Source organism: Protopterus annectens, chromosome 5.part1 (genome assembly GCF_019279795.1).
Source record: "Protopterus annectens isolate FY-2018-M chromosome 5.part1, PAN1.0, whole genome shotgun sequence".
Taxonomy (NCBI): domain Eukaryota; kingdom Metazoa; phylum Chordata; order Ceratodontiformes; family Protopteridae; genus Protopterus; species Protopterus annectens.
In genome coordinates this window covers 198,981,981-199,046,223 of record NC_056736.1, presented here as the reverse complement: position 1 = coordinate 199,046,223, position 64,243 = coordinate 198,981,981, and the positions used below count along the sequence as shown (strand labels likewise).

The 64,243-nt window shown below is 38.0% G+C and overlaps 1 protein-coding gene across 2 annotated transcripts; it reads right to left on the bottom strand.

Moving 5' to 3' along the window:
• Positions 1 to 14,138: 14,138 nt before the first annotated feature.
• On the bottom strand, positions 14,139 to 21,752 carry SLITRK5 (SLIT and NTRK like family member 5). 2 transcript variants are annotated; one of them, XM_044072921.1, is made up of 3 exons: positions 20,238 to 21,751; positions 19,037 to 19,688; positions 14,139 to 18,100 (listed from the first exon to the last, which is right to left on the bottom strand). In XM_044072921.1, exon 3 carries the CDS (start codon positions 18,090 to 18,092, stop codon positions 15,432 to 15,434), a length of 2,661 nt encoding a protein of 886 aa, XP_043928856.1. In that variant the 5' UTR covers positions 18,093 to 18,100; positions 19,037 to 19,688; positions 20,238 to 21,751; the 3' UTR covers positions 14,139 to 15,431. The 2 variants fall into 2 exon arrangements, with proteins under 2 accessions (XP_043928856.1, XP_043928857.1); XM_044072922.1 differs by lacking the exon at positions 19,037 to 19,688 and having other exon boundaries at positions 20,238 to 21,752.
• Positions 21,753 to 64,243: the final 42,491 nt, after the last annotated feature.

The following is a 64,243-nucleotide window of genomic DNA, read 5'->3' as shown; positions in this document are numbered from 1 at the left end:
TCTTTGCTGCCTCCTGCTAATGTTCCCTTACCTCAACTTCTGTAAGCCAGGACAGGACTAATATAGCCAGAGAGCTACGGACTGACTAAAGTCTTAAATACAGACTTATAAAATGTGTAAAAGTCTCTGAACCACTAGTGTTTGTGCAGAAGGTAATCTCTAAGTTAATTCAAACAGATGAGATGGGATTTATTCCAGGTGGACATACACAGGACAATGACTGGCATGGTCATTTGGTAGTTTGTGTGGATAAATCAAATTCAGAGCAAAGGTTAACTATAATTAACTTCATCTGATGTCTAAGATATTACACCTATCTTGCAACAATAATGATTCAGTATTCTGGGTAGGTGCTAGGTCATAACAGGTACAGATTTCTATTGCACTTTCTAAAACAAGGGAGACACAATAAGCTATGGTAAAGAGGAAGACAGTAGGTAGTATACAGTTTCCTCAATTAGAATTATAAGTTCCCTATTGGAAGTGCAAAACCATAATGAGGATTCCAACTTCTCTCCCAAAAAATGTGACTTGGAAAACCATGCAGTCAATGTCATATCTCATTTTAATAGCTTTGAAGAATTTCTGGTGGAGGTTTTGCCCTATACAGTATGCGACTTATTTATACTAGTACTATTACACTAAAACACATTTTAAATAAAATAAATACTATTGTTATGATCACCATACAATAGAGTGAGGAAAATTCTGTGTGGAACTGCAACCGCAGGGTTAATGTATGTTTCATATAATTTCTCAAGACTTGCTGTTGTAGCCTCCTTTTTCCAAGGATCACATTTATGTTCCCCAGAATGCCGATAAGCATGTATAATTATACTTACAAACAGTGCACTTACATAAATTTGCACATTGACACTTTCTAGTTCTAAGTGTGTCTAAGGCTTTTTAAATGGAGAGCAATGCCAGTGTCCATGGCTGAAATTCAGTAAGAATTAAATGGTTATTTTCTGAAACACCAAGCTACTGCTGAAGACACAGGAAAGATGACACGAGATCTTGGAAATTATGATCACTACCTTTTTAAAACTGGTAGATTTAGGATGAAGATTTCAATAGCATACTAGGTTATCTACAGGAAGGAATTAATATTTCTATAAAAACAAACTTTTGATATATTATTCCCCCTAATGAAGTACTGTGATAACAGTGCTCAGTGCTTTGGAGTATATTAGCTGTTTTAAGTAAACTTGTTAACAAAAGGTGAAAAAAATAATCTCTCCTGATTTATGTCATTAGAAAGCCTTGTTTACTGGAGGTGATGTTCAGGATGGAGACAAATATCCAAAACCTTACAGGAGATAGGAATACAAGTATTTCTGAAATGATTAAGATAGGGTTATAACTGTATAGTTAGATACCTTATAACCGCACCTAGGTGTGTTGCTACACTATAATGATGGACTCTAACAAGCATTTATGTGGTCATTAGGAGATTCTAGACAGACAGCCTATACGAACGGTAAGACCTGATTCTTCACGTACCAATACTTGAAAAATAAACAAAAATTCAGGAAAAACAACATGGATTTTGCAATATGATTAAATGAATTGGCAGAAGTGCTTCACTCACTGTACCCAGCTAATACAATAACCTTCACTCCCATATCCCCGCTACTATGATCTATTACTTCTGTATAATGGGAGATACTGTGGGGACCACACTCTCCTACTTTGTAAAAGCAGCCAGCATTCACAGATGTAGTTCAACTATTCATAGTTATGAGTCCTGGGATTTTAACAGACATCAGTTTGATGTAATTAGAATGGATTTAAGCTTGTGGCTGAATGAGTCTGAATAAGGAAATGGACAGTGAACAGTACACTTTTGTATTAGATAACTATATGCATTTATTAATGGGTTAAATGTATTATAGTGCTAGCTGATGATTTAATACTATTACCTTATCATCCTGAAATTACCTGAAGCAATACTGCATTTTATAATACATTCTCCCTCTTCAGGATTTTATTCCCTACTTCACTCTTCTTGGAATTACTTTAACATGTACATGCCAAATACAATGTAATGGAGTGTGTTAAGATCACTATGAAATGCTAAGAAAATGTTTGCAGTAGACAGGGAAATAGAATGCCTTGAACAGAGGTTGATCCTTAATTCACCTAAGTTACCCTACCCAAAGTAACTGTCCATTATATACACTGCTCAGTGCAGCATTACTTTTTCTTGCTGCTGTATCACAGCAACATGTGAAAAACTTCTGTGTGACCACAGCCAAGATAGGATTAGTTAATCTACATAATAAAAATGTGCATGGTAGCAAACCACATTTATAAGAATGGCCAGACATAGCTGAGCTACTGACCATCTTTGATTACTGCCCATGTCTCCCACTCTGAAGCCTGGATCAGATTTGCCTGATATGATCCTCATATCCCAGAGTTATGCTTTCTATTGTCCCAAGTGCAACTGACTTCTAGGCATTCCACATACAACGTCTTTATTAATTATTTCACTATTTCTTTGCAGTGATATGATGGCTGTTTCACTCCTATAATTTACCTAAGATGCTACTGGTAGACTCACACTGGTCAGTAACAATCAGGTATATTGTCATATTCTGAACATACTTGGATTATTAGGTTACTCTTTTATTAACACCATTATTCAATTCCCTTCAGATTCAGACATGTATAGTAACTGAACTGATTGATTGCATTCTCATTGTCAGTTTGATAGCTCATTGTGAAGCAAGACTTTAAAACATCCATGTTATCCAAGCTGTATCCAACCACTAGTGTATATGCTTCTGCACACATTTGTAGCATATGAAGAATGCATATTCTGACTGAATATTCCTTTAGTCCAGCTAAATCCAACTCTGCTTAGTTCAGTTTAATTAATACTCTATTTGCCCTCCATTTTCCCCAATATATCTGTTATTTTTTTTACTGTCATGGGTCATATGATTAGCACATACTTTCTTATATCTTTGCAAATGCTGATTTAACTTACTTAACTACCTCCTTCTGTTGTATATTAATGACAATCCCTTGCCCTGTTTTTCCTTTTATCTCAGCTATTATATTTATATTTTAGACTACTTATTGGAAAGTCGTGGTTCTTATCAGTTCTTTGATTTACATATTTTCCTTACAGACTGACTTTTATTTCATAGCAACACTACTGATATAACCCCTTGTCCTTTCACGTCATTGCCCAGTTGGCACTACCCAGTTAACAAATGAAATAAATAAAAAATAAATAAATATATTTTCCGTTTAATGGTAATTGTTTTCTATGTGTGGCATTCTTTCACCTACAAATTTCTTCTCCCACAATACAGTAATAACACTTATTGACTTGGTGATGTTTGTAACGTTTCTACTCCATACACTTCAGTAGCAAGTGTTTCCCAAAATGTTACTATGTTTAGACCACAAGACTCTTGTATACCTCCTCATCAGCAAAAAACAGATCTAGGAATCTCTCTTCCCTTATCAGTGAGATTGAGATCCATAAATTCATACATGCTAGATTAATATGGATCACTGATATTAAACTATGCACTTTCTAGTAAATTTAATGAAGGTTAATTGGAAAAAATTATATTGGTTCAGTCTCAGAATGGTGGTGTCAGGCAATATGACAACAGTATTACATAATGGATCATTTTGTAAGGATAATGCAGGCAAGTGTAAGCATAGGTCACCTACAATATTTTTGGTTATGACCTTTACTTCTAATGCATTCCCAAAGTACCTCAAGTCAAGACAACTAGTGGAAGCTGTAAGTTAAATAGATTTAAAATTGTATTATTATGCATTAGTAGTGAAAGTGTATCAGTGCATCTGGTGGTATGACTTCTTTGTATACATGAGCTTGTTCTGATCGCATTATGCTATGGATACGCAATGCATAATGACTTAGTTTATGTGCTCAACAATCATTTGATGATAATTTATTTTACAAAAACAACTACATTTTTCTAGCAAGAACTGTGGTGTGGTGTTTTACTAACTGCAATATGCCATTTAATGGTTTAGTAATCCCTAAAATATTGGGCATACTCGTCCACTGAAAAAATAGCAATTACACTTTTTATTTGGTGGGAAGACTAATGCAAGGGGAAAGTTCCACTTTTCTCAGCTATCTTTTGAGTAAATATTACCTGATAACCATAAGCAGGAGGCCAACTTTTGGACAATGCCCTCATACAGACTGTAGCATTCAGAAAATAAAAAGCTCATTGTTTCAGTAGTGTGTGCTGGGATCCTACCATTCGGTGATAACCTACAGCACGTTTTTACTGAATAGTAAGCATTCCACAAACTACTGAAAATATATTTCACAAGTGCTTTTACAGGAGCAATCAATAATATTAAACAAAGGTGCATAGTTTTCTGCTTAAGCATACTAGTAAACAAATATACTCTATTATCAATCTTAAATCCATAAAATCTCTTTACTCAGGAACATGTGCCATAAACCTCAACCATAAGTAAGAACTGCATTTCTGCAATCATACTAATTCTGCCTGTTTCATATTGCTTCACTTTATAAGGTCAACCAAGGTTTTATAGCACTCAGAAAAATTCATACACTGAGATAGTAAGCAATATTATCCATTTGTGCTAAAATATTTCTGCACATCCTAAATATTTTACTGTACATGTAAACTGTTTCCAGTAGTTATATATATGTATATATATATATATATATATTTAGGAAGTTATTTGGTATAATATAAAATATATAAAGCATGGGGAAACTACCAAGCCTTGAACTATTTTTGCAAATTAAATTTATAATTAAAGTATTGCCACCGACAAATGATGACACAGACACCAATGAATATAAAAAGTCAGTCCTATCAGGAAGCACAATGTAGAAGATGGCAATAAACAGCTACTGTGTGTAACTTGACCAATGGTCATAGCGCATCATTGTCAAACAAATAAACTCAATATACTACTCATAAACGTAACTCTTATGTAAAGCATTACTTTCCACAAGATTTGTGTTTACTTAGTTTCACAAGCTGTTGTTAGCTATGTGTCTTAAGTATGTCTTTGCACTTACAAAAACATGTCTGCACACTGCTTAGCTAACCACATTAGACACATTTAGACACAGTCTGACAAACTAAGTAGGGACGTAAAAAATCCAGATTGCATTAGTAGTCACCAGCATAAGAGCTATACATTTATGAAACCATCAACTCTCTGTTACAAAAAAAATATGCCTGTATGACATTTAGCACAGAGACAAATAACTTACTCTGTATTCAAAATAGTTAGTTTTACATTTCCTTGGAAATAATAGAAGCAGGTTTGCAACTAGGCAGGATATGTGGGACAAAACAAATTCCGCAGTTCTTGGTTCCATCAGTTTAGGGGAGCGGGGTTCAAAATCAGTAACTTGCATTAAAAGAGCCCTCAAAAATATTGAAACTTGCATTGGAATGTGTAAAATTGGAATCAATGAAATCAGGACATTTGTCCAAAAGTTTAATTTCCAAAAAAGGATTAACTCTAACATTTAATATTATTACATCCAATGTTATCAGTGTGAAAAAAGGCAAAAAGGCAAATGCTTTTTTTTTTTTGGCATAAAGGCCAAGTACCTTTGGCAAATTTGAAAAGAAAAACATATATTTGATTTGAAATGCAGTGCTTGAATAAATATAATGTAACTATTCTGACAGAAGTAACAACCCTCAATGCTATATACATTGCTTCTGGAAATGTATAGTACATCCAAGAGCTTAACCTCTTAACATAAATGCAGAAATCTACATAATAATTGAAGAAGCACAACTTTTCACTTTCTGTTCAGAAAATATTAAGTTTAAACAACCACTGAGAATGTTCATTGAAACAACATGTCATGCACTCTTTAAATAATGAATCTCCTTTGCTGTAGGCAGAGAAGTACTGTGAAATCTGCCATTATTCCCAATCTACCCTTACATGACTTACATTGTCATTGATAGCTTCTTGTCCATGTGATTAGCAGAACTTTAAAATACCATTATTTGTCGTTACTATCTTTTAGGCCTACTGGACCCTTCCACCAAGAAAGATAAATGCTATTAGCAGATCACAATTTACCAGAGATCTGCATCCATCTGATTTCTGTCTGTCATCAAATTAGACAGTATTATAGCTATCATCATTCAGGATTTTGCAGTGACTATTCCCAACAAGTGTCCCTACTATAAAATTTTAGTTTATACAATCCATTGGAAGTAAAACAGCACAAAGCAATGCAAAAACACAGAAGGATGAAAAAAGTAACTTTAAGTGAGTTTTGCAGGGGGGCAGCCCCCCCACCCCAAATATATATATATATATATATATATATATATATATATATATATATATATATATATACACATATGGGTCTAATTCAGAATGTCGACCGTTCTGAATGCCGACTTTCATATGGCCAACATCATATGATCGACATTCCGGAAGACCAACATCCTGAAATAGCATCATTTGCCTACCTGTAAACACAGTAAAACTGTACCCCCTACACCCCCTGCTACTTACATATTCTTACTCTGAGATCGCACTACAGTGCAAGAAAGGGGAATCTCCCAGTCCTGCACTGTAGTGGGATCTCCGCTACCATTTGTCTGCCTTTCAATTTTCGCTCATATGGTGTCGGCCATATGAGTTTCGAACATTTAAAAGTTCAAACAAACGAAGAGCTCCCATATATACATACATATATATATATATATATATATATATATATATATATACACACACCAACTCCAGTCTCATCAATTTGAAGAAAGGAGACTTCCCTCAAATGAAGTGAGTCACTGCTGGTTCACACTCAGAAATCACACAGCCATGATTTCCTATGGCAAACAGTGATTACGGCTATGTTACTCAGTGGTCAGAAATGACACAGCCATGATTTCCTATGGCAAACAGTGATTACGGCTATGTTACTCAGTGGTCAGAAATGACACAGCCATGATTTCCTATGGCAAACAGTGATTACGGCTATGTTACTCAGTAGTCAGAAATCACACAGCCGCGATTTCCTATGGCAAACAGTGATTATGGCTATGTTACTCGGTGGTGTGACACAGCAACAATTTCCTATGGCAAACAGTGATTACGGCTATGTTACTCAGTAGTCAGACATCACACAGCCACGATTTCCTATGGCAAACAGTGATTACGGCTATGTTACTCATTGAACAGAAATCACACAGCCACGATTTCCTATGGCAAACAGTGATTAAGGCTGTGTTACTCAGTGTTTTTTTTTAAGGCTGCTGTTGCTTGAGGACCTTCACCTCAGCCACCTGTGGAGAAGCTTCCTTAACTCCAATTTTTCTTCATTTCAATAGATGACTCAATAATGCATTTTAGTTAAATTCCATTTCTTATATAAAATGAAGCAATTTAATTGGTCTTTTGTGGAACCTTTCTAATCACAATCCTCATTGTCTACTAATATTATTCCCTATCACAGCATACTCAGTTTCAGTCATTACTGGAATAGATTGGTCTCTATCTGGCTGTAGTTTATGAGCATGCACTGTAAGAATGTCATTGCTAAAATTGATAACATCAGCAAATGTCTTTGCTTCAACATATGTCATTTTTTTGCAGGAGGGGGTTACAGAAAAAAACACTATGCCTTGGTGTGTATTTTGAGTGTTTTCCTTTGTGTATATGCTGCTTATATGTGCAAAAGCGTATGCACATATACATTTGTGCACATGTTTGGGGGCATCTGATAAACAATGTTAAGCCAAACACTCAGAAAGCAAATTTTTGTGTTTTGTTTTAATACAAGTAATGAGTTTCTGTACGTATGATTATTGGAACTGAAACAGTTAAGGCAGATAATTAGGAACTTGTAAACAATTTGTGAACCTTCAGCCTTAGGTTGGCACTTTGTTTAAAATTATGACTTGTATTTATGTTATTTGTTAGAAAACACTTGTGTCTCTTCAAAAAGTATCTTGTGGCACCCAAATTATTCAGTGTGGCTTTCCTTGATGACTTTCTTTTTGTAATGATTGTTTTTGTAACATGAGTCTTGGGATTCAGAAAGGCATACCATGATGTGTAATTCTAAACTCAGAAGACTGCTGTGCTGCTACATTTTCCACAGACAGTGGTCTCACTGGAGAAGCTATATGCTAATGCAAAAGTCTGGAGGGTGGAACTAATTGTAATTAGTCATTTTCTCTCCCATAGAAATGATGGAAGTTCTGGATTAAGTTGAAAGAGCAATTCATAGAATTGCTCTGCTGAGTTAATTTTACTTTTATCTTTTTTCTGCAGAAGGAAAATGTAGATGTTGTCTTTTGATGGCACTCCACCATTCAATCCTACAAAGAGTAGTCAAGGTATAAGTGTAGCAGACCTATGGATTTGTTGGTGTATGTGTGCCTCCAATGTGTATATGTGTGTAGATGTGTGTGTGTGTGCATGTGTTTCAGGGAATTAATGCCGCTGAATGGATTTGTGTGTGTGTGTGTGTGTGTGTGTGTGTGTGTGTGTGTGTGTGTGTGTGTGTGTGTGGGCGTGTGTTTTGGAGCATGTGTGCCAGTCTGTGGGTTAGTGTTCAATGAGTGTCAGTGAGGGTCTGGGGGATTGTTTGTGAAATCGTGTGTGTGTGTGTGTGTGTGTGTGTGTGTGTGTGTGTGTGTGTGTGTGTGTGTGTGTGTGTGTGTGAGCATATTTGCCTGTGTGTATGTGTGTGTTTTGGAGCATGTGTGCCAGTCTGTGGGTTAGTGTTCAGTGAGTGTCAGTGAGGGTCTGGGGGATTGTTTGTGGATGCTTGTATGTGTGTGTGTGTGTGTGTGTGTGTGTGTGTGTGTACGCGTGTGCGTGCATGTCTAGGAGGCTGTACTAGTAGGAGGAGCCTTATGATGCCAGGTTTAAGAAAGCAGGGAATTCAGACACATGGTAACAAGCCAATACTGAGTTTCTCTGCATAGCTTTATCATGCCTCCAAATCAGAACTTTGCTCTGTTAAACTAATTAACCAACCAACTCTGGCAAATTAACACAGGTGGAGTGAATCTGTTTAAATCCTGACCTTGATTTTCATTTACCATACTATATTAAATCTGTATTCAAACACTTAATTTTACAGAAAAAATATATGATGTGGAGATGTCAAATAAAATATCTGTGATCCCAGATGTTTATTTTATATATATTTCTAGACAGATTAAATGAGAAGCAGTCAGTCTGACATATTACATTATTGTGGAAATTCTTGTCTGTTTATCTTTTCAGCTTTTCCCGGTTAGGGGTCACCACAGTGGAACTCCGGTCCACTAATGATTGGCAGTCGATTTTTATGGTGCCGAGTTGCCAGCCCGACGTCCAACCTTCAGCAAAGGCACACCCAGTCACGCATGTCTTTCAGAGGCCACTCGAATGCAGGGAGAACATGCAAACTCCACAGAGAAGGCACTCCAGCTGAGAATCGAACAGGAGAACCTCCTATTGTGAGGCAACAATGCTACCACTGTACCACCACAGCTATCATATATCAAAAATTAAACTCAATAAGATAACATGCTTTTTGGCAGTGCCCTTGCACAGATTCATTTTCAGGTCAGTCTTGGAATGCACTGGAAACTGAATGCAGTGCATTAACACAACTAAAAGGCCTTTCTGTGTCTGCCTTAATTGTGTGGGTTGGGGGATGGGGAGATACTTCTATAAAGTGAGACCTACAAAAATCCAAAACATGATCTTCATTCTCAATACTACTATTGTATTGTAGTGAGGTGGGATTATTTAGGAAAGCATGGTGTATTAGAATTTCCATAAATAACAATTTATTTTTACCATTGATGTACTGAAGATCTGTAGAAGGCTGGGTGTTATTTGAAAAACAAAATGCGTCCCCCTGGTGAATATTGCAGACAATCGTACATAGCTCATATACAGGTGCATTTCTTCTATAGATAACTAAAAAGTTATTTTTTTTTAGTTTATGCCAGAGAGTCATTCACCAATATAAAACTTGCAGATACCTCTCTATTAGCAGTATTAAGCTGGTGTGCTTTTTTCCCAAAGTAAGTATTAGTAATGCTTTATTGTTCTGCACATGAACTATAAGAAATCTATTAGTTTCCACAGTAATAGAGGTATTTTATGTATCTTTAAATGCACGTGTGCCACATTTCTATAACTATTTCTATATCATGCATAGCATGTATTATATATTGAAGTTACATAATATCTACATCTATTTTATTATAGCTTATCTTCTTAGTCTCGCAAGTTGTCAGTTATTTAATAAATTTTATGTATATATATATATATATATATATATATATATATATATATATATATATATATATATATATATATGTATAGATCTAGGACTATTGAACGAAAGTTCAATAGTCCAAATCCACATTCACCGAATACACTTTAACGAAAGCGCTTTTGTTAAAGTGTGTAAAAAAAAATACATTACATTTATGTTTTAGCAGGGGGGCAATCCCCCCTGCACCCCCCCTGCTTTAATATTCTCACTCCGAGGTCGCACTGTGGTGGGGAAAAGGGAATTCTCCCTTATCCTCACTGTAGTGTGATCTCCGCAACAGGCATACGTACACGAAAGTGCTTCTTTGGTGAAAAGCACTTTCACGCAAGTATGCCAGGCCAAATCTGTTTCGGTAATGTTGCCATTCGGGGATTCGTACGGATCACACACACACACACACACACACACACACACACACACACACACACACAGACACATATATATATATATATATATATATATATATATATATGGTTCCCTATTAGAATCCCGAAACACTATAAGCCTGAAAGTCAAAATCCTGAAAACTAATGACTGAAAATGCAAAATCTCGAAAATGCAAAATCCTGAAAGTCAAAATCCTGAAAACACAAAGAATGCAAATATGTCACTATAAAGACACTAATATCTACCAACTGACCCTGACCCTAACCCTAAGGTCCGTCACTATCGCACACTCACCTGACCCGCGCCCTAACCCTAACTCACTTAAACCGCCCCTAACCCCAATATTTGTCACTATTGCATACATGCCTAACTTGCGCCCTAACCCTAACTCACTTATACCGCCCCTAACCCTAACATAAAACCAACCTCACACTCACCTGGACCCAACGCATGACCTAACACCACAGGGCTAACAATAGCAAAGCCACAATGACGTCAGTATGTCCATTTTGTGTTTTCAGGATTTTGACTTTCAGGATTTTGCATTTTCGAGATTTTGCATTTTCAGTCATTAGTTTTCAGGATTTTGACTTTCAGGCTTATAGTGTTTCAGGATTCTAATAGGGAACCATATATATATATATATATATATATATATATATATATATATATATATATATATATATATAGACAGATACAAATAAATAGATATAGATATAAATATAATACATAGAAATGGGTGAGTATATGTATGTGTATATAAATATGTGTGTGTGCTATCTATATATATATATATATATATATATATTTATGGATCCCCTTGAAAGGATCAAAATTTCAGAACATCGAACATCTGCCCACTGAAGACCAGAGGAATGAAGTTTTGAAATATCGAACCTTGTGAATGGAGATCGCCATACAGTGCGAATGGAAACTTTACCATTCTCTTCACTGTAGTGTGATCTCAGAGTTGGTATATTTAAGTAGCAGGAGATGTGGGGAGGGCAGGGGGGCTTGCTTCCCAAGCAAAAACATGAAATAAGTTTTCACATTTTAGATTTTTTTTATAGGTCCAATATTTCAGAACTTCGATCCTCTGGTTTCGATGATCAGACATTCAATGTTCTGAAATTTCGATCCTATGAAGTAGACACATATGTATACATATATATAGCATTTATATGCATATATATATATATATATATATATATATATATATATATATATGTCTACACACACACACACATACACGTATACATTTTGCAAATACACGTGCACATAGACACATGCACGGACACATACATACATATATCCAGTTTTATGTAGCCCCAAGCTATCAAAGTATAGTGAAAGCACAGTAAGAAATTGATACAGATCTCTGGGTATTGTTCCTTCTGCAATGTGATAGCACCAAATCCAAAAAAGTAGAAATTAAAAAGACAAAGAGAATACATAAGATTATTCAGGTTTTACTGAATAATAAGAATGTTCTAGGCTGTCCCCTAAGTGGTGGCTTCAGACAAAGTGTAGTGAAGACAAAGGAAGTACAACGCCTTTTGTTTCCTGCCAGCCCAGTATCAGTATTGAGCACTGCTCTATGGTTCTGACTTTGACACAGCTGCAGAATGCTCTTCTGCTGGCTAATTATGATGCATATGACTGTCCCTGTGAACATACTCTACTCTCACTGCTGTTGTTGTAACTGTTACACATGCTGTCTGGCAAGCATTAGCAATGGTGGGACAGAAAGATAATATCCATCATATTACCAGATCAAAAACGCAAAGCACCTTACGAGACTTATGGTGAAGTCATCAATGCATAGCTTATTGACACTTCCAGAAGCAAAGGCACAATGTGATGTCTTCATTTCTTAGGAGTACCTGCCCAGTTCAACAAGTAAGCTATGCTATAATTTAGGGTGCTACTTTGTAAAATGGTGAATGCTACAAGTAGCACAACTAAATAATGCACATACAGTGCTTGTTGCTGCCAATAACAGATTTTAACTTGGCTGTCACTAACAAAAACACTGGCATTAAAAGAAAATGTCAAGAAATTGTACTTTTCAGGAATGTTAAATCTATCTATTAACTGCCCGGTGGTAACAGTAAATGAATACTATGATATAGTACTAAATATAAATAATAATATCATAATGACGAGAAACTGAATCTACTATGTTTTAATAGTGAGTAAAAAATGTAACAAAAAACTATTTCTGTGAGTCATTTCCATGTCTCTAATTGTGTGCGGTATTTAATGCATCAGTGAGATGCATTTATACGATCACAGCTCCTTTATAGAAAAAAATGCTCCTGAAATTATGCACATACACTAGTATCATAGAGAATGAAACTGGGGAAATAACGACTGCAGTTCCATGAAATAAAACATCTTATGTGAAATACTTCTTTCCATGGTAATGGCATTATTTAAAATGTAGGTGACTTGACTTTAAACAATGTCACAGTTATGAAGGAGAATTAATTATTAATATGTATAACAAAAGTAAAATAAAATATGTCTCTGGAATCAGTGCTAATGGTTCTCATGGCCAAAGATACATAAAATAATATATAAATTACTAAAATGGTTATTAAAAATACAGGAAACTTTTAAAATATATAAAATGTAGTATATTTACATGTTATGATATGCGACTCCTAAAAGTAATATAACAGCAAACAAAATATGTAAATCATACATAAAATTATTATATGTTCTACTAATTCTGAGCTGTATGCAACAGTTGTACATTGCACACAGAACAATCAATGCACAAGTCTGGAATAAATCCAAAGCAGACATGCAAGCTATTTGTTTAGATTGTACTGCCCAGACTTAGAAGACATCATTCCTTAAAGCAGTTTGAATGGTGCATAATATGCCTGAACAAAGAATGCATGTACTTATTCACTTTTATTCTGTCTTTTTTTAAGTTGTCACCCACGCCTCATAAAGCTGCATGTCACAAAAGAATAAACTTACCTTGATTCTTTTTTCACAACTAATCCAGATGTGAGAGGTCAACAAATATTACAAGGGGCCACATTCTTAATTATATTGCTTGCATATACAACTCTTTTATCTGGCTAATAATGTAATGTTTTATTTTGTACTGTAATCTGCTTAACATTTTGTTGTTCAGAACAGCAGTCTGTAACAAATAAGTAAATAGGCATTTCATAATGCCATTGCACGTGTAATTCTGAGATATTGTGATTTTCAAAACAATACTCTGATCTAAAAAGTAATGCTAAGCTTACAAAGTAGCAATTTTTGTTTGTCCTTTGTCTTCCTGAGCAAAATACTTGTTTGCATATCTGGGTCTATATATGTATGTGTGTGCATCTGAGTCAGTGTTTAACTTACAATCTCTGTTTACTTCAGGACTGAATATGAATGCATCTATATGCAACAGAAATTATTCAGAAACTATTCAAGAGTTGTTTATTTGAAAATTATTAAAAATACATGTGCTGGAATATGTGACACACCAGTAGCCAGACCATTATACATCGCTTAACGGTAGTAATGAATACTTCATTAGGTTTTAAAATAAGCAGGGCCTTTAAATTGTATAAATATGCGTCATACTGTCCTTTTTTAACATTTCTGTAATACCTATATAAGCATGGATCTGTGCAAATGTAATCCATGTTTCCTCCTCTAAGTGAAGAAAATGGTTACCATGGTAGTTAAATAATCTTATCAAGTAAACAAAAATAAATTGTGACAATATCACTTTGTCATTATTGTACATTTAAGCTGATTACATCAGCTGTCCCCCTCGGGAGATTTAGCTAAGCTACACATCAACCAGTTGCATGACTTACTCAGTGCAAGTGTATCTTGCTATCACTTCATTTTTATTTTTATTGTTGTCAGCGATTGTCTTTAGTATCTTGATCTTCTTTACTTTATTACTGACAAAATATCTGGCTGATCAGTTTTGGAAGATAATGCTCTATAGATAGTGCAACACATTTAAAAAATTACACAAAAGGGAAAAACAATAAAATAAACAAGGGGCATTGTTTTATATTAAAAAAAATAAGCTACAATAAAACAATTCACTGTTAAACAAGGAAGGACTATTCTGATTTGTCTTCCATTGCACTCCCATGATGTGCCCTTATCAGAGATACATTTTATGACCCTAAGGCCGCTGCTATTTTAAAAAGTGCAGAAAGCATACACAAACACCTTCAGAACAGAATAACTTGCAGTTAACTTAGGTGTAAGCTTAATGTCTTTTAAGAGCCACTTTGGCTGAGGAAGGTTAATGTTCCAGTACAGTAATACAAACTGTGCATATTCTCAAAAAATATCATATCTCTGTATGTGAATACAGACATGTATCCACACACGCACACATAAATATATACATACATGCATGCATACATACACATATACATGCAGCATGTGCAGTCACCGTATACATGTATGCATATACATCTATGTATAGTTTTACAGTTCTGCCTGAATATCTTTATAGAAAGCTGTACTGAAACTTCAAATTGCCGTCATTCAAATAACAAACGTTTTGCCCTGTTAACAATTTAGATAAAAATAATAATAGTAATCTAAACCCTTTGCCCGAGAGCATTCCTCCAAGTTGAAAATCGTGCCAAGGCACTTCACCCTAACATGGAACTTAAAAGGAAAACAATCAGCCAAAGAAAATCATCAGATTTGTCCCTGTATATAAATACTTATGATTTTTAAGTCAGAACTGGCTGAATGTCGTCTGTTTTTCAAGAACTTCGAGGTAGTCTGGCTCAACATTAAGTTTTGCTTTAAGTTCCAGATATTCACTCCTAGAAGGTTCGACATAAGCAGTACTTGGTGTGCTATAGAGCATCGTTTCTCGTATTCTTTCAGGGTGTAAATACTGGCGTCTTATATCATAGTTTGGTGCACAGCTGTAGGTAGCTTGACTACCATACTTAAAGTCTACATTGCTGCTAGGTGATGGGTGTTTCTCAGGTTCTAGAACCCCTCTATAGAAATGTTCACTATCTTGTCTTGGGGGGATGTCCTCTCGGGGTTCTATGGTGCTTACGCTGTAGGATGTACTTCGTGGATGGGGTTCTCGCTCTTCCTTTAAGTGATTACTGTATGTTACCTTCAGTTCGTGAAGATCTTTATAATCGTCCACTGAATTACCCTCTCTGGATCTATAAATTGGATTTTTGCACATGTGGCCTAATGGGTGGGGTATATACTCATATACGTGGCCTGCAGGTGTCCTTACCTTGGGTGCAGTTCTGTTAGTGTACACACTGTACTGAAGGTTAAAAGAACCCACGTCTGAATTATTTGTGCTGGCCCGATCACTCTGGGGTTTTTTGCGCCTTTTCATCACCAGAACAAAAAGGCCTGCAGCAACAAACACAGACATTATGAACACCAAAAGGAGACTCAGAATGAGTACAGAAAGTGGAACAGAACTGGTCTCTGTGTTGGATTTAATGGATGTAGTGAGAACCGTTGTTGCCTCTGAAATGTGTGCAGCAGAAGGGGTTGGGGTAGAGACAATGATGTCAGAGTAATCTGGACAGAGAAGCTCTGAACTGATTGATCTCATATCCATTTCTGCAAATTTTTTAGGGGATTCACAGATCACATCGTCCACCACCACCCCTGTATTAAGTTGTTCAAGCCATAACTTCATGCCCATTACATCGCAAGTACAATCCCACGGGTTTTCATGTAAATCTATCTGCACCAAAGATTTAAGCTGGTCCAGAACTCCACTTACTGGCAAGTGGCTGAAACGATTGCTTCTAAGACTCAGCCGGGATAAATTTAATCCTGAAAATATACCACTGGGGAAAAGACGCAGCAGGTTGTTATTGAGGAACAACAGTTGAAGGTTTGGTACATGATCAAATGTTCCCGACTCTATTTCTTTAATGGCATTGTACTGCAGGAATAAATACTGAAGGCTATGCAAACCATAAAATAGCTCTGGCGTTAGTTTTTCAATAAAATTACCATTTAAGTAAAGTCGTCTCAAGTGAGACAGATCGCCAAAAGCTCTGTCCTGGATGACTGTTATCCGATTGTTCCCCAAATGGAGTAAATCCAATCCAGTGGATTCGTTGAAATCTGATCTCAAAACTACTGTGATGTAATTTTCTGTAAGATACATCTTCTTGGGATTGTAGGGTTTGGGATACAAAGCAGCAATACTTTCTATTTTCCTTTCCTGACAGTTGACATTCAGTCCCAGATCAGAAATTTGAAGGTTACATGTACAAGCGGTGGGGCACTCTAAAGGCACTGGGGATTTGGTTTGATAGGAAATACTTGGTCCATAGTTGTACCCATCTTTGGAAGGGAGTCGGGGGGTTGGTCGAATTCTGGGTTTGTTGGGCTGGCGTGTTCCCTTCGGTGGCCTTGAAGATGATTTGTAAACAGCAGAAGATGATGTGGCAGCGGAGTTTACTGAAGCCGGGGTTGTGTGAAAAAATGCAGTTGTACTCAATGGGGCTTGTGGCCTCATTTCGTAATCTGAAATTACCTTCCTCGGACAGAGTTCCAGCTTTGATACCTCATCGAGATCCCTGCCGTGCAACCGGAAAGGAGTTTCACAAATGACCTCGCCAATCAGTGCTGAATAAGAGATACTTTCCAACCAAGCTTTTAGAGCTATGATATCACACGAACAGTTCCAAGGATTTTCCTCTAGCTGCAGTTCAACAACTTTGTCCATATGCTCCAAAAGGCCTAAGTAGGGCAGCATCTTCAGCCTGTTCCCCCTCAGGTCCAGATGTGTAAGTGGCACAAAACGAAAAATATTAATAGGTAAATTTGAAAAGAGGTTGTCATTCAAAATTAAAACTTGAAGCTGTTGTAATCTGCTAAAAGTGTTTGGTTCGATGTTGCTAATATAGTTATAATCAACCTGCAAATATTCTAAACTTGCCAGACCCCAAAAGGTATCGTCTCTTAACACTTCCAGTTTATTATTATTAAGATGCAGCCTTCTCAGACCCTGCAGTCCATTAAAGGCTCCAGACTCAATGTCCTGTATTTCATTGCTTCCAAGATGCAGGATTGCTAGTCCAGTGTAATTTATTAACTGGTTTGCATACAGTCTGTTCAAAAGATTCCCAGATAAAAGAAGATAGTACTTGTCAAAACGTGGCACACTGATTTCAGAAAAGCTGATAATCCCTCTGTTTTCACAATTCACAGTTAATACACCATCCTTCTCATCACAAGGACATGCATTGTCACAGATTTCTCCATATGATTTTACTGTTTCTGCCCACGAAAGGACAAAGGATGTCAAAGCAAACGCAGTCGTCTGCAACACCCAAATATACATTTTTCTGTTTAAGTCCGGATCTGCTGATATTGCAGAGACAGCCGTCTGCATATTACATCCTGTGGAAAAAATACATCGGATTATCAGCATTTCAAACACTAGGGACAACCACATAAGCATGTATTATAACATACACCATTTTGCAGTATAACCACGACTTTTAAAGCCATACTGTTAAGAAAAAAAATCACACACTTGCAATGTATGGTTACTGCAGCTTCTCTCTGTGTATATATGTGTGTGTATGTGTGTGTGTTAAGAAATGTACCCCCTCCCCCTCGTACATTTTTAAAATGAGAAGCCACTGACAGTGCCATTCTGTGCATCCTGCATCCACATGATGGCTATTGAGAATGCCCTGCTAAGTGACATTCCTGAGGTGGGGAAAGTTTTGTCCTCAAAAGAAATTAAGTCTGCAATAGAATCCTGCCAATTAAGCGACAGCACCCTTTTATAGCCTGCGAGCTGCACCTCGCGCTCTAAAAGGTACAAAGCTACCCTACACTTAAACAAGGCATTAATATTGTAAACAGCTAATAATCCAAACCGATTGTGGCAAAAAAAGACAAAAAAATATTCCAACCACTACGTAGTACTGCAGAGAGAAAACAATGATAGCGTGTTAATATTGTTTTTGACTGATGTTACATTAAAACGTGCACTATAAATAATAAGCAACATCGTGCTTTTTTCTGTTTTAGTAAATCAAGAATTACGTATCTTTTTGCATCCAATGGGATATGTTAGGTTAAGCAGTTGTAGAGCATTACATATCCCACAGACGCCCTAATAACTATTTGTTAATTTGTTAAGGAATGTTGCTCACAGCAGAGACACCAGCTCCCATTTTTTTGCATTAAAGACACACACACACACACACACATATGTCCTAGTTGTATCTAACAGTCATACTGTTTTGAATGAGACGTTTATGTAGGCTGACAGTATGCGTCCACACTTCAGAGAATATATACACATATTTATGAGTTACCTACCCCATATTTTTCATCATTTTGAAATCACAAGATCTTCCATTTCCAGCCATAAATTGCTTCTGAACATTTTGCGAATACGGCCTCTACCAGGTAAAGGAACTAAATAGTTTGATTTAAAAAATACAGAGAGAGTGAGAGAGATAATAAATAAATAAATAAATAAATAATCTCTCTCCAACAGGATCCCAAAGGCATGAATTGTTGATTATAAGTAGCAATGGCTGTCAGTATTCTTCATCCTTTGTGGTGAAAGACACCCGAGTTGATTAAAAGCGAAAAAATACCAACGACCTACGTCAGTGATTTAATAACCAAATATCAGCTAGTGGAAAACAAATCCCATTTCTCAGCGCCTTTTTTCCTCATTCCCACTTTTCTCCAAGAACCCCGCTTCCTGGTAGGAGTCAGATGACCGTGTGGAACCGTGCCGACTGTCATTTACACGGAAAATTGTCTCCTTTGGAGGGGGACTGCAATTTCCCTCTGCAACATTCTTGATGCACTGAGCCTTACGCCGGCACTTCAGTATTTCGGAAACCCACCCCAAACAAATCTCGTTACTTGCAGGAAATCCCTCTCGCCGATTTCGGAACAAGAATGGAGGTGGCAGTGATGATCGCAAGGCGTTTCTCCACAGCACTGACCAGTTATCCTGGAACACCAAAGGTTACTCATTAAATTTTATTTAAAAATGCTGAAGCACACACACGCACAGCAATCATAAGCACTGTCTTTCCCTACTAAGAGTTGCAGACGAAAATGCAAGGATACTGCTACACTCCTTGAATACTGGTTAGTTGGAGTTGTTGGGTCAGATCTCCGTTAAATATATCGGAGGCTGAAAGGGACATCCAGTTTAAGTAATTATAGGTGAGAGGAAACACATCATTAGAATAATTCCATAATACAAATATTATACTGGGATCAAGACAAAGTTAACGTTTGGAGAAGAACTGACCTAAAGTGGTCTAATCCAATATTCACTAAACAATTCATATTACTACTTAAGGGGGTATCCTGCTGCTACGAAGACCCATTCAATCCATTTTTGCAAGCACAAAATCAAAAGTGTAGTTTCAGTTTAATCTTTCAGTATCAGAGACAGCAGGAACAACAACAACAAAACTCCCCCACCACCGTTTCTGTGCACAACACACAAAATAGACGTTTTTTTTTAAACCAAAGTATTCCTAACATTTACCTGCAAATTTTTAGACCCGGTGTGTATACAGATAGCATCAACGGGTACGGATTGGATTCCATTTTATTTAAAATCTAGGCGTTTGAAGAGCTGCTGCAATTCTAACTGGCTGGAATTTAAATCCCGAAAGTGGAGCTTTCAAGGCTGCAGCCTCCGTTAAGCGCGGGGAAAGGACTGAACAGACTGTCACACGTTGGCAACGTGACGGCCAGCTCCACAGATGTCAGAACGCGCACTCCTGTAAGATGCATCCTTCTAAAGGTGCTGGATTTGTACATCCTAAAAACAGCAATTCATCATAGACCATCCCAAGAGTGCATGCACCACTGCAAGTTGTGGGGAAAAAGAGCTTAGCTTCTTATCGGTACGACTGCTCTGATGCAAGGAGTGCACTCACTAGATAGCCTGCCCCTCTTTTACTTTAAATGGTATGGCTGAGAGCTACTCAAAAACGACCACTGGGTCTTTACACAGACTTAGTGCTGAAAGCATCAGCTTGCTTTACATGAGCTACCTGTAGCTTCAAGTGCTGGACTTGAGATGTACGTTCCTGGAATGAATTTGTGCATGTTACCTATGTAGACTTTTAATTGTTATTTCTAATCATTGTTCGCCAATAATTTTATATTTCAGTAAGCTCGATGATCAGAACTGCACAAAACTGACATCTAGTAAGGAATTCGCATTTTCAAAGGTTCAACTAAATTAGGCTATTAGATTTTGAGAATTATTCCACATCACAATGCGTATTCGTAGCTTCAGCGGCTTTCCAAAATCTTGCAGAGGTCAGTGCGCACGGAATGGTAAATAACCAGCCATTGTCAGTAGGTGGCAGTAAAGGGCGGCAGTTGCCAGTTTTTAATTTGTAAGGCACGTGCTGGTTTAGATTAATAATTGCTTATGTTTGCATACATACAATGAGACCATCGTTAAAAGTTAAAACTAAAACAAACGTATCTTTACGCCATATTTTTAGGGTATGAAGCATAGAGACGTAGGTATTCGGCTGCAATACACGTTTGTTCGGGTGGCTTCTGTAACAGAAAAAAGATTTCTTCTCAAATGTAGCAGGAATCTATTCTTTTTGCGACTTATATGGATATCATTCTGTATAATCAAACGCGTAGCAGCGTTCTCTGTTTCCCCGGAGAATAAAATGCGTTAGCTGTAACACTTTAAGCGTCATACATTTATTTAAGTTGTCACAAACGCCTGAAACAAACTCAAAGTCCTTATTTCATTCTTGTCTTTCAATATGTGATTGAAGCTCACGGCTCGCAAACATAGCTATGTCGTCACTGCAGCAATATCCCAACTGTGCCGAATTTAACACAGAGGCATGGCTATTATGCAAGTCATAAAGGCAGATTACTGGACACAAAGGCATACGGAATGCAATCCGAAACAGCACTACTCCCAGTAACAAAGTGAAGCGGCACATTCTGCTCTAAGGATCCTAGATATCTGGTAAAGGCAAATACAACAGTGCACCATGCCATGAGCATGGATCATGAATGCATCGCCAAAGTCAAATGGCTTCGGTGGTTAATGTCAGAAGTACGTGTACTTTATGCAGCTAGCATGCTGGCGAGTGCAAGCGTGCAAACTGCAAAGTAACTGGAATCATCGTGATAACAACTGTATACACCCGCTTTACATAAAGTATATGCGTTTGAGCGTGTGTGTGCAACTCCTAAACTATGTAATAATCGCAGTATGTTATGCGGTCATTGTTTACGTTAAGGATTTTAGAAATATAATTTGCCATTTTTTCCTCTGTATACTTCATTAAACATTGTAGATAACTGAGTATTTATTACTTGTCTCCTTTTCTCTTCTAGTGTTACAAACCATTATGCAAAATCATTGAAAAAAGCTGCTCACAATTGCTGCTTGTTTGTATTTATAAGCAGTTAAATGAGGTTGTGCTTGTTGTAAGGATTTTTAAAGTGGTTTTGGTCTCCAGTAATAATGGGGATTGTCATAGAGCCACAGATGTGTGCTTCCATTCCCACAATTAGTTCTCTGAGATTTGTGAAAGCTTAAACATGTGCTGCAGTGGGAAATTAAGTGCATTAAGAACAAAACATCATATGCCTATGTGTTAACTTCCAAGTAATCAACACATACAGTTTGGCGGAAAAAAAGTTGTTTATTTTGGAAGATGAATACATGACTCAGAAGTATTTATTAATATGCAGGAATATCGATTTGAATATATCTGTGTGTGTGTGTGTGTGTGTGTGTGTGTGTGTGTGTGTGTGCGCGTGCGCGTGTGTGTTTGTGTGTATTTGTATTCGTGTGTGTGCGTTTGCGTATATATGTTACATTATGCATTTCTTTAAATGACAACACTGAGATGAGAACAACAAAGCAAGTGAAACTGACTGAGAAATACAAATTATAAAACCAAAGGCATTCTGTACTACAAATATATATGATTTATGTATGTGGAAACAGCATACAACTATATACCCTGGAATGTCTTGTTGGCCCTTGTGTTTGAGAAGTGAGAGTTATATTTGCATTCTCAGTGATAAAATGAGAATATTCAAGGTGAGCATATAACTCCTCGACACTTATGTCCTGAGTCCCTTCCTGTTCAGGTTGGCAACAGGGTATACGAGTGAAAGTCAACATCTCAAAAATAAGGCTTTGAGTAGAGTGGCACAATAGCTATAGAACTGCATCCATTATACCAGACCTTGTGACTAAGTAAGAACCCATTCATGGCACACAATTCTAAATTCTGTGGAAAGTCTTTGTCCCCATCCTTAGATATTGACATATATTTTGGGTAGTGACTGAAAGCTTGAAATTGTAAGTATGTATATGGTAGAAGGGTGTGGGTGGAACAGGCAATAGGTTTCTTTTACAGGGTTTGAGGTAGTGCCTTGAAGCATGTGTATTAGGGTTCACTAGGGTGCATTAGCTGATCTTTTTTTAATCTTTTCTGGTCACTGTTTTTGGTGTTGATCTACTGAAGTTGAGATTAACTCCAGTAGTTCCATATACACATATACACACAAACACACACACACACACACACACACACACACACACACACACACACACACACACATCTACATATTCTCTCTCACTCGCTGACTATATATACATAATATATACTGTATGTGTGCATATATATGTATATATGTGAGTGTGTGTGTGTGTGTGTGTGTGTGTGTGTGTGTGTGTGTGTGTGTGTGCATGTATACATTATAGATAGATAGGCATAGATATAAACATAAATAGGGCAGTACTTTTCATCAATGTGCTTCCATCGACAAGAAAAAAAAATCAGTTCCTCTAACCATATTTGTTTTTTAACAATGAAATCACAGTACAGTGGAGATCAGGGAATTTGCCCTTTCCCCACTGTAGTGTGATATCAGAGCTAGTAGCTATAATTATCCGGAGGGGGTGGAGGGTGTAAAGGGGCTTGGCTGCCTGCAAAAATACTGTTTTATTGTTTTTTGATTCTTCATAAATTGATCTTTAATGTCTTCAACCATTAGGTGTCAATCAATAGCAGACCAACATTTTGCATTTTCAATGGAAGGGTATGCTTGTATACATATATATCAACCTTGATTCATCAAATCCTGATCCAGTGAGAATAAACAACTGATGTTATTTTTGATATTTGCTGTTATTTTATCTGTGTGTCATGGAGCTTATCTCCCCGGGCCTCTACTGAAAATGGACATGTATCCAGTTAGACTAGCCTGGTCAACAAATGTAAAATAAATAAAAATAAAATAAAGCATGGCCTTTCGTGTATGTCATGCTTAGGGACAAGTTCAACAGTCCGCTATTCTTGTGTTCTTCAGTGAGATTCCCTGGATAAGGAGTCAATAAGCAACTTTGTGGTTTGATGTATAGTGGATTCATGATACTGAGGTATCGTTGAATGTGTGTGTGTCTGTGTTAGTATATGGCTTTATAAAAATCCTTATCAGAATCTACTAAAGGTACAGAGTGGGAACTTTTGATTTCATTATATTGGTAGTCCTCTGAGAGAATTAATAGAAAAATAACCATAACCATATTAGTTTATCAAATGTTTATAGCCTATTCAAAAGAATTATTAAAGGATGGAGAGTCAGTGGATATAATTGATCATACCTCATTTTTGCCAAGTATTTTATATCTGTTTGTTGTGTAAGTGAAGTGATCCTTCTTAATATCCGCAGCAGGGCTGCAACTAGGCTGAGCATGAAGTTGGTCCTGCTAGATCAGTGCTTTAACCAGGTAAACTAACTAACTAACTAACTAACTAACTAACTAACTAACTAACTAACTAACTAACTAACTACATGATCCTTGACTAGAATAAATTAGTAATTAGAGAGTAAAACAGAAAGAAAGAAATAATGAATGAATTATTAAATGAGTGCAACACCCTGACATCAGTAAAATGAAATTCAATAAAATTCCTAGCCCCAGAATCATAATAATTTATCTGCCCCTTCTGGACTTTTAACAGGACAGCCTCCTATTGTGGATGGGGGAGAGTGTGACTGAAGGTGATGGGTTATAATATCCAGCTTAAGGATACCAACACATCATTGTTCTTGCTTTTAAACTGGATGCAAAACAACTAATTCAGAATTTGGAGGCTGCTTGTAGTCTATAATAAAGACTGCCTTTAAACATCGAACAGGGGCACAAGCAGATTCATTTTCTGTACTGCATTTTTCTACTTTTTTGTCTGATTTCAAATCAGCATCACCCTTCTGTGTTTTACTCAATTCAGATATGTCCGAAAAAATACTGTTGATTTTGTGGTATGTGTGGCTGTGAAATATGTTTTTATTTTTCAGTTTTAAAATATTTTCCCTAAAAGAAATTGCAATAGAAGAGTTTGGAATGGAAGGGGAATGAGTCAGAGTAGAAAATAATTTAATTTTTTCTAGAAATGCTATGAAACGTGCATTATTTGCTTACAATACATTCAGAAAACATAAATGGCATACTCTTCAGAGTCGTCATGACCTTGTGTAAGATAAAAATGACATAAATATATCAGTTTGTTGAAATAATAAACATTCTACAGGTGAGTTTCTTAAACTTCTAATTAGGAGTAACTATGAAAATTAAAAATGACATCTAAGGGAATGCACACTGAAAAGATGAAACGTGGAAGTATGACAGCCACCCCATCATACACACACACACACACACACACACACACACACACACACACACACACACACACACACACACACACACATCTAACTTATCCTCTCACTAAATCCCATACCATTACCTCCCAGGTAGAAACGCATTTTATATACACTCACACATACAGCCTGTTGCAAATACTTGTTCATACATCCCCTAGCTTTTATCTTACCTTACCACTAAACTGCAAGGCACTAACCTCTTCATTGATGGGTGACTACAGCCTTTTGGTTGTGTTCATTGCAGTGAGCAGCCAGGAGCGTCCATGCTACATTATGCAAATCGCTTGGCTGCATAGTTAGCTCAGTGTTGGCACTTCCAGGGGAGAGCACATGGTTAATTATCATATGCCTTTTCAACAGACTGCCTCATTAACATGCAGGATGACCTCAGAGAGAGCACACCATGGTGCTGCACATCTTTGTGCAAAAGCACTGTTGTACGGCTGTCATGGACTCAAAAAAGTTACTGCAGGGTTGAAACCTTGTGTAATCCCCATTGACATTTTTTATGAATTTTGCCTTATGTCTAGCATATTGGGCATTAATTTCTGTCTGAGACAAAATCACTTGGAAAAAAAACATTATTCTAATAATAGGAGCGGTGTTTCACTATACAGAATTGTCGTACATAGAAAAAAAAATAGACATTCTTTTATTTCTCCGTCTATACATTGTATCTGAAGCAAACTTCCATGAGGAATAAGAAATTACAATGCACTGCCTACTTTTAAGCATTACATGGGCAACAGTTTCAAAAATATGAAGTGCTTGTTTGGGATAAGGGAAACTAAATTACTTGGAAGCTTAATGAATGGAATGCAATATAATTACCTATGAGCCTATATATGTATATCCATATATGTATCTATCTGTCTAGCTAGCTATCATCTGCCCATCTATCTGTCCATGTCTGCATAAACAGATATGTATATTAATGTACATTTACATGTGCACATATATATGAGTGCATACTCTCACACACACAGACACACACACACACACACACACACACACACACACACACACACACACACACACACACACACACACAATCAAAAAGAAATATCTACGTTATTAGAAAGATCAAGGCTTTAGACACATCATACATTTAAACTAATAAATACAATAACATCTGAAGACATCAGAAAGCTCTTATTTTGTAAAACTAACGGTATCTTTAAGAACACATTTCTAATACAACCAGAACTGTGGCTCACAAAATTTGCTGATAACTGAATTGAATTCATCATTTCTTTTAAACAGTATGTAACATTAGTGGTCAATAAATCATTCTATCTGAATGTATTTCATCCATATTTAAAGAAGTTATGATTCTACTGCACTCCACTCTTTGATATGTTTTGTGCAGGCACATCGCATAACTACAATGATCCTTGTGCTTTCTAAGCAAAAAAGGGCACTGGTCTAAACATTCTTACCTGCCAAGACATGCTTGAACCCTTAGCTGTATACTAGGTTTCCTACAGACTCTTATATGATCTATATTTTGCATTATGCTCTGTAAAGAGCTCAACGATTATTGATCTCTTTCATCTCTGCAAGACAAATAGCTTTACTAACACCAGAACTAAGGATTTAAATCAATATCAACCTATAAATAAAACATTCTGGAGGGACACATTTATTACACGTTTACCCCGTCTCTGAAATAAACTACTATTTTTTGCTAGATAGAATGATATCTTTCTATCCTTCAAGACTAACCTAGTCAGTTGGATGGGTATCTGCAAATTTGTTCCTGGCCTAACATTTTGCCCTTACAGAAGTGGGAGGTACATCATGAGAGTGTGTATTGGCAATGTGCAAAGTATCTTATGACTTACTTGCCTTGCAATTTCTATGATCCCGTCAAATCAGTGTTACCTTAATTAACCACTAATCCAGACCTAAAGCATAAAAAACAGTCATAGCAAGCTCTGCACATTAGATAAAAAATACTACATTAAGTCACAGAGAAATCAGATCACCACATGTCCATATATAGAATATAGAAAGTGAACAGATGTATGGGCTATAACCCTGGTATAAACACTAATCAAAAAAGTATGTTACAGAAAAAAAAAAACATTTTAATAAAAATAATAATTAGAAAAAAAAGCTCACCTATGCCCAATAGCCATCCACATTAAATGGTCAGCTTGTCTCTCCAGTCCAGAAAAAAAAATTCACACCCTTTCAGCTTTTTCTGGTTGGCAATATAACAGCTTGTGTTTCACTTCATGTTTTTTTCCCATTAATATTTTTGTATGATTGTTTATTTGGTTGTTTTACATCGACTGAATTTTATTTCTGAGGCCAATTTAAGTGGGTTGTGGTTTTGTTTGTGGCAGCTGTGTGCATTTCATGTGTTCAGTGCTTGGCATTTTTTTGGTATAAATAAGGAGAAGTTTTCTTAACTGAAGATGAGGACTGTGATGATACATGTTTAAGGACTTAGGTAAGTGGTGGTGAATGCTTGATATTTCAGGTGGTGTGTGATAAAAAACATATACACTTTTTTCAAGCAGACTTTTTTTCATAAACTTCTGTGCCCAATGTCTGAATGCAAAAAAGAGACTCATGCACATTACTGCAGCTGTGTTTAATGAACTACTGATTTCTGTTTATCAAATTCTTTATAACATGTTGTTTGTTTTTCTTTTGGCTTTTCCCGGTTAGGGGTCTTCACAGCGGAACTCCGGTCTGCTAATGATTGGCAGTCGATTTTTATGGTGCCGAGGTGTCAGCCTGACACCCAACTAAGGCACGCCCATTCACGCATGTCTGTCGAACGCCACTCAACAGCGGGAAGGACATGCAGACTCCACACAGAAGGTGCTATAGCAGAGAATCGAATGGGAAAGCCTCTTGCTGTGAGGCGACAACGCTACCGCTGTACCACCGCGGCTAAATTTTTTATCACATGTAATAAGGAAGGAAGTGCAAATAAATTCAACCATGAAAAAATATAGTAATAATAATATTCCTTATTACGTTACATGTAATAAGGAATATTATTATTACTATATCTTTCCATGGTTGAATTTATTTGCATTTCCTATTATGATTTCCACATTATTACTTTGTTTCTAGAAGTCCATTATAGAGTAAAGACATTGTCACACTGAACGTTATCACATTTACTCAATAATGTCTTGTACCTTTCACTGTTATTTAGGTATGACTGCTCATTTTCAAAGTTAATAAATGAGACTTTTTATTAATTGTTTATTAGTTTCCACTCTATAAGATAGTGCAGCTGAAGCTTATAGTTCCCTTAGTAGGTACAAACAAACATTCTGTTCCAACAGATGTTTTTTTTTTAAGTGAAGCAGAAAAATGCTACTGATTCTAAGGGACGCTTCCTTTCTTTATTAAAAGTTGTCTTTTGAGTAATACCGTTATGACTAACTGATGTCCATGGCAATACCACGTGCAGAAATGAAGTCATATAATTTTTGAAAGATTTTGATCTCACTAGAAATACAAAATATTCAGCAGAATTCTGGCTTCAGATTATGTGTTGAAACTATGCAAAGGAAGAAGGCAATTACTTCATTTAAGCTCGGTCTTCCAGCACTTCATGTATTTGATAACAGTGGTGTTGCATGCTGAGTACAGATTGAAACTTAATGTTTGTTATATTGAGCCAAGGCAGAAGGAAGGAATGAAAGAGAGAAAGAAAGAAAGGAATCATAAGCAGTGTACTTTTCCTTTTTATCTTCCTTGCATTATTGGGCATGTATTTAATGCAGTTCTAAAATATGATTATAACATTTGTAAAGTTATTTTAATGCAGGCGACTGCAAACATAACTGAAAGACACAGGTTTCTTGTTATAACAGGAATGATCAGCCATTACATGTAATTTATATATTTTTCTGGGGATACGTCTTGAAGATTATAATAATTTGATGTCAAACGCCAAATATTTTAGTAATCTGTTAAAGCAGTTAAAACGATTAGATAAGTAGGACAATATGACTGCAGTTTAGACATGCAGGTGAAACAGTACACAATATAGGAAATGAGTCAAATAAATGTAAAGTTCAGAATAAAATGAAAAACAAGACTGATACTAATTACCTAAAACTGGATTTCCTCATAGAGAAAATGTTCTGCTCTAACAATTAGGAAAATACCTGATAGAAAGAAACAATAAGAACAATATCCCACAGCCATTCACATGGCATAGAGGGATAAAGACCTTATTACAGTCCAGGTGATTCAGTTTGATTAGCAGCTCAGGTGTCTGACAGAGTGGCAGTGTGGAATGAGTGCTACAATGCTTGGTGGTAGTTGGCTCCATGGGTGTCTCTTGTAATGATCACTAGTGGAAGCTGGGAATGTCAGAATAGGAGGTTTCTGCCAAAGGGGGAACTATGGTAGGGAAAAGGCTGAGCTGTTGCAGTGGTGGGGTGATATGCTACATGTCCCCTTTGCCTGCCCTTCCCTCAACATAACGTAATGGAGCAAAGACAGAGAAGCAATAGGGATAAGGCATGGGAAACAAAATTGTAGATGTGAAAGGGTAAGCCCCCCCCCCCTCAGATTTCCTCAAGATTCATGTTGACCCTGGCCTAATGGAGTTAATCTTTGGGGGAGTTAGAAGGTGTCTTGTAGAACCAGTGATGGACGTGGAGCACTAGGTAGGGCACTGCAGGATAATGCAGGGAGAGAAATATCCCCCTTTCCAAAATAAGGATGATATGCTTGTTGTCAGATTTTAATATCCTACACAGCAAATTACACATGATTCTCTATCCACAGCTGAATCAGTACACATAACTACTGTAACTGGTGGTTTATTAACATTACAGATGTGGACTGCAAGCCGGCCTTCCAGATGCTGTGAGGAAGTTTTTTTTTTTCTTGAAATGTCAATATCTTAGGTATAGGGTTGCACAGAGTAATGTATATATATATATATATATATATATATATATATATATATATATATATATATATATATATATATCTGTAGAATAAGTTCTAACAATACTAAGCAATCATGTTGAAGACTATTTTGTTTGATCTGTTCTGCCACATATACACCTGAGTTTTGCCAGAAGGCATTTGTGACAAGTATCCAGGGAGACCTTGAGATATTCACTTTTTTTCTGCAGAGGATTTTTCCTGAAAAATAATGTCTGATGTGACAGTGTGGCTTTCTTACTGAGCCTCCTACCAGTATCCAAATTATCAAAAGGTAGTCTGGTATTTTTATATCCAACCAGACCGACATCCACCTCAACCCAGGTCCCTCTCCCCACATCCATACATCCCTCAGTTCCACCCCCACCCTCCCTCACTACACACATCTCACCATTCCCACCCTTGGGTACAAAATTTGCCCCAATCTAAACATCTAACTTTATTCTCACTAAACATTCAAAGCCTAACAAATAAAACCATTGAGCTACATACTTGGCTAGCTCATTAAACTCCTCACATTCTCTCCTTGTCTGAAACATGGCTCAAACCACATATCACCAACAATGAAATTATCCCTCCTGGCTATAATATCTTTCACTCTGACAGAGTCCCAAAAAAAAGAGGGTAGCATAGCCATCCTCTTCTCCAATACCCTAAACCTCTCACCTATTCCTGACTTCCACCCAGCTGAACTTCTCATCTTAAACTGCTACCTTAATCCTCATAAGAAATTTGCTGTCACCTCCATCTATCTCCCTACTGGAAACAATCTACCCATCCTAGAGAACATTCTGTCCTGGTTTTCTGACACTATACCCTACTAAACCCTTATCTTTGGAGACGTCAACATAGACTGGTCCAAAATTACTACTGACTCTCCTGAAGTTAGTATCAACCTACATGGCTTCCATCAACTGATCTCATCCCCCACTCGCTTCCACAAAAACTCTTCCTCCAGCTCCACAATTGACTGGATTCTCACCAACTCCCCCCACCATTAACACAACCCCACCACTCTACCAGATTCCTTTAGTGGCCATCTCCCTACATCTGACTTAAGATACATCTCCCAATTTCACAAACCCCATCTCTTCAGAGACTACCGCAAACTATCCAACTTTAACATCTCCCAATTCAGCTCTATTCTTTCCAGTATAGACTGGCCTGTCCATAGACAAATCCCTCTCAGTGATGCTGTAAGCATGTTCAACAGCATCTTCCTGAATACTCTAGACTCCCTTGCTCCCTCTAGGAAGGTCAGAATAAAATCATACCATGCCCCATGGCTCTCTAAGGAAACTAGGTCCATTATGCAAGAAAGAGACAGAGTCTGGAAAGCCTGGACCAAAACTAAACAACTATCCCTTCTACTCAAATATAGACAACTTAGGAACCTTGCTAAAAAGCAAACTATAAAAAACAAAATGTCCTACTATAACACTGCCCATCTCAATAGCAAAACCAACCCTCAGAAGTTTTGGTCTACTCTAAACAACATCCTCTCTCCTGGTTGTCCCGCAAACCCCTCCCCTTACCCAAACATATCACCACAGGAAACCACTACCCTCCTCAATAATCACTTCATTGACACCATCCAAAAACTCATACCCTCAAATGCTAGCACTACTGCCATACCTACCCCTCCCAACCCTACAAACCAAACTACATTCTCATTTCACCCTGTTCCTACTTCCTACATCAAATATTTTCTTCTTAAGCTCAAACCCTGCTCTCCTTCTACTGACAATCTACCTCCTACCTTCCTCAAACTTTCCACTGAATCTATTGTCTATCCTATAGCCATACTAATCAATTGATCTATTCAAGAATCCACCATGCCTACCCTGTGGAAATCATTCTTCACTATTCCTCTGCACAAAGGTGGGAACTCCACTGACCCTGGCAACTACTGACGCATTGCCATTCTATCCCTCCCTCTCAAATATACGTGAAAAATGCATTCAGTCCCAGCTTCTTAACCACCTCCTCCAGCATAATCTTCTCACTTCCACTTAGCATGGCTTCCGTCCCAACCAGAGCACAACCACGGCCCTCCTATACTTTATCCATACCATTGCCAAAGCCTTAGACAATAATAAACTCACATCTTGTCTTTTCCTTGACATTTCCAAAGCTTTTGATACAGTCTCTCATACTCTGTTGCTATCTAAACTTGATAAACTTAACCTATTTTCTTCCTCCCTAACTTGGTTCAGCTATCCTGCAGACAACAATCTGTCAAATGGCTCTCATCCTTTTCACCTTTTCTTCCTGTCCTAACTGGAGTATCCCAAGGTTCCATCTTGGGTCTCTTCCTATTCAGTGTCTTCACCAATGATCTCTTTACATCTTGCAATCAATCTTCTCTCATCCAATACACTGACAACTCTACACTCATCTCTATCTCAAATAATATCTCCGAACTCCATACTCTAACTCAACAAGCCTTTCTATCCTCTGAAAAATGGCTGTCTGATAATCTACTTATTCTTAACCCCAAAAAGACCAAACTCCAACTCTTCCACCCCTGATCTCTTACTAACCATAAGTCTACCTTTGCTACCAAGTCTTCTAACAACACAATTATCAAACCCGATACCCACACAAAACTCTTTGGGGTCATCATAGATGATGAACTCAAATTAACCTGCACATACTCCACTGTATAAAAAATATTGACACCAGAAACTGGAGTTGCTTTATCGTAACAAGAAATTTCTAATCCCCAATGCCAGACTCTCAGTAGCACAAGCATTCCTCCTGCCCTCCCTCCTATATGCTGCCCCATTGTGCACTAACATTCAAACCAGAACCCAACAAACATACCACAAAATTGCAAAATTTATCACAGACACTCCATACAAGGCTCATCACTGTATTGCTCTAAACTCTCTGCAGTGGCTCAAGCTCCCCCAACAACTCCAACCATCTCAATTTCAAATGCTGTATTTCAAATCCATTACCAGCCTTCATCCTGCCCATCTCTGTCATCCTTTATCTTTAACTATAAACCATCTCAAACCCTACATACAGCTAACCAGCAGCTTCTTGAAATATACTATTACAAGAAAACTGTGGGCAAACTACTATACAAACGTTCTGTTGTCCTTGTTTGGAACAAACTCCCCTTAGACATGCGTTCCATCACCCACTCATTACACTTTAAAAATGAACTAAAGCATTATCTGCTCAACTCCAAGTCTTGCCCCTGCCAAGATCCAACATAAGCTCCATCTCACCCTCTATAAAGTAATAACTGATTTCTCTCTCATCTCACTCTCACATCTTCATGCAAGATGGCAAGTGCTAAATACTTTAATCAACGAAAAAACATTCTCTAGTGAATTTTTATTTGCTATGTAAATAATAATGTGCATATTGCCTGATGCATGCATTTTACTATGTTCATATTCTTGCTGTGTAATCTTATCTGTTTTGAATTTTTTATCTATTGTCTCTCATATATGTACATACAAAAATCATTTGAATTGTGATATTTCTATAATTGTCTATTAATGGAGCTTTTCTCCTTGGGTCTCCACTGAAAATGGGCCCCAAGCCTAGTTGGACTAACCCGGTTAACAAATGTAAATAAATAAATACATAAATGTAATAACATGAACTATGCAGCTAGACTAAAAGCCCTACCCCTTTACTGTGCCTCCTACCAAATATTAAGGGGTGACCAATGCCTCACCTACAAGGGACTCAAAAATCCAGCCCTGATGGAGCTGTTACACATCTGCAAGTCAAGCAGCATGAGGGTCACCAAATTTAGGGACATAAACTTTGCGACTCAAACAAAACATGCTGGAGAGACAAATATGTGTCTCAAATATTGCCCCTTCTTTGGAACAGGCTTCTTATTCACATTAAGCAGAGCCCTTCCCCGGCCCTAGTCAAATGCAGTTTGAATTAGTGTAAGGGGAATTTGCAAATTCACACTTGGGGTATTGTCTACGTTCCTTATAGACAGGGGCAATCTGTAAAATACTCAATGCACAGGCACAGATCCATGCCATCCTCATGCCTTAGGGGCCATATAGTGCGTAAAATCAGGGTATATTGGCTAGGCTTGTAAGGGCCCTTAAGCCATTAGCCTCTTAATCTCCTATCAACCTTTGAACCTATAAATAGCACCTCATGTCTGCCCTGAAAAGAGGCCACTAGTCTGGTAGGATTAACACAGTCATCAAAAAATACATTAAATTACTTTTATCTTAGAAGACTGCATTATGTACAGATTTTCATCTGACCAATTAGTTAATGAGAAAAAGTTACCACCCACTTAGTTATTCAGTGCAGAAAAACACGTCACTGTTTGGTTGCCAACATGTACTTTCATCTGCTTCAAGGAACTTCAGTGGAATTCATTACCTCTGAAGTATCCCCATATAAGAAACTACTTTGTTAATTAGTAAAAAAACAAGTAATTTCAGTAATAAGCCTCTATTTGCTTGTGTGAGTACTGCACTGATATCTGCAGTACTAGATTTACTACCCTTAATCTATCATCTTGCTTTTGTGAAGCCCCTACTTCAACTAGTAGTTTTTAGGTATCTTTTTTGCCCATAATGAAATTACTGTACACTTAGAAAGCATTCCAAGCAAATGTCTCAACTATTCCTATTTTGGAGGAATATTTCTATTTTCAGGCTTCATTTAGAGTGCTTCTATGTTTAGGTTATGTCCCAATTTTCAGGGTAGAATTACCCCTTCACACAGTTTAATGAATCCTCCTCATCTCATGTGATTTTTAAAACTGTCTAGTATACTTAAAAACATTGCTCAGGATTCAGTAAACTCCCTGTAGGAATAGCGTTATTCCTACATGGAGTCAATGGTGTCCGTGTTTGCATCCCCCTCTCAGCAGCATGCCTTACATATTAATGAAGGTGTGCTACTGAGATGGATCTGTGAACACGGATACTGAATGATTTCAGGGGGTGTGTTACAGTGGCCGCAGATCTGTAACATACCCCCTGCACTGACAAAGTGCCATACACTGAAATAGTGCGGACACTGAAATAGTTTAATAGCAATACAAGTAAATTCTGGGGATGTGTGACAGGTACTGTGACACACCCCCTGCATTGTGAAAATGCTGTATGGCACTTTACATTAGATTACAGTGTCCTCGGACACTGAAATTAAGAAAGGCAAGTGAAATCAATACAGGGGATGTGTGACAGGCACTGTGACACACTCCCTGCATTCCATTCCTTTCACAGATCCTCTTTTCAGTGTCCATGGATACTGAAAGGTTTGTAAGCTCCAATGTGTTTACACCAAGCACGACACACCCCATTTTCATGTCAAATGCCTCTTCTGCCTACATCAGCACATTATAGCCCCTACACGGTAAGGTACCTGCAGACACTGTGGCCCATCTTGCTATTCAGTAAACTTAGCTAGTTTGCATACACCTAATTACCTATACCCTAGTTACAGCACTACACGAGAGCCTATGTCCTTAGCAACCACTTTTGCCTGCCATTGTTATGAGTCTGCATGCTGGGCAGTATAATGTAAAAATTGATTTTACCATTTATATTGCCTTTGTAATATTTTTTTTTTAATTTTTTGCAAGATCAAATGCTTAAGCACGCTGCACTTCGCTTAAACAGCCCATATCTGCTAATAAAAACACTTTTGATTTTCACAAGTTTGCACCACTTTGGCATGCCAATGGCCATTGTTTTGGCCATTGGCATGCCTAATGAACATGATACATGCTTTACTTTAAGTTGTCATGGCCCCGTTTTTATTTTTGTAATCATGTATGTGGTTACTAACCACATACATTTCTGCTGCAGACATGGCTCCTACACGGATGCCTGTCTGCTTGCTGGATCACAAATTCACCTAATTTGCATGGTTTTCACCAGAAAGTGAGATAATTTGCATCATTCCAGTGTATCTGTGCCAGAATAGTGCTGGGAGGCTCGTGCATGCCCCCAGCACTGTTTCCTGGATCACAAAGGCTCTGAACTCCATGTTTGAGCCGTGACACTATGCTTATATGGAGATTAGCTCTGTATGTGCCAACTGACTGATTCTTGGCAAAGTATATATGCTTCTACACGGATGCCTGTCTGCTTGCTGGATCGCAAATTCACCTAATTTGCATGGTTTTCACCAGAAAGTGAGATAATTGGCATTATTCCAGTGTATCTGTGCCAGAATAGTGCTAGGAGGCTCGTGCATGCCCCCAGCACTGTTTCCTGGATAGCAAAGGCTCCGAACTCCATGTTTGAGCCGTGACACTATGCTTATATGGAGATTAGCTCTGTGTAAGCTTTACTGAATCTAGGAGTTTGTTTTTCTGAAGCAAAAATAAATGACCTGATGTGCTACAATTTTGTGATATAAGTCATTAAAGTTTAAAGATTTTGCACTATCTCTTTGATAAAGTGTTTAGATTTTATTATCATTTTTGTCACTCTGTTTCTTAAATGTATTTCTAAGTAGTATCCCACATTCCTACTGTGAATGGGAAGAGTTTTATGCTATTCGATATTTAAATGTTATGCTAATTAGATGTCTGGATTTTTAACTGGATGTTCTTATTCTTCAAAGGCCTTTCTTTCTGTTTTCAGTATCTACAGGTTGAGTAGTATGATTCCAAGTATGTATAGCAATCTGTAAGATAAATTTTAGAAAATGCCGTGCAGGCTGTTTGTAACTTTACAAACAGGACTGACAACTGGTTTAGTTGAGCCTTGCTATAATTCTAGCTGGATGCCTTCTAGGATGCACAGCCACAGCCTCATTTATGGCTTGCATCACTGCAGCCTGTTGCAGTATATTAACATCAGGTTGCATTGTTATATATATATTTGTTTAATGTTCTTCAATGAATTTAGCCATAATCCACAGTATTTGCTTGAATTCCTTTGGGTCTGGAAAGTATGTACCAAACATTTCAGAAATTGAGTCAACATACTGTTTGTCATATTTGAGTTGTGTTGCATGAGCACAATGTGTTTTGGAATCAGACCAACATGTACAGAACCCTGATTTTTCTTACACTGAATACATAACTACTGGGCCTACCTTCAGCGTGTGTTCTGACATCACATATGCACCAGGTGTGCTGAAGTCTTCCTTTGTCATGCTGCACTTTCTGTAAATATCTTCCATGAACTTTATGGAATCCAGCCCAAATATTTTGTTATTTTGTTTAATTTTATTTTTTACAATCACCAACTTGAGAACCTCAGACAAGACAGATTGTCTCACTCCATTCCTGGGATTTCAATGCTCAACCCTACCTCTAAAAGTTGTTGTTCATACAATAAAAGTCACTTTGGCAGGCAGCAAATAATTCTCCTGCAACCCCAACAGCTCCTGGGGTGGCTCTTCATGGCCTCAGCTCCCCCTTTTGTTTATATTTCCCCCTTTTTTCCTTGCATGATAGTTTATAACTACAGCATTCAGTTCATAATGGTGCTTATGGGTCTTGTAACCAAATCAATTTAAAGGTTGTCAGGGCGGTTTTATGTAACACCAGCTAGTAACAGGCTCATTGTTGAATTAGTGTCTGTTAAGCTTATATGCTGCAATGTGGTTCATAGTGTTCACATTTACAGTCTATACGTTTTGAATTTAACAAGAATTGTCATTAATAAATTCACCTGGTCGCTCCTACAACAACAGTATCTCTGGTGTTTGTTGAACATAGTCCAAAGACAAGCAAAGTATTGAGTGTTCTTCCAGTTTTGTATGGTATGCCATGCAATTAACAAACATATGTTGATACTATGAATAACATTTTTTTTAGCATAACTAATAGAATTTGCAACTGAAAATTCTGGAGAGTTGATCTGGATTAGAAAGGCATTGTAGGAGAATTCCAAACATATAGTTTCCAAACAGAAGAGGAATTAGTAGCTTGATATTTTTTAGAATAATTGCTGTGAAATGTCTATAGTGGAAAAAAAATTTTTTTTCATGTAACATTATCATTCCATGTTAGTAACACATTTAGACCATGTCAGAAACAGAAGATAAGAGATAACTATCCTTAGGAGACATGTTTTATTGTATTTTTGAAAGATAATAAATTAGGTCAGTGAGTCCTTCTTCACAGTTTTGTTAAATGGCATATATCTGATTATGTTACTGAAACTAAAGATAATATGCGTATGTGAGTGCGTGTGTGTGTGTGTGTGTGTGTGTGTGTGTGTGTGTGTGTGTGTGTGTGTGTGTGTGTGTGTGAGTCTGTCTGTGTCTGTGTGGGAGCAATAGAAGTCTGGAAAACAAGGAATGAGAGCAAAGGAAAACAATTATGGAAACTATTAGTCATTTAGTCATTAGTTCATGCAAGTGTATTGTTTTTAAATATTAAAACACTAACAATTTAAATGGACTAAAATATAGTAATTCATAAAGCCTGTTTATTTATTTATTTATTTTAATAGCATGAAAGGCATTCTAAATGATTATGATTATGCCTAGGTATTCCTAAATTGTCTTTGCATCATGAGAACGAATAGCAAGGATTGATGAGAACCTTACAAAAATGCCAACAAATGTTCCACAAGGCCATGAATGACAGCCAGTTAAAGAATCTATCTGAGTTTTAATGTTTTATGAGAGTTAATCTCAAACATTGATAAATAGATAACTGGTGTTATCCAAAGTAAAATAAAGTCTCACAGTCAGTATAACATGCCCACAAACTAGCACCAATAGTGTAACTAAATAAACTGCGTTGGAATTAGTAATGCTGGATTGCACGCACACACACACACACACACACACACACACACACACGCACACACACACACACATATATATATATATATATATATATATATATATGTTCTTCATCTTTATGTTATTCAGTGGAGTATATAAATGTATCCATCATGAATGCTGAATTGGGGTGATGTTTGTACTCTGAATATATACATGGACAGCTGTTTGCAGTATAAACATTTCTAAGCAATACATTTGAAGGAACAAAGAACTGGGGGAAAACATGGGATAAAACAATGGAAGACATTCTAATTTATCTAATATAATTTATTATTTTATTGTAACCAAACTTTCATATTCTAGTAATATATCTACAATCCATTGTTAGAAGAATCCAGAGTAGAGGTTATTTGTGCTTAATAACAAAGAGTACTCTATAAACATATTTTAATAAATTCATTGGATAACATCATATTTATTAAATATAAGTTTACATTCTGCTGAGTGTTTTTAATCAACGAGTTGATAACCTAAACTCATAGAATATATGTTAACAATCACAAGGGTTAAAACATCTGCAATTTTGAAAGATAACCAGACAAGAGAAACATGCTAAATAGGAATTTATGAGAAAAGATCACCCAAAAGATGATGAGAAGGCACTATGAGAAATAATAATCATTCTCATTTCTCCTATCCTGGCTGAATTTGTAGTTATAATAGATATCATACCTGGTATTGTTGAACAGCTCTGTTCTGCAGATAAATGCATCTTAGATCTTACAATTCAGCTGGATTAATGGCTATGTAGACAATGCTTGGTAATTAATAAAAACTTTACAGTAAAAGCAGTCTGTTAGTAAGAAGTGTTTCCATTCATTTTGACTAGATATTAAAACTCTTAGGCTACAAAGTCTGCCACTTTTTCAGCATACAAAGTTGTACAACTAAGATAAAACCAATAGTGAAGATATAAATGCATGGGAGGAAAATACCTTTAAAGTTTTAAGGAATGTCATGGCTTGTATGTAACTACAGTTCAAACATGAAGATGTTTGTAGAGATAGGAAGGGTATATTGAGTTATTTTATGTACTTGCATTTATTTCCAAAGATCAAGTCAGAGCATTTCCTGGGACTACAGCAAGACATATGAGATGCTCAGTCCTTACTGTGTGCGAGATAAAATGCTGGACATAAACCCAAGGGGTAGGGGGTTGCCAAAAAAATGTAAGGAATAATGTTTATACCACTGCTTTAATAGTTTGTTTGAAATCAGAAAATAACTTCTTTGTAGGACTGAAACCTTTCACAGAGGTATAACAGGTATAACATGTACAATGTTGTGATTTGCTCAAAGTTATATAACTAGGGGTATCAATTTATGAGTTTCATCTACTTTGGGAATTAGAAATCACAGAACTTCATTTTCTTGAATTTATAGTGGTACACAATATATGAATTCCCAGCCTGGTGAAAATGTATTTATTTATTTATATTTGTTGACCGGGAGTGTCCGACTGGACGTAGGTTCATTTTCAGCGGAGGCCCTGGGAAAATGTCTGAGCTCATGGTATATTTATTTAGTTAGAAATGCTAGTTGACGTGTTATCACTGAAAGTTATATGTAATGATTCTGAGATCTGAAATGCAAGAAAAATATTTTGACATTAAGTATAATAAATTACATTTGTTTGTGACAGAGACTTCAGTATACTTTATAAAATAATATATTACCCACAAAAAGGGAATTTTGAATGGATCCATATTTTTGAATATGCTTACTTATTCAGATGTATTGTACTACAGTTGTACCACTTTGGCAGAGGGATTTAACAAGACCAGTCACTGAGTGACACCAGTTAACTCCCCTGAGATGGACCAGACTGCAGTGAAATCAAGAGTGGACTCAACCTAGGGAGTTTGATTTGGCAAAATGTCTGTGCTAGTTTTATATCATTATCATCAGCCCCTTCTTCCCATTTCCTACATGGGGGGGGGGTATTGTGTTAACTGTCATCATCATCTGCCAGTTTTATATGTATCACCTCAATCCACTAGCACATTCCCTTGAACAGTCTTCAAAGGAAAAGTAGACAGAATCAAGAAAAGGAAGAATCTTAAGAAAATGTTTAATCTAAGTTTCAAAAATGTAATGCCTATCAGGATTATATTGATTTATTAAGGTCCTTTTCATTGTTGTTGTTGTTGCAGCAACTGAGACAGGTAATAATCAAACCATTTGAAGGGTATGCTGTTTGTGGGTTTCTGAGGGGTATAATGGTAGACGTATTTGAAGCACCAGACACAACAATGTAAATCATGAAACTGAGTAGGAATAAGTAAAATCACTAGCAATAACAGTGAACAGTACAGAGTGCTATTCCATATTCAAAGCAATTGTTTTCAAGAATTAAATCCCCCTTCCACCACTCTTCTACTTATATATGAGATTATGCATTTTTTGACTTAAAGTTTTTCTCCTTGCTTCACTAGCATGTCTGTCTGTTATTCCAATGAGGGTAATTACAGTCCACAAGCTTGCAATGGGAACCTTTGCATGGCACTAGTAAACTAAAGTATGCAAGTAAAAGGCTAAGGTGCACAAAATCTATAATAGTCTATATCACCTGTGCATCATAAAAGGAAGCAGATATATAGTAAGAGATTGATGTTGATGAATTTTTTTCATGATCAGGTGAGGAGTGTATATTAATGTAAACATTATACTTTTTTGTGATGGCATGAGTAAAGTAATGCTGTAGAGGATCAGGGTTAGAGTACAAATGTAGGCTAGCTTAATGGTAAGTCTGAAAATGGTATTGGCATAACAGGAGAGGTTTAGATGTGGAAATGATGGCAAATAAATGCTGGTGGGGTGATATAGTACTAAAAAGACTGAACACTAGGACAACAGCAAAGTTTATGAAATGAAAATGCATTTTGGCAGAATCCTATACAAATTTGATATAAAAGATGAGCTAGTCCATGTATAGTCTACATAGAATAGGTTTTGAAAATAAGGAATAATAAGGGGGAATGTGTATGACCAAAATGTGAATTGTATATCTGCTGCCATGATAGGGGACACAGAAGTTTATGATAACTCCAGAGTAAAGTGTGGTATAATATGTTGGAGAGGGAAAGAGTTAATGCAAGGGAATACAAATGAAGAAATTATCAGAGTTAAGGACAGTCAAATCAAATTGGCAGTTAAGCAGAGATGACAAAAAGGTTGTCAGTACTCCATATTCTACTATTCCACAGCACTGTCTCAAGTGCTTGTACCTTTACCATAAGGTAACATCTATCAGGAGAGCAGGATAGTTAGGACAGTGCATATAAGACCATGGAGTGCTCATTACAGGCTTAATCACAGATTGTATCTTGTCTCCAGTTCTGAATGTGTCTTACCATTATACGGAGAGACTAAAAATTATTTTACCCTCTTTCCTTTCGGCAAAATAAGAATAGTGATTATTGAATCCAGAAAAGAGTCTGTTAAAGTAAACAATAGGCCCTAGGACAGATAGTCTAGTACCAATCTATGAACCTATGAACATATGAAATAGCATAAGATTGACTTTTCAGAAAGTAGAACGTCATAAGTTTGAGACCATATGATTGACTTTCTGAAATGTCAAACAAGACAAAGCAACAAAAATCTATATTTTTGCAGGGGGCAGTTCCCCCCACTGCTTCCTCGCCCCAGGCATATTACATATACCAACTCTCAGATCACATTTACAGTGGGGAAAAAGGTACATTTCCAGGTCCCCATTTTACCTCAGTCTCCATTCAAAAGCTTTGACTTTTCAGAAAGTCAATAATATGGTCTCAACCATATGAAGTTCGACTTTCTGAAAAGTCAGTTTTCTGTAGGGGGCCCTGTGAAGACTTGGGGAAAGATGGGCGAAGGCTGCCAGCCTAGTCAAATAGAATTTGATACATAATTCTATCATGTGTGTATATATATATATATATATATATATATATATATATATATATATATATATGTAAAATACAGGCTTACTTGTGTTCTTAAATGAAAGAAAACACTGTAAAATGTAAACTTCAAGATTGCTGCAACATTACCATCTGCTGTAAGGAAAACCAAGCCAAGCATTTCAAATGTTCTTTGAAGTTACCATTATCTAAAAAGTGGTGCCAAAGCGGCTGGCTGAACACATTCTTTCTATTGTCTTAACTTAAGGAATAATTGTTAGATTATACATGTGAAATGTCTTTTATTGTTGTAGTTTCCTGAGCAGGTGTTAGCTTGCTAAATAATGCAGTTTGTTTGGCTGGGAACTCCAGACTAAGTGTCAAAATTATGTAATGTGAATATTGGGAAAACCTAAGTGTCAAACTGGTGTAATTTGGGAGGGCCTTAACAGAGCTGTTTGTTAGTGTTTTTAAAAAATATTGTTCACTGAGAGACTGTAAGCATTTGTCTTGGTCCATCAACCCCAGCACTGCGTATGCTCTTTATGTATGTAAGTAGGATTATAGCACTATGTTTTCTCTTAAGAATAGCTAAAGATTAGAAAGTTAGATTAAGTGTTTTTCTTTGACATCAGACCTGTCCTACTGTATTGTTTTAAGTTTCTGTGTGATCTCTGAACTCTTGATAGCTCAGTGGTGTAGTAGTATTGTCTTATGTTTTTAATTATTTATTATTAAATATTTTAAAAGCTTTACCTGTGGCTGGTTTGTGTAGAGACAAAGTAGGCTCTAGAGTATGTTGCATATTTATAGAGTTCATTGTAATAGGCCACTCTAAAAAAGCCTTAGACTGAATAGTCACATTACCAATTGGATAATAATACTGCACAGTAAGAATTGGACACCCTTTTAAGGGCCCTTGGATAGCTGATAAATATTATCTGGTGGTGGCAGGAATTACTACTGTATAGTCTGGGTAAAGGGGCGCAGCTACATAATCTGTGTCAGCCTTTCCCATGAGTGTCTGTGAAGTTGTGTAAATACTTATCTCAGAGTGTGTGTGGTGTGTCAGCTATCTGGGCAGGGACATGAAGCACTGGTTGGACAGAGATGGTACTGGAGGTTAGCTTGCCAGCTAGGCTGAGACTTGGACCCTATAGCTGTGCCAGTGGGGCGTCTTATTGGGGACCTGGAGAGCAAGGGAGCAACCAGCCCCAGACTGACTGTGATCTCTGTGTGCACTTAAAGGAAATTGTACTTTACTGTGAGTATTTGTTATCCTTTCCTCTTATATGAGATGCCCTCCCTGGTGTTAGTGGCAAAGATTGAGGCTCCTTGAGTGCTGGGCCAGGGCACGGCTGTCACAGGCCCACACGCACACACACACACACACACATATATATATATATATAAAATGCTGAGCAGCATACTAGAATATAGGATGAAGAGAATGTATCATATTGGCTAACATGCTGTTCATAAAAGGGATATAGCAAAATATATTATGTAGGCTTTCAAATCAATTAATTGTACTATAAAGATGGTGTGATAGTTGTTATAGCAACAAGAAATGACAGATATTTTATTATACAACAAATTAGTATGATTTTTTTTTAATGGATGATAGGGGATCACAAATGAAAAAAAAATGTGTGGGACATGACGGAAAAAAGATAGGTGTATTATGGGGATCATATATACTTTGCCACAAATCAGTCAGTTGGCACATATACAGCAACTCATGCAGTAGTGTTACAGCAAGAAGTAAACCGAAGCTTTAACAGCAAATTTTGTTAGCTGGAATTTAGTATAACTTTACAAACTATCCTGCCTGCACCTAAGAGGAGATGTCGACATGACCAGGATCGAGACTGTTATTGGGTGGAGATCCGGGAGGTCATGACTAATATGTTCCAGACATAGATAAGGGACATGATGGTGTCCTTCCTTGAGGATATGGCACAAGCTATGCAAGATTCATTCAGGGCCATAGCTCATTAAATCATTCAGGAGTCTAAAGCCCATTAGTCTGGTACCTCTGGTCCATAAATGTTGTCTGTGTGTTCCACTTTTGTTATGCTGCCAACATGGTAATTGTCATTTCTTCAATTGGACTGTATCTGCATTCTTGTGCATGCATGCCATGTATCTGTCATGCTTATTTATTATTGTCACGTGACATTTACTTCAGTTTCATTGTGTGCATGGCACACATTAACATATTACACTTTCCACACACATTCTACTGTCCTTGCATTGTGGCAGTTAACCTGCAGATAGTGCTACAAAAGGTAGCCTGTAAACATGTGTGTTACTGGAGTGACTAACAGACAACATATGTTGTCTGCACTCTGTCACTAACTGTGTGATATGCCTTGGATGTCTGTTTTACCATGTCAGGTATATGCAACATGCAGACATGTCATTCCACATGTTTTTTTGATGACAGTTGTCATGATGTCCCACTGTCATGATATGTTGTTTTGTGTCATGGGTTGGCAATATTGATGCCATGTGGGATTCTGTCTGTGTGCAGTCCTCCTTTTCTGACTGCATCAAACAGCAATGTAACATTATGCCATGTTTGTTGCATGTCGCATTTCTACACCCATTACAAATTGATATTGGTGTACATCTTCCATAAATAGTTGTACACATTAAATTAATGTATATGTGTGTGCACTTAGTTGGATACATAGTGACACATAAATGTACCTTTGACATGCAAACTTTCGCTGATATACTGCTGATGTGCTGTAATGATGCTCACAGAAGTGTCCCCTGCTCCAAAAAGAGCAGGGTGGTTGACATACACCAGCATTTCTTTATTTGACATTTGCATGACACTATATGTATACATGTTTGTAATTTTTAACTTGCTTACCTATGTATGTTGATGTGACATGATTGCACATTATTGTTTATGTGTGTTTTATACATGTTCAGTTCTGGTTCTGTCCTTTGGTGGAGTTATCTATCCTTATTAGACCTGCATTTTCTCATTTGTGATGTTGCTTAGCTTGCACTGCACTGCTAACAGACTAATTGCATATGTGTATATCTCTCCAATGTATGCTGTGATCCTACTTTATTACCCTGTAACACACATCTACCATTGGTCATACACATCCAGGGATGACTGCCACACAGTTTGTGACATGTTGTAATGTGATAGTGCATAAGTAGATGTGTTTTTCTGCATTTCACCATGGCTGGAACGCATCCCTACCCTGTTTGTCAACTTTCCATTGCCAGTATCATGCAGTGTATTTTCTGTATAACTTACCTGTCCTTACTGTTTTTTTTTCTAGCCTTTGTCTGTTTCGTGTTGTGCTATTTCCTTTGTGGGAATACCTGCTGTGATTACCTTCTCCTCCTCTTTCCATATGTTTTTCTTTCCTTCTATTCTTAAAAAAAAAAATGCCCATGCTCCTCTGACTTTCCCTCAGATTTTTCTCTTCCAACATCCTTCTTGTGTGGCCCTCTTCTTCACCCATATTCCACACCTTCTTTCTATCTCCCACTTTCCTTTGGTGTGCACATTACTTGTGTTCACCATACAAGTCCTGAACCCACTGTTAGTAAATGTTAGCTGTGGCAATGTGGCAGTTATTGCCCTTTGCCTTTAATTTTTTTATTTGAAAAATTATGGATTCCATCTGAATCTGTTAAGTCCAAGCTGACATATTTTCCTATTTTGTATTACCAAGAGATCCATAGTTGTCTCTGAGTTTACCGTAGAGAGTGATGTCAATATATATATATATATATATATATATATATATATATATATATATATATATATATATATGTGTGTGTGTGTGTGTGTGTGTGTGTGTGTGTGTGTTTGTGTGTGTATGTGTGCATGTATGTGCATGTGTGTGTTTGTGTGTGTGTGTGTGTGAATATATATATATATATATATATATATATATATATATATATATATATAAAAATAAAACAAATAGCATTGCAGCTTTGAAACATGTATTTCATGTTACTGGATAAAATACGGAAATATCCACAGTTGTCTGAGATGTTCCTGAGTCTATTCATGAAAATTTATTTTTATGAATGACATGCAGCTTGCATTGGGATAGTTAGCATATTTTATTTATTTATTTTTGGGGGTTATCATAATGGAGTCAGTTAGGTTCTGTAGTTGTCCTTAACCTGAGTTCACATTTTCTGTTATATATTTCTATATAACTGTCAGGATGATTGAATTGTGATCATCTGTCCATAACTTTGTTACTCTACAATGTGATTGGACAACCATTACTTATTACTTAGAGATTACTTACGCATTTCTTTAGTGCACCATTGATGCTTTGATACTCCATTGTGCCCTGAACTTGTCTGAGTTATTTATTGCACATTTACATATTACAACATTATCCACAAGTTTTGCGCTGATATTGGTTTAATGTGCCAGATTCTGTGAGCTTTATGTAATCTGGCTCTTTGTGTGTCTTGCAAATCAGTCTGTTGGCCATCCTGACCGTATTAGTCAATGACTATTTATTTATTTATTTATTTATTTATTTATTTCAATTTGATGACCAGGGAAGTCCACTGGGCCAAGAAGAGCCCATTTTTATTGGAGGACCAGGGAGAAAAGCTCTACAATAATTGCAAGTTACATTTCACATATTACAAAAGGACATAATTCAATATAATTGACTAATAGCTTTCAGTGTCTGAAATTTGTGAAGTAAATGAGGAAAAATATTACAGTATCACAGAAGAGAGAATTTAGGTCATCATTTTCAATTAAATATTCAGATTTGAAATTTAAGAAAATATGATGAGCTCTGACTGAGATGCCTGACAAGGCTCAGAAGCCACCATGTTTCTCTTTATTTAACTGATTTAAAAAAAAAAAAAAAAAAAACATGGTAAATATTGTTCATCTGGAAGTATAACTGCAAGACCTTGCAGACGTTTTAACTTCCACTGGAACTGCACTTCATTAGTGTTCACTAATAAAAAACCTTTTAAAGCCTTATTGGATGCAATAAGTATAGTTGTGCATTTCTTATAAATGAAGACGTTTCCCTTCAGAAGGGAAGCAGTTTAAAATGGTGTCAAAAATGTTCAGAAATACATTATGAATAAAAAAATCTAAGGTAGCATAATTTTAACAGTTTCATCATGACTGTCTGAAGACTCTTTTACACTTGTATATATAATTATTATTAAATAAAAGCAAATTAAAATGCATCCATAGTTTGTCGCTGGGCTTCATTAACAATCATGTAGGTACCAAGCTACCCCTACACAATATAAGTGTGTTGGCATGATGAGCAGCAGTGCTAATCAAATAAGCATACTGCTCATTGCACCTACATGGTTGCAAGCACCTTTCCATGGTCAGCAATGTGTTTGCAGCCATGAAAACGTGTTTGCATTCAAGAGCACACAATGTATCAAAATGGATCGTGTATAGGCAAAGCTCAAATATGAGCATGCGCTGGTGCAGACATATAGGGCAAGTACTAGGAAAGAATAAAGAATGAAGGGAAGTGAAATGGGGAACTGCTACACTAAAGTGTGTTACACTGAATAATTAATGTTGAAGAAGGGAAATGCTGAAAGTGTACTCATATCCTGCAGGCATATGTAACAAAGTGTATAATAAGTATTTCTGACATAATACGTGATAGTGAAGTACTGACAATTAATGTTCATAGTCTATACAAGGCTAACTGCCTTGGAGAGCCATTTTAAGCCTAGTCAGTAACCTGATATTAGAATCAAACCCTGCATATTGTGTCTGTGAGGTGAAGACCTTAAACATTATGCCAAACCCACACTGAAAATGTGTTAGCACAATATAGGTTTTTAGGTAAGCACTAGAATAGCTACTGTTACAGACCATTTTAAGCTAGCTAATGTCCTTTCAAAGGTGAGAAATAAACCCTGCACCTTGTGTCTGTGAGGTAAACACATTACCCATTATGCCAGTCTCCCATTCTCAGATGTGAATGACAATCCACAGTTACACACATAAATAGTAACAGGCAATAAAGGATGTGATAGGGAGATAAAGGTTGTAGTGTAACAAAGTGGAGTGAAAATGTGATGAATATGCTAATTAAATGCTGACTTGAGATAACATTTAGCAAGGACAGAAGAGAATCTGAGGGATGAATGAATAGATTGTTTGTTAACAATGAAGATGTGTATGCAGGGAATGTATGTATGCAAGCTGACAGCATGGCTGTATTATTCATCTTACGATATATATACACAAGAACAAATGGACCTTACAGCTGTACTGTCAGGTAAATTTGAAATGGATATGTTTATCCAAAGAAATGACAGTGGCACCGATATGAAAGGGATTTATCACCTATGAGCATGTAATAGACACGCAAGTGCTGTATGGTTACGTAAATGTTACATACCAATCTAATAAGAAGCAACATACATTAGTTACAAATGACAAGGCAGAGCAGATGACATGTCAGGAGACCAGTTTTGTCATGGATGATTTGCAGTCATGTTTGACATAGCAATACTGGATATGCTTATATGCAATTACAGGGACCAGTAACATAACCAGGGGCGGCATAAGTAACAGCAATTCAGTAGCAGCAACAGAATAGAAAGTGTTGTAACACAGAACCGGAGACAGTTTCTGATGCTCTCACAGCATGCTGTACAGTAAGAAATGTTTATGGAATCACATATCTGCCATTAAACTGGATGGTGTGATGGAAACAACTGTAGTATGAAAGACATTAGGAAAAAGAAATGCAATACAGAGTGCAATTATCTTGTGAATATGAAATGCAAATGAGCAAGGCGTGACCTAAGAAACATTTCCATCATGTCATTTTTAAATACATGTGCAGGCAGAGATCATGGGTGCTACAGATATACACATATTGGTCATGTTAGGAAGAACACCCCAAAGGGAGTACGGCAGTATCATACCATGTAAGGTACAGTGATGATGTATCAGGTTTATAAATGTCTGAAAAATCTGGCCCTTTGAGTGTGCGTAAGTCACATTTGTCTGCACATTTTTCTAATAGGCAGCTGTTACCAGATTCAAACTCCTGCCTATTATACAAGCTTCTCTCAAGACCTCTGTGTTGACTGCATGTGCCACCGCTGACAGGAATGGAAGCTGTTAAAAATAACTGAACTGAATGTGTGTGTTAACACAGGTGATAAGAATATAATATGAATAATCTCATTTATTCACAATGCAGGAAAGGAGCTACACATGTTACTATCTACACAACAATACGCCTGCTACCTTGACAAGGAAGCTGTTTCCATCATGTGTGACACACTGTTCTAAAATTGAACGCCAGTCTATCTGTGCAGATATGCTATAAAAGCCATGCATGTACTACAGGAGCAATCAAAGCATGACATGCACCAAATAATCATTTCATTGCCTTGCAGTCATTGTCGCTTTTGCATCTCTAACACATAAAACAAGAAGGCATGGGGTCTCGTCAGATGTTTTAATACATACAAACATATCAGGATGAATAGTAGCATCTTTAAATTTGGACAAACTAGTTAACAAACAGAGCTTACATACATACATACTGTACATACATGTTTCTCAACAGCTAACTGCAAAATGGCAGTCAGGCTTGCACATGCTCAGTATTTATACAATCAGCATCATACATTGCAGTCTGGCTTTCTCAAGATTGTGACTAATGGCTGGTGGTCTGTTTCAATCTGGGTAGATCTACCGTAAAAATAATCATGGAAATTCAAACATGCAAACACAATTATCAAAAGCTCTTTCTCTATCTGGGCATACTGCATCTTAATTTGGGTAAGAGTTCTTAATGCGTAGGCAACAGGTTGATCTTCTTGTAGAATAATGCACCAACTCCAATTTTCAAAGCATCACAGGAAAGTGTAACTGGTTTGTGAACATCACAGTATCTGAGTGTTGGTGGACTAGCAATTCTGTGTTTCAGTATAACAAATGCTATTTGGTGATACTCTTACCAAGACCAGAATACATCTTTACATGTCAGCTCTCTGAGTGGTCCTGATAGTTGGCTCAAGTCTGGAATGAACTTGCCTAGGTAGTTAACCATGCCAAGAAAATCTTGCAGGGCTTGAATATTGTCTGGGGCTGGCATCTTGAGAATGGTTGTTTGCTTTGAAGGGTCTGATCATAAGCCTGTACTCGTAAATAAATGACCAACTCATGTAACTTCTTGTAGCCTAAATTTGCATTTCTGTAGGGTGAGCTTAACATTCACTAGATATGCCCATTCTAGAACTTTTCTGAGGTTTCTGTCATGTTCTGCTTCATCACAACCTCCTACCAGTATGTTGTCTACTATAATAGCATAAGGATACCCAGAAATAATTTACTCCATTGCACGCTGAAAGATGTCACTTGCAGAATTTATCCCAAATGGCATTTTCAAAAATATGTACCTGCCAAATGGTGTACTGAATGTAGTGAGCAATGAGGATTTTTTTTTTGTCAAGCTGAATTTGCCAAAATGAACTCTTTGCATCTAAGACAGACAAAATAGAGCATCTGGCATCAAGGCTGCAACTTCTTTGACTGTGCACATTGGTTGATGAGGTCTTTTTAGTGCTTTGTTCAAATCTCATGGATCAGTACATATTCTGATGTCATCTGAACTTTTCTTATGAGCTACCAACATGGGGGATACCCATTCAGTTGGAGTTTTGACTGGACAAATAACAACTTGTCGCAGTATTTTATCTAACTCAGCTTTGACTCTGTCCTGCATGCCTATTGGAACTTTTCGTGCTGACCTGATAACTGGACTGACCTCTGGGTCTAACTTCATGGAGTACACAGCTGGAAGTTTGCCTAGTTTGCTTTGGCAAAGATCAGTATAGGTAGAAAAAATGTAAATGTGTTGGGCAACATTAGAGTAGTGATCTTTTAAGCTAACTTGGTGGACTTTCTTATTAAATTAAAGCAATCCCATTTTCAAAATGTCTGTGAGCCCTAAAAATGATTGAACATGCCTTTTGACCACATAAAATAATAAGTCATAACTTCTCGCAGCAGAGTAACATGAAAGCACTACTAAGCCTTCAGTCTGAATTTCTTCACCTCCATAAGCAACAAATTTCTCACACCTTGCTAAATCTAGCCTTTCACCTTTACACACTCTAGCAAATGTTTCTGCAGATATAACATTGCACTTGGAATCTGTATCAACTTTGAGATCTATGTGTTTGTCATTTATCTGAACAGTATAAAATACTTCATTCTTTGCCCTTAAATCTACTGCATTGACTGTTTCATGAAGCACTAACACACCAACAACATAAACCTTGAGATTCAATAAAGCTCCAAGGAAGAATAAGGTGTGCAGCACAGCATTGCACCTTGCATATTCATGAAGGCACACTGCTGTAATGGGTCCCAATTAGATCGATGAAAAATCAAAATCTCAAATGGCTTAGATGTCGAAAATGCCATTCTTCGTAATCGCTATTGGGAGATTGCAGTACAGTGAAGATTGGAAAATTTGCCCTTTCCTCACTATAGTGCGATCTCAGAGTTGGAATATATATTTAGTGGGGGGGGGTGCAGCCCCCCACAATACCGATTTCGAGTTCCTGCATTTCCGCTCATGTGAGCATTCAAGATTTTGTCTTTATAATATAGACTCGCTGTAACACCTACGCGAGCACAATCCATGAACAAGTGCAGTGGGTGTGTTACAGCAGTGCCCACACATGTAATACACCCTCTGCACTCAGAAAGTGCTGTTATGGCACTGTTAAATGTAAACAGCAGTTGTTTGCGGACATACCACACAACTGTTGAGATATTCACAGAATGTCCACAGTTTTGCCTCACATATCTGGCCATTGAAGGCCAAAGTAAAAGTATATAATTACAGACATTTGAGTGCCAGACATTATACATGTGAGGAAGCTCATGAATGCAAAACCAGTTATTCTATCCACATGTAAGATTTGTAAGAGAAAATTTTAAAATTGTCATTATGTTTGTGCCTTTTTGTCTCCCCATTACTTATGACTTTGTCCAAATGTCTTGCTGAAAGAGGATGGAGGTATGTGCACACCCCTAAAGTGAGCAAAATTTAAAATCCATTTATCTTTTTTTTATTACCAACCCAAGTAAAGTTTAAGCATAGCTGAGCGGGTGTGCGCATAGCACAGCTGTGTTTAGCATAGCTTAAATATCCAAAAGAGATAAATAGAAATATACAAGTAAAACTCTCAAGCTGAAATAGCATAGTGGTTAGAACATCTGCTTTACATGCAGTCATTCATGGTTTGAGCCCCAGTGAAATCTGTTCACCTTACATGTAAAAGCAGTATTAAAAGTCTAATGTTTTATTAATTGAGGTAGTAAATAAATATTTATCAATCAGGGTAGTGTAGCAGGTCCAAAATTGAGGTGTAAGTCCAGAAAAGATGTAAAAACTCCATATAAATACAAGTACCCCATACAGTATAGTCATACAAGAATAAATGTAAATGAAAGCACATGGGGGGATGACATGGAAGGTAAACATAAAATTATAATATGTCAGTAATGACAAATGAATCTCATACACCTGATAGTCTATAAAATGAAATTTGAGCAATATTAGCTAGCACTCAGCCATGCTTAGCTGGTGTAAGCATTGTTTAAATATAAATGCTTAGCAATGAGTAGCCCAACTAAGTGGATTTGCGTATTGGTAAGCAGTGCTCAATATCTGACCCTTTAAGCACTGCCAACCTTAGCTAAGCAGGTTTGCCCATCGCTTAGCTTAGCTCAGCAAATTCAAAAATGGTCCAATGATGGCAAAGGGTGGGAAATCAGCCCTATTTTAAACTTGCAAGCTTGAATACAGCCCATAACCAGTTGTAGCTCATGACTGAATGCACTATGGCTGGAGTTGATGAGGGGTCATGCTTTCGGGCACAGCGCTGGGACATTCAGCAGTCCAGGGTCATGGTTTGACTCCTAGTGAAAGACTATGAGGGGAAACAGCTGCAGGGTCAGTACCAGGGCTCCCAATACAAAGTGGAGGCCTAGGACTGTCTCACACATGATCTCACCAGTGCCACTGGCATTCCTCGAACTGGTGAGCAGGTCCAGCACCATTTCCCTGACCTCAAGCATAGGAAGATGGAGTTCTTGGTCCAGTGGGTCCAAGATGGATGGGCAGGGAATGTCCCAGATGTGTGTAAGTATTAGTATCAAGTAGTCTTTGCCAAAGTCCAGCCTGTGTATATGATGGATAGGTATGCATAAATTTTTCTCTATCTGCTGTACAGCTGCAGATGACAGGGCCATGAATGTGGATGTCCATGCCAGCAGGCTGCTAAGGCTGCATCGTGAGGCTGGTGAGTACAAATCTAGCTTGTAGAATTCAAGGCAAATAAATAGAAAGGAGTAGAATGTCACCTGTCAGTATTTTAAAATGTGCATTGTTTGTACTGAATAAATGAGACATTAGCAGAGTAATAGTGACGTACAGGGTATATATCAATAAAAGTGTCAGTATCTGTCAGTAAAACTCAAAACTCCAGACTGTAGTGTTTATTTTGGTATATGGTGGAATTAATCTAAATGTGTACGGGTTCTGCACAACAACGATGGCTCTGAAAGCATTAAATAATTGAGGCTCATCTGACAAAGATTGTGGAGCTTTAAAACAGGAGATTAACTATATGAAATGTTCCATGCACCAAGATTTGATACCTGAATAGTAATGTTGTTTTAACCAGTGTTTCCCAGACTGTACTATGTCAAAGTATGACTACACAGTATAAGAACTATCTGACATGCATGAATGTCAGAAGTACAAGGTCAGATTGTACAACCAAGAGAGCATAAGGTAGAAAACAGTCAAACAAGAAACAGCAGTTCCTCAAAAGCTCATTCTGAATAAGTACTAACTTGTACTTTTAGCACAGACAGACGTGGTTCGAATACTGAGAGTGGTAGTAAGCTTTATGCATAATTTCACCCAGAAATATGTGAATATGTGTAGAAACAGTCAGGTAGTATTAACAGAAATTTCCTCCACAAGTCTGCCAGGTAAGAAAAGATATATATTAGCTATAAGAAGGCTGTACTTATACACTCTGTACAACATCCACTGTCCAAACCCAAGGCTGCAAATGCAAGATGAGTACATAATTCAAGTAGTCTCCTCTGATAAATGTCCCTCAAGTGTCACTCTGTAATGGCTAGTGGTCATTGCTGCCAACACCCAGGGTGACCGATAGAAATCAAGGCAGAGTATGGCAGTAGCTCACGCACACAGTATGAGTGCACATATGTAACCTTGACTATGTGAATATGGGTAGAAACAGTCAGGTAGTGTTAACAGACATTTCCTCCTCAGGTTTGCCAAGTATGGGAATGTTCAAATCTGCCTTAGAAAGGCATTATTAATACACTGTGTACAAACATACTACTGCCCAACCCAATGCCATAGGTCGATGTAAAGTGAGGTCATACCTGGAGAGTAATGAGTAGAGTAATGATCATTACAGTTGTAAACAGTTGAAGCCTATACAGTTGTTAATTGACATCTCTCTCTCTCTCTCTCCCCCATCCTATCTGCACCAATAATCTATACACATATATCAACGGGTATGTTTTACAACAAACCTACTGTTGGGACATGTGTCCTATTGTTCTACAGATATTTAAACATTTGATTATTAATGTTCCCTGTTCAAATACTATCATTGGTGGCCTGTTGTTATCAATGTAACCTGCATCTTGTTATAATGTCCACTGTGGTTCCATATATGCATGTGTTCTGTTTGCTATCCAACTGTTTCAAATCTGTTTTATGAGGTCAATTGGAACACCCATGCATGCTGTTATAACTAATTCTGGAATGTATTGTTCATGACTAACCAACATATGTTGTAAAACCTCAACACCATAGCAAGTCTGGGAAAACCGATCCCAGCAGATCTGCCTGTCCCACCACACCTGGCCATGGCTACAGGCCCCAGCACATCTGGGACCCAACCTGGGACCTCCTCGTCTGCTGTTTCTGCACCACCTTTGGGTGGAACCACCTCAGGGGATGGGACACCCAACCACCCGGGAGCGAGCACAGACAGGACACTGTCACCCATAGTCAAGTCCAGGGCTTGGTGCGTAGTGAGGTCTGAACGAAGTTTGGAGATCAGCTATGCCAGCTTGAGGACTGCATGGTGCATCTTGAGGGTAAGCCTGACCCTCCTGCTCAGCCTCCAGCACTACCACCTTTGGGGCCGTGAAGGTGCAGCGGTGACTGCCCATAGGTGGAGACCTCAATCCCACTGTATCCATTTGGGGGTCTCATGGGCATCCGATTCCCAACCACCCTCCCCATCCAAGGTGTTTAAACCCCCCCACATGTGTCATATACCACTCCTGTCTGCTGTCTTGTCTGTCATGTCTGTTTTTCTACCCAACTTACCTCCCCAATTATACCTAATATCCTTCCTTAACATTGCCTTAAAAAAAGGCAATCTGTTCCCAAAGAAAATGACGCCCTATACATAGCTGTCTATTTCACACACATGTCCACTGGACACGTGTAATCCAGTCCAGATGGCTTGACAACACACTACTGTTGTCCTCACCCCTCTTTCAGGGGTTTGTGTGTCCAAATTTACCTACAGGTTTTGTAGAAGTGCACAGCTGTTGCTGTAGAAGAAATGGACAGCTATTACCCTTCCTTACTCCAGTCCTACATACCCTAGCTATTTTCTCCACTGTTTTTCCCACTGTGTGCCCCTTTTTTAACCACCGTCCTATCACCCCTTTTTTCTTTTCTTTTAAAAAAATTAGCATGGGGTAAGTGGGAGTAAGTGGCAGTGAACAGCAGTAAGTGGCAGTAAGCAAGTTTGTGTGAGGCTAAGCCATGCCTTCACAGTTTAAGCATCTGCACGGTTAACCATGTGTTGGCATCACTTACCATCATACAAACTCATGCAAACCCACTTACAACTGCTTAAAACTGCCTAAATCACCCTGTCTCTATCAGCCATTGTTCTGTCCAGCAACAAAATAATCAGCCCTGCCAAGACTTGAATACAGGACCCTGTACACACTAGTCAGAGCAATGTACCACTACACCATCTTAGCTATAGGAACCTCTATTAATTTTTCAAATATATCATTCAATGCAGGTATTGAATAGTAGTGAAAAACACTGTAGAATCAGTCATGTTTCTATATATAAATATACACATATAAGATATGTATGGTGAGCTAAATATGTGAAAGTTTATACAACTATTTATAGAGATATACATATAAAATATACACATGTAAAAAAATAAATATATTTGTGTGTGTGTGTGCATATGTGTGTGTATAAATATATATATATATATATATATATATATATATATAAATAAATATATTCACATATACATATAAAAAAGATATATATATATATATATATATATATATATATATATATATATATATATATATATATGCTCATAACACGTAGTGGAGTCATACGTCCGCACCATACCTCTCAACCTTTTACTGCAAGAATTCTGGCCAATGGCTGTGAAAATGGGAGGACAATGGGCCAAAACTAGGGACATAATACAAATATTGCTCTTATAAATGTGGAATGTTGCTGGAGTAACAGGGTAAGTTACAGCATACATGTTCTGAGGGATGTTCATAGGTTCATATGTTCATAGGTTGATACTAGGCTATCTGCCATAGGGTATTTACAAGCCTAGCCAGAGTGTGTTTAGCTTTCACCACCCTTTTAAATGAGTTTACTGTGCCCTTTTTAGGTTAGTTTACTGTGCCTCTGTCTAGTAGTGACACAGAAGTGATCCACAGGGTAAACCTACGATCTCCTATCCACTCGTCAAGATTCCAATTGAAGAGAGTCAGTGATGGGCTCTATTCCAGAGTGCTGGGAGCCTCTGGGTTATAAATCCATCTCTCCAGCATGTCCTATTAATTTCTGTGTTGAGGTTCAAGTCTCTCGAGCGTGTAGCTCTAATGGATTTGGATTTTTTTAGATGGAGCATATCCTTTAATTCTGGGTTGGACATGGCTTTATACGTCAGGCACAGATCGCCTCTAAGTAGGCGGTATGCAACTGAGTAGAGCTGGAGTTTCTTTAACCGAGCAGCATAGGTCATCTGTTTGAGTCCCTTGATCCTCTTGGTGAGGTACTTTTGGGGTCTTTCCAGTTGCTGCAGGTGTCCGGTAAGGTACATCCCAAATGGGGCATTGTATTCAATTATGGGCCAGATGAGTGATGAGTAAAGGGGCACAATGACCTCCCTTGATCTAGATGTGAATCCTTTCATGATAAGGTGGGCTATATAGAAGGTCTTCCTAACCACTTTGGCAATGTGGTTGTCAAAGGAGAGATTACTATCAACTTGGGTCCCCAGGTCCCTAATTACTTCCTCCATACTTAATGGATTACCGCCTATGTGGGCACTTTGTTTTTCCCAAAGGGGATGACTATACACTTTTTGGCGTTTAGCTTTAGGCCATGGCTTTGGCACCAGTTATCCATCTCTGTGAGACCCTTTTGGAGGATGCTTGTGTCTGCTGGAGAGTTGATTATGCACCCAGTTTGCAGTCATCTGCGAACTTGGTCAGCCATAGTCCTCCAGTGTTAGCCTGTACCTCAAAAAAATATATCCCGAACAAGAGAGGTCCCAGGACTGAGCCTTGTGGGATGCCACTTGAAACTGGTTTAGAGTCTAACATGGCTCCCACAATTCTGACCATGTGGGTTCTATCCTTGAGCCAGTTTGCAACCCATCTTATGACATAGGGGTTGATATTTAAGCTGGGGAGCTTATTTATGATGCCAGAGTGGAGTATTGTGTCGAAGGCTTTTGTGAGGTCCAGGTAGGCTGTGTGGACTACCTTCCCTTCATCTATGGCCTTGGTGACTGTTTCAAAGAAATCGACCAGGTTCGAGAGGCAGGATCTGCCTTTAACAAAGCCAAATTGGGTAGGATCCAGCGTCTGTAGGTCCCCAATGTCTTTGTTTATGAGTTTCATGATGATCCGCTCCATAGCTTTTCAGACCAGGCTAGTCAGGCTTATGAGGCGATAGTTTCCAGGGTCCGTTGAGGCACCACCTTTGTGGAGTGAGACCACTGTTGCTGTACGCCATTCCTTGGGTACATATCCTGTAGTAAGTCTGAGATTGAACAGTAGCTTTATATGAGGTTCTAGCTCTTTTTGGAGCTCGTGTAGGATGCAGCCTGGGACACCGTCCGGTCCCATTGATGCTGTGTTTTTTGCTTTGGAGAGGGCAGCTCTCACCTGAGCATCTGAGATGTCAGGGAGACAACTCTCTGCTGGGATAGATATTTGCTCTTTTGGGGAGGAAGGGGGGGAATTTGCACTGAACATGTCTTCCAGGATGTTGGCAATGTCTGTAGGTTCAGTGTATTTTTTGTCATTTTGAACTAACTCTGAACATATCTGGGAGTTGTCACCCAGGTTCCTAACATAACTAAAGAAGGTCTTGTGATTATCTTTAGTGTCCTGTGGAATTTTTCTCTCGAAGCTGGCCTTGGATGATTTTATGAGGGACTGTAGTTTTTTGCTAGTACTGATCAGAGATGTCTTCCCTTTTAGGAATTTTGCTCTATCATGTAGTAGCTTCCTCCTTTTGTTGTATAGCTTATTTATGGCTGGGGTCCACCAGACAGGATGCCTGCCTTTGGAGGATTGGGTCTTGGTTTTATTTGGGATTGCATGATCCATGCATTCCTGAAGGTGTGCATAGAATGTGTTTATAAAGAATTCTGCAGTTTGGGCCGTAATTTCCACTAGCCCGGGGGCTTTGAAGGATTTCACCTCGGTTTTGAGATGTGTGAAATTAGCTTTTGAGAAGTTTTTCACTCTGGTTGTCTGGGCTGGTGGTGGGGTCAGGATGTGGATGTCCAGAGAGATTAATTTATGGTCCGATCTTACCAATGAGGGGTATACCTTTGGTGTGGAGCATAGAGTCCCCATGTTTGTGACGATCAGGTCCATTATGTTTTCCCCTCTTGTGGGAGTGGTGACTAGTTGTTCCATAGCATTTGAGTTTATAAATTCTAGGAACCTTTGGGCTAGGGTGTTGGGGCTTGAGTAATGCTCCCAGTCAATGTTTGGGTAGTTGAAGTCACCCAATATAATGGTGTTTGGAGAGACCTTCATATTCTCCAGTGTTCTCAGGAAAGCCGAGTGAGGTTCTTGAGTTTGGGAGGGTGGTCTGTAGCAGGCTACAAACTGAAAGGCAGTTTTTCCCACTGTTAGTTGCACATGGATGGTCTCCAATGCTTTGTGCAGTGCCACTAACCTGGAGGTGTGGGTATCTTTGATGAATATGGATACTCCCCCTCCCTTTGTGGTTTGGTCCAAGTTTTGGGGCCGAAAAGCATGGTATGAGGTATAACCTGGTAGTGCTGGGGTGCTCTCGGGGCCCTTGAACCAGGTCTCTGTTACTGCACAGATATCGATATTCTCCATACTGAGGAGAGCTTTGAATGCTTGCATTTTGAGGTTTAGACTTCTGGCTTTGAGTAGCATTACCCTTAGTTTCTTATTCCTTGTGTTGTCTATGGAGGTGGGTTTGTCTTTTGAGCCTTGCCTAAAAAAGTAACTATGGGGGTGGCAAGAGCCTTTGCCAGTATCCAAAAGCCCAGGGGTGACAGGTGCAAGCCGTCCCTAGCGAAGCAACGTGGCTTGTCGAGCATGTCATCCCAGGCTGACAGACACTGGATCCCCTTTGAATGACACCAAAACTTTAGCCAATTGTTAAAATTGATCATTTTGTCTTTATACTGTGGCATCATTCTTGGTGAGGGTAAGATGCTACTCAAGGTCAGGGTCATACCTGCCTGGGCTACATGATCACAGAGCTCCTCTATGTCTCTTTTCATGTAGTCCAGGGAGGTACGTCTCAGGTCATTCACACCAGCATGGACAATGACTGAGTCATATTTGTACTTGCTTTGGAGTGACCTGAGTGCTTGTTTTATGTGGCGGTTCAGAAAATGAAATGTGGGTCAACACTTACTGACTGGAATCTTGACATCATCGCACTGATGTACCAGGAAATGCAATTAAGGAATGTGTGGAACAAACCAGAAATATGAGAACTAAACATGGACATTCTGACACAATCTGGCCAGTTGAGAGGTATGCTCAGAACCCCTTGGTGCAACGAATTTGGACCAAGCCTGACAAAGTGGAGGGTGGAAGCCATGAAAATAGGGAAATATCTGGGAAAGAGTAGTGGAAGCTAGGTTAAGAAGGGAGGTGATGATTACTGATCAGCAGTATGGTTTCCTGCCAGGAAAGAGCACTACAGATGCAAAGTTTGCTTTGAGAGTGTTGATGGAGAAGTATAGAGAAGATCAGAAGGAGTTGCATTCTGTCTTTGTGGATTTAGAGAAAGCATATGATAGGGTGCCTAGAGAAGAGTTGTGGTATTGTATGAGGAAGTTAGGAGTGTCAGAGAAGTATGTAAGAGTGGTACAGGAAATGTATGAGGGTAGTGTGACAGCGGTGAGGTCTGCGGTGGGAGTGATAGATGCGTTTAAGGTGGAGGTGGGATTACATCAAGGATCATCTCTGAGCCCTTTCTTATTTGTAATGGTGATGGACAGGTTGACAGGCGAATTAAGACAGGAATCCCCGTGGACTATGATGTTTGCAGATGACATTGTGATGTGTAGTGAGAGTAGGGAACAGGTGGGGGAGACCCTGGAGAGGTGGAGATATGCTCTAGAGAGAAGAGGAATGAAGGTCAGCAAGACTAAGACAGAATATATGTGTGTGAATGAGAGGGAGGATAGAGGAATGGTGAGGATGCAGGGAGTCAAGGTGGTGAAGGTGGATGAGTTTAAATACTTGTGATCAACAGTTCAGAGTAATGGTGAGTGTGGAAGAGAGGTGAAGAAGAAAGTACAGGCAGGATGGAGTGGGTGGAGAAGAGTGTCAGGAGTGATTTGTGACAGGCGAGTACCAGTAAGAGTGAAAGGGAAGGTCTACAAGAGGGTAGTGAGACCAGCTATGTTATATGGGTTGGAGACAGTGGCATTGAAAAAAAGGCAGGAGTCAGAGCTTGACGTGGCAGAGATGAAGATGTTAAGATTTGCACTGGGTGTGACAAGGATGGACAGGATTAGGAATAAGTATATTAGAGGGTTAGCCCAGGTTGGAAGGTTTGGAGACAAAACCAGAGAGGCAAGATTACGTTGGTTTGGACATGTGCTGAGGAGGGATGCAGAGTATATTGGGAAAAAGATGCTAAGAATGAAGCTGCCAGGTAACAGGAAAAGAGGAAGGCCTAAGATAAGGTTTGTGGATGTGGTGAGGGAGGACATTCAGGTGGTTGGTGTGACAGAGCAAGATGCAGAGGACAGGAAGAAATGGAAACAGTTGATCTGCTCTGGTGACCACTGATGGGAGCAGCCAAAAGAAGAATAAGACTAGAATAGATAAGCTGACACAATTTCTGCAGTAACACTCTCCTTTCTGTTCTAACATATATTGACTGATATAGCACAAGTCCATTACCCAATCACTTCCCACTAGTTATTGATTTAAATCCTCACATCATCCCACTGATGTGTTAGAAATAGACAAGTATGGGGGCCAGGCAACAGTACATCCCACAAATATCTGGACATAACATCACAGTGGGTAAACTACACTGAGCTGCTAGGCATGTCACCAAGCACTGTCTAAACTACAGTCAGACTGACACAACAATAACCCAAATCAGCTATGGGGAATTACACATTTATGTGTAAAGGGGTCAGGCACTACATGGATGCAACAGCACTGAAAAACAGACACCAGTGTGAATGTGCATACCCACAACCAAGTCCACCACAGTCACAGTCACATACTGGTAAGCCAAATGAACAGTAGAGTATAAGGACTGTGTGAATAAAGTCATCAGCATGCTTGGCCCTCACACACTACCCCTACAGATACTGGCCCAATTCATAGTATAGTATGACTCCTGACCATGGTGTGGAACTCAGTCCTCCCCTACAAACATATACAGTTGATAGAGAACCAGAAACTAGGGAAGCATGCAAAGTCAGGCAGAAAAGGAACCATAACACTTACATCTATCCCCCCACCCTACACAGGCCAACTAACATATTCACAAAACACTGCTACACATTTCTGACAGTCTGTCAGCGATCAGCAGAAATACACAGGCCTCCCAACTGTATGGAGTCCCACAGAATGTCCAGGCGTTGCCCTCATATATAAGGCCTCTTGCACATAACATGGCTGGCAGTCTGATACTTCAGTGAGATGATATCAGTAATGAAGTTACTAAATAATAATATACCATATCCATCCACCTCCTACTACATGACATCTGGACAAAGCCGGACATACCTGATGGACAGAGGCCCAAACACAGGGGCATCATTAACATATTGCTGTTATAAACTGAGAAAGTTGCTGGCATAACAGGGTTTGTTGTAACATATACATTCTGAGGGATAAGAAGTCAGAAACAAAAATGGATGTTACCATTTACTGACTGCAATCCTCAGAGTATGCTACTGAATTTCCAAAGACAAAAAAAAGTGTAACTCACCAAATATAAGTGTTCAAAATCTGGCCAGTCTGTGCATAGTACTACAGTTGAGAGTTATGTTAACTGCATAACACTGTCAGACTTAAAATCATGCAGAACAGCCATATCCACACAAACCCTGTCAAGCTAGCAGTACTTACATATGTATAACAGCAATACTTACATTCAGTCCCTATGTCTGGAACATTCTCCCCCAGATTGTCGGGGTGTCTCCACAGTGTTTGTTGTAAGAGGTATTTCTAATTACCCTCTGTGATGCTGTTTGTCACACATTTCCATGAAGTCCTCCTCACAGGCAAGGTAAAGGGTCAATGCCCACATGAAGTACTCAGTTATAAGAGTGTGTTGCTATGCAGTTGGCTATTGTAATGATACCACAGCTGTTCTACATGCAATTAGCAAGTGGGAGAATCCAATTGGTGCACAGGCCATCAGCTGCCCATGAGCATTACTTGCAAAAGGCAAGCTGGTGCCCATGTAAAGCAGATGTATATCCTACATCCCGAACAGAGAGCGAGAGAGAAACAGACAGAAAAAAATAACAACAGCAAGCAGAATATAACCACCTACACTTGAAAGAAAAACAGGTATGTCAAACAAGTATGCAAGTAATAGACTGCAGTAGAGGTATGTAATAACGGGAAATAAGA

Bases quoted from the DNA above. Each gene is read 5' to 3' on its own strand.
- SLITRK5 (XM_044072922.1), bottom strand. From the start codon at position 18,092: ATGCAGACGGCTGTCTCTGCAATATCAGCAGATCCGGACTTAAACAGA.